Below are 71,783 nucleotides of genomic sequence, written 5' to 3'. Positions count from 1 at the left end.
CAACAGAAAGTTCATCCCTTACATGAAAGTAAGCAGTTAAATCACTGTGTACCTTTTTCTTATCGGGCCAACCTTTGGACACATACTCTGCTACCCTCTGCAACGTCACATCTGCCTTCGTTGCCAGCTGCACGGTTTCTTTATCGACTACTGATGTTACTAGTGACACTATCTCTTCCTCCTTAACAAGTTCTTGACCGGTCTGAATGGGTAATCTCGATAGAGCGTCAGCCACCAGATTTTCTGACCCTTTGCAGTACTCGATGTCAAAATTGTAATACAGCAAATGAGCTGACCAACGTGAAATCCTCAAAGGTATCCGACCTGAGTCTCCTGCGGCTAACAAAGCCACTATAGCCTGATGGTCAGTTCTAAGTGTGAACCGTCTGCCCCAAAGAAACATGTGCCACTTTTCACACGCGAACAAACAAGCCAGCGCTTCGCGCTCTCCCACAGAGTATTTTCTCTCAGTCTCGGACAAAGTTCTAGAAGCAAAGGCTACTGTTTCAAGCCTACAACCATACCGCTGCTGTAGTACCGCGCCAATTCCCACATCAGATGCGTCGGTAGTAACTACTACATGCAAGTCACGATTAAAGACCTTCACGACAGGAGAACAAGTGAGGCACGCTTTCAACTGATCGAAACTGCGCTGAGCAACATCAGACCAACAAAACGTCTGACCCTTCCTGAGCATGAGGCGAAGTGGTTCAACTATGTCTGCATAGTTCTTTATGAACTTAGCATAGTATCCTGCAAGACCTAAAAATGATTGCAGTGACTTTATGTCCGTAGGAGCGGGAGCATGAACTATAGCTTTTACTTTGCTCTCCAAAGGTGAGATGCCCTCAGCCGAAATCTTGTGACCCAAAAAATCAAGTTCTTTGACCGAAAACAGACATTTGTCGTTCAACTTCATGCCACTGTTTGCTATACATGTTAAGACTTCAACCAGGCTCGCGTCATGCTCAGCTTGAGTCTTTCCCCACACAAGAATATCATCAAGATAGCAAACAACATTTTTGCAATTTTTTAAGATCTGAGACATCATTTTTTGAAAAACCGCAGGCGCCGACGCCAGACCAAAACACACCCGCTTAAACCTGAATAAACCTTCATGAGTCACGAAAGTAGTTAAGTCCCTACTGCCCTCTTCCAGCAACAACTGATGATAAGCCGACGCTAAGTCGAGCTTAGAAAAACAAACAGCACCATGAAACATCTGCAACAGCTCTTCAACATGCGGTAAAGGATACCCATCAAAGATAATTGCCTTATTCGGTTCCCGGAGGTCCACACACAGCCGAAGTCCCCGTTCTTTTTCCGGACGACGACGAGTGGCGAAACCCACTCTGAGGCGTCGACACGCTCAATGACATCATTGTCCTCGAGGCGTCGCAGCTCGCTGGACACTGGATCACGGAGAGCAAGAGGCAATCTTCGTAGCTTAGATGCAACTGGAGTCACACCTGGCCGCCGTTGGATCTTATGCGAGACGTCTTTGACAAGACCCAACTCGCCGTTGAAGAGATGTTCGAAACCCGAGGGCACGTTCACGGGACACTGCACTGCACCCACCGATGCTAGTCGATACGTAAGAGACGCACCGTCGATCTGAATGCCCAGTTGCTGGATGGCGTCGAGCCCCAAAAGAGATGTCCCTTTGTCGGTGACGTAGAATGTGATGGAGCAAGACCGTTGCAAGACTTGAACAGGAGCTTGGAATGAGCCGCGGATGCCGATACGTTGTTTGGAAAAATTCCACAAGTTGACGGAAGCCTTGGACAGCGCATGCTGTTTACTGAAGTGACGCTTGAAATTTTCGACAGTCATCAACGACACGGATGCTCCGGCATCGACTAAGAGTTGCATGGTCACTCCGCTGACTTCGGCTTGAACGACTAAGTCCTTTCTTGGAGGATTGTTGACGCTGACTTCCGCTTGGACGACTAAGTCCTTTCTAGAAGAAGTGCTGACTGTTAAGACGGAAGATCTTGCGGGTGCGTTGATCTCCGTGGATGCTGGATGCTCTACAGGTTCCGGTGTCGAAGCGGATCTCGTAGCTTTCTTCGAAGAAACTCGATGCACTGGTGCCGGCTTACGGCACATCGATGCGAAATGTCCCCACTTATTACAAGAGTTGCAGCGCCGATTTCTGGCTGGACAATTTGGAAATGCTGAATTATGCGATTTATTTCCGCATCGCTCGCATAACTGAAGCTTGCCTGCAAACTTCTTTTGCTGAACTGTACCGCGGAACTCTACAGCTGACTGCGGATGGAAACGTCCATCTTGGGGGCCACCATCTTGTCTTCCCGAACCCGGCGGAATGACGTCACGGCCTCCCCGGCTGGCCAGGCCATCTTGAATTCCTGTGCCGCCATCTTGAGCGCGCCGGCCTCCCCGGCGGCCCACGCCATCTTGATCCTCCACGCCGCCATCTTGATCGCGGCGGCTTCCCTGACCGCCATCTTTCGCGACGCCACCTTCTCCTCGTCGGCCTACCGCTTGTACTTGATGATACGAACCGAAGGCTTGGTTCGCCAACGACAACGATTCAAAACTCCGACCAATCTCTTCAGCTTTCTCCAAAGACAACTTTTCGCCATGTGCGAGCAGCTTTTCTCTAACCTGGGGGTTAGACGTTCCATGTATGATTTGATCTCGGACGCGCTCCGCGTACGTCAGCCCGAACTTGCAACGTACGGCTTTCTCCTTTAGAGCGGTCACGTATTCTAAAAAACTTTCCCCCCGAAATTGACGACGGCTTGTGAACTCATGTCGTTCAACAAGCGTATTTGTGGACGCAGCGAATAGCCGGTCCAGCTGCTCCAAAAGTTGGTCGAATTTCGAAATGGCCGGAGCCGAGGATGCGGTCATACTACAGTCGGTCGCGGAGTCGGTCACGATAGCGCTGGTTACATTAGCGTCCGTCACGTTACTGGCGGCGTCCCTCCTTGCTTCGTCCTGCTCCGCCTCAGCAAAATACCTTCGTTGCCCCTCCCTACCCAAAACGCTGACGAGCGCCGACGCTCGTCGTCCGTCACTCCACTCGCTGCCGCCAGCCGCCTCGAGATGGGCCTGAAACAATTTTTTCCAGTTATGCCACGGAATCGGAGGCGGCCCCGGCAATTCGAGGAAAATGGGCAGGTTATCGAAGAGGCCCATGCTGCCAAGCAGGAAGGAGAGAGACGCAGGAGCAGAAGCAGAAGAACGAAGTAGGGCGAGGCCTAAACGACGGTTCGACAAGCGTCAGCACAAAGAACGCTAGGCCTCGCGACGCCAGACGCGCCGGACAGTCACACTCGAGCGAGGTCAAACGCACTCACGTTTTCATTCTGCCGGACCCGTCGACGATGTCGTCGCAGCAGAAGAAAATCATCCCATCCTCGTCGCCAAAAAGATGTTGTGTCGTGGGCTACGGCGAGCGGCCTCGGCAGCGACGGAGCGAGGGACGGCCGCCGGGCCCACCCACAAGCCCAAGAAGAAAGAGTGCGGCCTGCTCGTACCAAGACCAGAACCCAAAGAGAACGTTTATTGTTCAACAAGACAGCACCGAGACGCATACGCACGTGACTCGTCACGTGCGTCCACAGCAACGACATCTAGTTACAATTCATACAACCAAGCGCACACAGTGAGCGGGCGCTCCACTAGAGGGCGCCACTACACCACATGCATGTACTCAACCAGCCACTCGCCACTCTTCTTGCGCACGTCAACGTTGAAGTCGCCAACCAAGACCAGAGACTCGCGGCACGAGGCACACACCAGGTACGGCCTGAACGGCGCCAGACGAGGGTTGTCGTCACAGACCGCGATGATGGCGTCACCGTTCTCATCACCTCCTCTTCCAAACTCGTTCCAAAGAACCCAAAGCGCGTTCAAACGACTAGACTCCTTCTTGATGTTCCCGAGTGCGTAACGCGTTCGGCATTACGCGCTCTTCGCTTCGCAGACTTGTCCTCTTCTTCTTCTCCAACCAATGATGATGACGTAGAAGCAACTGCAGTGACGTCACCGCCAGGGAGAGGCGTAATGCTCACGTTGCATTGTGTGAACCCCCGACTAAGAAATGCATTCGCATTTACGACGACGACGACGACGAAGGCAGAACTACTAGGCGCGCGCTCACGTGTGCTCGCGCTGGAGGAATGCAGGCGCACGCCGGCCAACGGAGCAAGACAACCCCCGACTAACAAATGCATTCGCATTTAAAAGGGGCAGTGTGACACGGCCCTTTTTGTAGCGTAAGCAACGCTGGTTGAGGTTGAGCAGATTCGCGTGGACCCTGAAGGTCCGCGCTGCGCAAGCGTGAGGAGCACTGGATTCGATTGGATCGGATTGGATTAAATTAGATTTTTAAGTGCGAATGCACTTCTTAAGCGAGCCTGAATCATCCGCCGTCGTCCGCATAGCAACAGCTGCGGGTGCGCGCGCTCCTCGTCTTCCCTAGCAACGGGGGGAGATGGGCGCGCGCTACTCTACTCCTCCTCTCTCCGCTCAGTGACTGCGGGTGTTGGGCGCCTCCTCTCCACTTCGGGCGGGAGAGCTCTCGCTCGCGTAGCGGGCGCTCCGCATTCCGACGCGTGAGGGCGCTCGTGTAGCCCTCGCCGTAACGGCGGGCGCTACTCTCCTCCTCCTCTCTCTGCTCAGTGACTGCGAGTGTTGGGCGCCTCCTCTCCACTCCAAGATCACGATATCCACCGTAATCGCGCAATAAACAACCGTGCATTCGCACTTTACTCAATTGGTTTGGAAATTCACTCCAATTTGAGTACCGGTGTGTAGAGAATTAGGTCTGCACAATCACCGGTCTGCGCATCCACAGAAGGGACGTCATAAACAGCGGCAGACACAGTGGCGCCGGCGCGTGCCCAGCTGTGCGCCTTCGTTGCGCAGTAGCCAAGTCTGACGCTGCGCCGGATCCGTGCGATAGCCGCTTCGCGTTGCTCCTGGAAAGCCGTGCTGCGCATGCGTGAGGAGCAGTGAGTGGACTGGACTGGACTGGACCGGACTGGACTGGACTGAACTGGACTGGAAGGACTGGACTGGACTGGACTGGACTGGACTGGACTGGACTGGACTGGACTGGACCGGACCGGACCGGACTGTACTGGACAGCATAGGACTGGACTGAACGGGACTGGATTAGATTGGATTGGATTGCTGAACCTTAGCTCAGGCTACAATAATCTTGGCAAAAATTTTTTAAGCGAAACCTTTCTTAGTGGGGCCGATGGCGTTCTGTCAAAAAGCTAATACATTGCCTCTTAGACCAGTTGCCGACCGAAACGCTCTGATGGGATCTCTGGACACACGGCGCGTGGGTGAAACCGGGGGCCGCAAATAAAGTTTTCATCTATCTATCTCTGTGAAACCGGGCTTCCATTGGGTCAAAACGGCTACTTGGAAATCGGGAAAAAATAACGGTTTTAAATACGATAACACACGCGCAGATTATGAAGACAGAGTGCAGTGGTATATCTTTATCATATAAGCCACGTAACTGTGTACATTTAGACTGTTCGATGATGGGTTTAGTTAGTGCGCGAACAATCGTCGAATCTGTTCGTTCTTCGCTTGCGATTTCGGTGCTTAAGGTTTTGGTGATTGGTTGGACGCACTTTTAGCTTTCGGGCTGCTCTCTACATTCGTTACGAAGGGATGGTTAATGTTCGCATTAGAAGGGTAGTTATTCTGCACGATATATGTAAACAACCTGCTACCTCCCAAATCAGTGACGAGTGACACATTTTGCATACTTTTGCAGTTTTTAGCTCGTATGACATTGTCAGATGTATGTTGCGTTCCCTGACAACTCGATAGAGCACCTGAGGCAGTTTCTGCGTCGAGGAATTAAAGGAATAGAATTAAACTGCCCTTCCATTCCAGGAGTGGAAATGGGCTAAGTTCTATCATTCCGAAAAATTAAATGGAATGGAATCACGACAAGTTTAAATTCCTCGGAATGGAATTGGAATAAAATGGGGAAGCCCATTCGGCACCATTGGTGGACACGTGGGTCAGAAAAAAGCAGAGGTTTGTTTCAATTTAGCGCCCCCTCACAATGTCGTGCTGCTGACTTGTTAAAAACTTAGGCAGATGACCACAGAAGTACTTGCACACAATTCTTTCAATCGCCTTTCAAAACGCACAGAGTAAAAAAATTGGGCAGTAGTTGGATAGGTTGCAAGCATCACCTGTTGTAAAAACGGAGACGGCTATGCATTTTTGGCGGAATGCTTGAAAGATGCTCTTGATGTGCAAAAGAATAAAAACATAGGCGGGGGTAGGAACGATGAATGAGCAACATATCTTTATGATGAACATTGGGATTTCATCAGCGCTTGCAGACCGTTTAGGTCGGAGGTTGTTTGTTGCCCTAGGACGTCAGAGATCGTATTAGTGAAAAGAGAGCGGGTATCAGCACTGGTGTTTTGATCTTCAGCTTCTGCACCCAAATCATGGCATCTTCGTTGAAATATCGACTCCGAAATATCGACTTTGCCTTTTCTTTGCTATGACTGCGCAGAGGTACTCGGGGCCGACGATTAGAACGGCAAATGCCCACACCTGATATGTGCTTACTTGCAGCATTTCTAGTTCGCTTTAAATGTTCTCACGGCGGGAAAACAAAAACGCTTAAAAATTGCGACTCCCAAGAGCTGCTCAGTGTAAGAGCCGGTGGCTGCGACCACTAGGATAGATGTTCAATCCCCGTACCCAGCGACCACCTTTCTGACCCACACGAAAAACGAAAACGCCCATGTGTCCAGATTTCAATGCACGTTGAGATCACCGGGTGTTCTAAATTTGTTTGCTGACCTGAAATATGCTGGCCTGGAATATGCGGTGTTCAAACTGTCCTGGATGCATTATCCGCTTACCTTCCACAAACTGACATGCACCCATCGCCTGAGAAAACCCAGTACATTCTCTTGGGAGGGCCACAGGAAGAAAGAGCTAAAGTGAGACTGAAGCTCGGGGATCAATTAATCCTGTGATCACCTACCCGCCAGGTTCGCATCTTGGGCGTACCGTTTCACGAGAATAGAGGTGCCGACGCATGGCTTAGAGCTCGCGCCTACATGAATGAAGATCCTTCACCTCATTAAGAGAATTTCCCGTCGCAGTGGGGGTTCGGGAATGAAGGTCGCCGGCATGCTGGTAATTGCACTACTAACTTTCTCTGCCTGCTACAGAGTCTCGTGTTTCGATCTCACTCAGGCACAAACCGAACAACTGAAGGTGCTACACAGAGCGTCCATGCGTGTCATTGTGGGACTTCCCTGGCACCCGCGAATAGAAAAGCTCCATCGTTTCTCTCGTCTTCCTGCAATAGCTGGTACAATCGAAGAGCGGAGGCGTAATCACTCAGGGCGCCGCACCTGCACTCTCCCTGGCCAACGTCTATTATTGCTCGACTCCCCCGTGCTCCACACCGACCTGCCAACATTCCTCCAAACATTCCACAATGGGAGGATGAAAATGTCTGCCAACCGGTTCCTACTACCTGAAAGCGTACCCAGGAGTCCCACGCTTTCCAACGATCCGCTCGCGCTACCCGTGCTGATGCCGGTCCTGGGGCAATTTTCACCGACGCCTCCATGGATTGTACTACCCACCGCGCAGGAATTACTTTTACAACCCCCAACGTCACGTGCGCCGTGGCCTGGTGCTCCAGTACGGTGATTAGAAGTGCCCCACATCTTGTGAACTGGAGGTACGCGCTATTCATATGGCCATGGACTCATTATCGTAGCAAGTGCATCAAGACGCCTTTCCCCCTTGGGAGTGCATCACCATTTACACAGATTTCCTCCAGGCCCTCAGAACATTACGGCAGATTTCTCGGCACGGCTGTCAAACTCGTCAAATTAGGAGCAGTTGCCTCGCACTACGGCTACAACAAAATGTAGACGTACACGTGACCTGTGTTCCCGGCCACGCGAGTGGCTTCGGAAGTGAGGCCGGTCATGCTTTGGTGAGCGCGCTTCTAAACTCCCGCTCGCCGCCGCTGGACCACGGCGTCACTACCGTCCTTCCACTCCAGGACCTCGACGACCAGCGTGACTTCCTGAAGCAATAAGAATGGAAAGTGCTTCTGGCATCCGTACCTTATTCGACCCATGTCTATTGCCGAGCGGACTGCGGCACGCTGCCAAGGTTTTCATCCATAGGGCTCGAGCTGGAGTGGAACTAACCGATTTTATTTTTGCTAAATGGCGAGATTACACGCCCCGTCGTGGACGTCAGCATCCTGACGTCACCTGCTGAACCTGTGACAAGGGTGTCCGTCCTTCTTTTAGCACCTAGTGTGGAAGTGGCCCGGTCTTGAGAGTATTAGTGCGCGCCATCGCCGCCGAGTGCCCATGTACGAGTTCTCGATCACGCCCCCACAGCACACGCACGTCGCCCGAGTTCTGCGTACGCTCTCGGATTTCGCACGCGAGGCTGACATTCTGAGACAGAGTTAAATTTACCCACTCCTTTCCCTCCCTGCCATCGTTTCAGGCCTCTGAGCCAGCCCTTTTGCTAGTAAAGTTACATATGTCTATTTATTTATTTATTTATTTATTTATTTATTTATTTATTTATTTGCGTGTGCCTGTGCGTGTGTGTTTCTGTGTATGTGGGTGTGTACGAGCGTGCGTGCGTGTGTTTGTGCGTGTGTGTGTGCGTGCGTGTGTTTGTGTGTGAGTGTGTGTGTGTGTGTGTGTGTGTGGGTGTGGGTTTGTGTTGTGTGCGTGCTTGTGTGTGTGTTTCCGCACGCGTGTGGGTGTGCGTGTGCATGCGGGTGTGTGTGTGTGTGCGTGCGTGTGTTTGTGTGTGAGTGTGTGCGTGTGTGTGTGCGTGCGTGTTTTTGTGTGTGTGTGTGTGTGTGTGCGTGTGTTTGTGTGTGTGTGTGCGCGCGCGCGTGCGCGTGCGTGTGTGTGTGTGAGTGTGTGTGTGTGTGTGTGTGTGTGTGTGTGTGTGTGTGTGTGTGTGTGTGTGTGTGTGCGTGCGTGTGTGTGTGTGTGTGTGTGTGTGTGTGTGCATTTCTCCACGCACGCGCGTACAGTATTTCTGGTTTTGATTTGCAATGAGGGGTTCGTTGAGGAAATACCAGGCCGGCAGTCTACAACGCCAAAGAAGGCGTAGGGGAATCCTCAGGCTTTTTTTACTACGCTTAGTAGACATTTGTAATTTAATAGGAAGAAATTGTAGAAAAACACGTGTCGAGAGTCAGGAAACTCCAAATGTATTTCAAAAACAGCATAGTTTACTAACGTTTCACTGGAGATCCTGTCGTTTCGGTCGGATAACCCCCAAAGATCAAGATTTTGTGTCTATATGTGGAGACCTTCGATATCATCTCCTTGAACAAAAATACTTGCTCCAGAAAAATAACAATTTATACGCCAAGCAGAGAACTCAGCCGTATGCGTAGCAAAAACCTGCTACGGCAGAAATCGGCAACATGCGGCCCGGGATGTTCCCTGCTGTGGAGTATTACGCGGCCCCCCGCAGCACGTCCAACTACCTCTTCCCCTTACCACTTTCTATCCGAAGGCCAGCATGCCAGTTATGACCTCAAATGGAGTTGCACGAGGGTTAGACCTCAAAAGGAGGTATAATACACACCATAATTCTATTCTAGTTTTGTACATTATTTCCAATTCGCCCAATCTTTTCATTTCCCCCCCCCAGTGCTTACCTTTGGCTGCCGCCACGTCCGCATCATAAAGGTTGGCAACCCTTCGGCCACGACATACACCAGATTGCTGGGGCGTTAACGTGCGCTGCCTCCGCCAGCCATGTGCACTTCGCGCCTGCTTTTGCTCCTTCTGCGCCTGCTTGCGTTTCTCTCTCGTAATTTTAGATGCGACTGCATCTCATTCACTCGCCTTGTCCATGCAGCGTCGTCGACGTCGTTGTTGTAGTCCGCCCCTCCCCCATTCTCCTCGCCGCGCAAGCTGCGCTCTCCGCCGCTCACCCCCTCTCCTCTCCGATGCCCCTCCCTCGCGAGGCGCATTGGATTGGATTCGAATGAATTGGCTTGGCTTGGCTTGGCTTGGCTTGGCTTGGCTTGGCTAGGCTTGGCTTGGCTTGAATTGGATGGGATTGGATTTGGATTTGGATTGGATTGGAATAAAGTGCATTGTGTTGGATTGTGTTGCGTCATAACTGCGGCAGACACACTGGCGCCGGTGTATGTGCAGTACTTTCTCTTCCGCGGTCTACTGTCCTCGGGCGCGCTGCGCGTATAACCGGTGTGCCGCTCTCCGGCGGCCTTTCGTTCGACGGTTGCTCTCCGCTTGCGCTTGAACACCCCTCAGTGTCGCATCACACCAGGGTTCCCGCGAGGGGAGGTGGGCGTAATTTTTTCCCTCATGTGACTTTGGTTTGGTTTAGCAACGCGCTGCTCAATATTGACCGATTTCGACCTACGAAGAGCGGCGTAAGCTAGAGGCTATTATAGTTCAAATTCACCCCTGTGTATACAGACGTGTTCAATTATCGGAAATTTCTTCCGCCCCTTCCCTGAAATACCGTGTTTCCCACGACCGCGTGTTAGTTCGAATTAACTGGCTTTTCAGTACGTACCCTTTCACGCTACCATGGAATCTTACCATCTGCCTCGGTCCAACATATCCACGACAGACCCAGCATTAAACAAGAAGCTCAGATGGCTTTAAACAAAATGGCTGAATTTCTGTAATGTGAAAGAAATAATTTCGTCATTACGCAAAAATATGATGTTCGCGTCGGCGTGGCCCCAAGATGGTGAAAGCTATGGCGTATGGCTCTCACAGAATAAAACCATGGGAAGCGTAAGCAGGTTGCTCTGCTATTTAAGCCCGGGTCTAACAGAACGCCAGTGCACCACGCATTTTCTGCAACACCGAGAAGTCTCATTTTTAATGAACAGAAGGTGAGCGTAGTGAATGCCTTGTGGCCCTCGACTTATATGGAGGCCTTGATAGTTACGAAAACTTGTAGCTGAGCGAGTTGGTTCATACTTACAGAAAATAAAAACGTCACTCTGTAGACATGGACGAAAATACAACATTGAACATATACAAGCATCTATAGGCAAAATGCATATAGAGCCTCCACCTGTCGTATCTTGTCTTCTCTGTTCACGTCTTTATGGAGCCACATTGTCTTTTTATTTACCAGGAATAATTTGAGAATATATTGGTACTTCCTAGGTACGAAAGCATGTTTACGTTTGTAGTGAATATATAGGGCTTACACAGGCAAGAAGAAGGAAACAAAACAGGACGAGGCAACAGTTTCTCTAGGAGAGTACCAATTATTGCCCGAAAGGGGAAGAAGAAAGCCAAGAAGATAATGAAAACGACTTGTAGAAAAAACGACCATGGTAGTGGTAATACAGGGACATAATCAAGCTCCTAGTGGCCTACAGATTTATTTGGATTACGCTATGAAAGTAGCAAAGCGCTGATACGATACCAGCGCTAAGGCTAAGGCCTATTGTGGGTTTTCAGTCATAGCAACACAAAGAAGAAAACGAAGCAAATGGAAAGCGTCATAAGCACTATTATGAGAGCACGCCATCGTACCGCCGGAGGCCTACATGATTCTTAAGATCACGCTAAGTACAAAAATAACAAAGTCGGTCTCGCTATGCGATGTTTAGTTTCATGATAGGTACAAGCACGACTCTTCAGGTGTGAAACAGAACCGTAATTAAACGTGCCAGTATTCCACGCTCCACCTCTGAACCTACCTAAAATGTAACCAACCCGTCTTATTCAGAAAAATAATAAGCAGAATTTAGCTAAAAGGACCTTATACGATAAAAAATGTAGGATATTGTGAAAAATTTCTTCGGGGGCGTTCTTTCAAAATCTTTGGTTTTACCCCCAAAATACTGACGCAGAAGAACAATATAGCTCTCTTAGCAGTTTGGTAAAAGAACAGGAGTGTTCCAAGCGAAGACGCAAATTTTTCTGTGTGCGCAAAAAACTTCTTGGCTTGTACGCACAAAGGAATGTAACCTCGCCTACCCTATTACACATATGTATTTCTACGAAGGGCGATTGATCAATTTTCTCGGAAAAAGAGACGTAGCTTATAAAGAAGGACGAACTGAGCGAGTTGGTACTGGTTCATTCTACTGTTTCATTCTGTGTGTGTTTCTGCGCAGTTTTTTTACAGAGACATAGAGAGAAAAACGAGGAAATTTCAAAAGGGCAATTACTAGGGCGACAGAACGCCAGCTGCAGCACTGGAGAGAGTTCTGAGCGTTTATGCTTCCTCTAGTGAGAAGTGAGAACTATTTCACCGCGCGACATTGTCTTTCTGACCCACTACAGGACAATTACTTCGGAAGCGACGAAGAATTTCCATCAAATGTGGCGACAGGCCCTTCTTTGAACCCAAACCAAAATAAAAGGTACAAAACCCCCTTGTTTGCAAACATGAGTACTATAGATCCAAACCACCTTCTTCAAGTAAATAATTTCCGAAATAACAACAATAGCTGGACTTCCTGGGCTGCGAATCCAGAACGTTAGCCTTAAAAGCCGCGTAGCTACCACCTAGGCTACAGAGGCTGTTCTTCTTTATTGATCTAGACCACACAGGCCAAACAGCAATCTCGTTTCAGTAGCCCATAAAGCTTTCAGCAGAGTTAAACGCTAGCCATAGAGCGGCGCTAGATGTAACGAGAAGTGCCCGGCTTGCAGTGACTTAGAAGTGGAGGAGGAGGAGGATGAGGGAGAGCGAAAACGTTTATTTATATTGTTAGACGTTGGCCCGTACTGCACTGTGGGCTCGTGTCACGTGCGACAGTTCCCGGTGGGGTTAGCGGGGGTGGTACCCTTGTAAAAGGGCTCCAACGGGCTCTGCTGCTCAGCGTGCCCGCTCAATCAGACCGATCTGGTCTTCACAGCAGGCGCTGGCCAGCAGTGCATCCCATTGCTCGGCATTAGGGTTTCTGTTTTTGGGGACAGCCGTTTGCTTTGGCATTCCCATGTGGTGTGGTAGAGGGTGGGTTTTTCTTGATTACACAATCAGTATGCGTCTGCATATCGAGTCGGGTAAATTTTACCCAGCACATTTAGGTTTGGGCAAGTGCGCGTCAGCAGCTGTCTCCATTCGGTGGCTTCGGCCCTTTTCAGGGATTCGTGTTGCGGCGAAGGGTACGTTTTCCTAATACCCTTGTAGTATGCCAATGCGGCCGAGTATTCCGACGGGACTGGCGTGGGTTCTTCGAGGTCGAATCATCGGGTGCTCGGTTGGTAGTATAGCCGCGAGCTACCGTGTACGCGTTTGTGCTTCCCTTTATTCGCGAGTGTGCTGGAGCCCACATGATCCTGTCTTGAATCTTAGGTGGATGCTCAGGGTGTTTGGTTCCGCCACCTTGAGCAGTACAGGGAGTGTGCTGTGGCTTATTCGTCCCTTGAAAAAGTGCCAACAGGACTCTTGCGAGTTGGCAATTATTGTAAATGACCGGCCCCTGCGGAAGCCTTTCGCCGCTGCAAGAGCGACAGCGAGCGCCTCGGCGTCTGTCACAGAACAATGACAGAATGGCCAGCTTACCACAGCGACGGCTGTGCGACGCGGTGGTCTGTAGAATTACGCCTCAGAACAAGATGCAGAGGAACACAAGTTCCACCCTGCCAGCAAAGAAGGACACGCTGGCTGCAGCTGAAGCCACCACCACCCGACATGACATAAACCGTAACGGCTGTTGCGAAGGTCCCTCTCGTCACGAAGACGTTGGAGCAACTATAACCATGACATACCTTACGTTAGACATAGAGGATCACACAGCTGGAAATAGAATATGATGCATCCGCAATCCCAAACGTGCACCCTCATAAACATCTTTATGAGTGTTTTCTTCGAGTTGAATTGTATATATCTACGGCCTTAATTAATAATCTTGACACCACCAGCAAACGACAGCGTAATTATTTTCCGAAGACAATCACCCTCCTTTCCGGAAAAGCTACCCCGTTTCTTGGGCAATCCCCCACGCGGGTACGTTCCCATCATGCAGGCGCCACAAAAAACTTCATTTTTCGAGCCGCCAGGCAAAACGCACGTGCACGTGCTAGCAAAATACATGATTGAAGATGAAGAAGAACGAAATGGTGGAACGGAGGCAGCTGCTACGGGGTCCTGCGTCGGTGTTCAGCGCTTCCAGGGGCAGTATGTCTGGTCGCCGCAGCCTCTTCCTCGGGCAATGCGCTGCCCTGTGTGTCCTCGTCCTCGCCCTGCCGTCAAAGGGGTCGTCCCCAGCACCGATGCCTCGCTGCATCTGCTTCATCAAGCTCTCCAGGTACGTGTACCCTGCCATTTACGCAGTGGCTATTATATGGGCAGCCGCTACAAATGCCGCAGCGAATTTGACCAAGCGATTAGGTGAGCACGCTACCAGGAGCATCCTTATAACAGAACCTAGGCTAAAACCCGTCGACCCGGCTGCCTCGAGGCTGTGTGGTATAGTACTTGTTTCGAAAAGGGACGACTACCGTGAGCGTCCATTGGTACGGCTCTGTGCATTTTCAATCGATTTGGACAGTTTTCCTACGTACTGAATTGTACCCACGTTTTCAAAAATGGGTCTTCAAAATTGGGAAAATACACATTTAGTGCTTTTAATAGATCTACTAAACACGAAGCATATCTGAAGTGCCCTTAAAGTAAACTGGTACGCATGTCAGACGTACTGCTTTTTGCTAAGGGTAGACATTTTATTTCGCGGTTGTAAAAGAAAATATTGTTCATCGGCACCTTTTTAACAACACTGCCTGCTTTTTAAAGGGAATGGCCGCTAATACCTTACTGCAAGCGTTAGGCAAATGCCGTGCGTTTGCAGCGCGAGTATAACGCCGTGCGAAGGTCACGACTTGACTTGGGCGCGCGCAGTTGCACAGTGTGACCTGACCATCGTCAATATCCCAAAGTCAAGAAACCTTTGAAATCAATGCTCAAGTGCTCACACAGAGAACAAAGCGTGGGTCTGTCTTGGTTTGTTTGGGCTAATTGCATATTAAGCTGCGTTCATACAAGGTCTATAAAATGCACCTGCATGTGATGTCAGTGACCGTAACCAATCTTCCACCGCATAGGTTGAGATCATATCCAGCCAATGTTCCCACTACTTTCTCCATGGCACTAGGTGATGTCATCGATTGCTTTACGATGGGGGGGTCGGTGCATAGCGGCGGGTGATCTTCCAGGCGCACGGAGATTTTGTGTCAGTGTACGGCATGCGTTCCTGGCGGCCCTTAGTGCATGCTCTTAGTGCATGCGCCAACTCACTCACATGCGCTTAGTGCATGTGAGTGAAGTGAGAAACGAGTTCAAAAAGTTCCGTATACGCCTTGCGCTGACGTCAGCGTGGCTCCCTTATTTGAGAACCCAACTGGAGGCCGAAGGCTGCGCATATATCTGGAGCCCAAGGGCAGCGCTGAGCAAGTTGCATGTGGTCCACTAGAACGGGTTGTGGTGATGTCACCCGCAAGCTTTGTATTGCGAATAATTAAATACATGTAGACGACAGATGTATCCTTTTCCGAACTTAGCTAAATGCGTTCAATAAGGTTTTCCAGTTTTAACAGCAGGGCTGTTCATGCCGAAACAAATCCGACCAGCGGAGACAGAAAACCCCGAGCGCATGTGAGCGCGTCCCTCGCAGCGAGCGCCCGGAGTCTCCAGCGCCAGGCACCGGCCATGACCTTGGCGCAGTTGCATAAGCGAAAAAAGTTTTTAAAAAATGCGCCAGGTATATGCTCACCCTGTCGGAAAACCCCGCGTTTTCCAGCTTTAGGAGAGCGATGGAATACGCCGGACAGAACGGAATACACTGGAAAACGCCGGGCCGGACGACAGTAACGCGGGGACCGCATTTTCCAGCGTTAGGAGAGCGATGGAATACGCCGGAAAAAACGGAAGGCACTGGAAAACGCCGCGCTAGAAGACATCAACGCGGGGAGGTTGCTGGAAAGCATCGAATAACACGGGAACGTTGCCTTTGGAGACTGGGTTTCAGACATGGCGAACGGCTCAGTACGTTCTCACCGCGCCGCTGCTCGGCTGGACACAGCAACGCCTCGCGCCGGTTACGTGGTCGACTGACTGTAATCCAGCGCCGCGATCGACGCAGGTGCTCCGAAACTTGGCGTTCGCGGCCCGTGCGGTGCCACAAAATGCCACTTTTTTAGCCTACGCTTCGCGGAAACAATGCTCCGTACGAGCGACGATAATGTCGTTCAATTGCATTGCAAGCGTCTGTCATAATGAAACTTTGTTGTATTGCTGCCATTAGCATTCCGGTCGTGTTTGAAAAAACCTTCGATACAAATTTGCAATTAACAACGCAACTTATCGCAGATCACGGTAATGTTGGAACATCTAAGCGCAGCCCGCTAACCAAACTAATGGATAAATAAAGCCCTTCACAAATTCCTGGGGTTGTTTGAGTGAATTGCAATTGCATATATTGTACCTTGGACAACCTTTGATGAAAGAATCAGGCAATGAAAGTAGCCCGTTGGCAAAAAGGATGCATAAAGGGCAAGCAAGACTTGCTTTTTGAGGACGTGGTGTAATTATTGCAGTTCACATTCTGACATGTATTTTTGGGTCTTTTAGAGCCCCATTGCCTCAATCTGCGTGCTATTGTATTATTTTTTTTAGCAAGCAAACTGTTTATTTTCACGCGAGCCGTGTGTCCAATCAAGCTTAAATAGAGAAATAAGATTTTAAAACCAGCTAACCAGTTGCCGCTACGGTGTTAAAAGAAAAAGAATTGGCGCCAGTGAACGCATTACAATATCAAGATGTGTTAACAAGAATAAATGTAGAAAGAAAGAGAACGCCCGCCTTGGCCCCAGCAGGGCCGCTCGGAAGAAAGTCCGGGGATGCACCGTCACTGATGAAAACCTGTCGCGCGATAGCACTCGCGGGGCGCGGGAGCCCACAATACGGAGAATCGAGAGGGGTGCGGAGGGGTCGCGGCGCGGAACCAGCTCTCGTGATCGGCCGGGGAGCACTTCGTTCCTCCCTGCTTGTCGTCTTTCGGTCAAAATTCGTATGTGGCTGCGTGGCTGAGTGGCCCGTCCACATTTCACACCGGTGCAGTGCCTAGTTGAAGTTACGCGTAACGTTTTTGTAAAAACGTGCATCTTATGTCTCCGGGAAGTGCCAGCAGCAACATGTGAAGCTACGAAAGCTGTGGTAGATGAAAGAACAATGGTCCGAATTCCAAGCACCTCGAAGTGACGACTCCTCTAGCGACGACACACTGTGGTGCTTGGGATTATTGGCACTTTGATGATTGTGGATACGACGACTCTCGGAGGCAGCGTGATTTGGAATACGTGCGATGTGCTTCGACAATCGACTGAAATTGCAAAGACCCCTGCATGACTTTGGCAGGTATCGTGCGCGCGTACTCTTCGTGATAGTGCTGCACCACGGAGACGTGCGCTTTTCGTCACAGGATACCCCTCCAAGCATTGCTGTACGAATGCATTGTCAACGAATCAAGGTTCACCAAGGCAAGGAATCCAGCTAAGGATTGACTTTATATTTTAATTCTCACATTTTGCTGTTAAAATAAAAGAGGTTCAAGAAAGATGTGTTTACTTGTGTTTTAATGGCCCTAAACTTATAAGGAACGAATTTTGGAATGGTTACTGTCGATGCTCGTTTAATATTTTTTTTATCCGGGATAATAAATTTGCTTTTATGAACAGATTGAGCGCTACTGACGGAACGCGTTGATGAAACAATGCATTCAGCAGGGCGAAATCAACTGAAAAGTGCCGAAATGAGTCTAGCTAAATTTTGTAGCGCTACTTACGTTTACCCGAAGGAAGGAATTCTGTATGTCTCGTTAACAGCCATGCGGGTTTTAAAATTACACGGCTATTAAAGAAAAAAGGCCTAGCGCGAGCACCCGCCACGCTATACGCTGGAGACGGCGTGGTCTCCGGCGTGTTCCTGCGTCACGTGCCAGTGCGCGCCGGATCTACGCGTTTCCGCGTCCGGCGTGTTCCAGCGCCCAGGGTCCGGCGCGCTCCAGCGTTTCCGCGTCCGCGTATTTCAGCGTTAGGTATCAGGCATTCGCGGAAGCGGAGCTCCAGCGCCGCTGGATTTTCCGATAGGGGATCCTTTCGTTGCAGATGTCGACGAAAGACAATACTCTTTAGTCGACAATGGCACATAAATGCCTCCCTTCGCTTTCCCGCTCACCTGTCATGCTGTTCTTCTCCCGTCGCGTTCCTCCCAAGGTAAACACGCTAGAGGTTAGCTCAAGTACATTTAAATTTACCGCATTTCACTTCACCAGGCCGGGTGCCTCCAGGCCAGCGTTTCTGTACGGTGGGGACACACGTGAATCGAGGCGCCCTACTTCTACGTTTATATAACCACCTTGCCCTTCTCCACGTGCGTTCCAAGCGGAATATGAAACCTATCCGGGACCTTTTATAAGTGTTGTCGTATGATTTTTTAAAATGCCACCAGAACCTACCTTCCTGCGGGCGAAAGCAGGCGACAGAGTTAACTCCTTTTTCTTCAGTGGATGTAACATTTTCTATCGCAAAAATTAAGCATACATATCTTTTTTATAAAGGAACACTGCAAATATCACCTATGTATTGATGTTTTGCGTCATATTTGCGTAATGTATTTGTCTTTTGCAACACTGTTGACAAGTATGTACATTGGCGTCCGACTTCGGCATGTATATTTGGCTGAGGGGTTTAATGAACCTATTCTGCAGCTTCTGTTTCACTTTGGCCGGCTGGCTGAATCGAATCAGACAGACAGACTGACAGACAGACAGACAGACAGACAGACAGACAGACAGACAGACAGACAGACAGACAGACAGACAGACAGACAGACAGACAGACAGACAGATGGACAGACAGACAGACAGACAGACAGACAGACAGACAGACAGACAGACAGACAGACAGACAGACAAACAGACAGACAGACCTAAATGCCTGCGCCTAAGTAGCCCAAGAAAGACTATCGTCTTTAAAAATACGGAGTGCGCCGGAGCGTGTCTCTCGCGGCTACCGCCTCCGCTATTCAGGCTTGTGCGTGGGCTTACGCCGCATGAGGAGCTCCCGGTCGTCGTCCGTGTAGCGGCGGGCGTGCCACGTTCCGCCGTGCCCAAGAGGACAACAAATTCGCCAAGCCATCCAAGCACTATTCACTCGAAGAGACGGCCACAGGACCTGCCGACGAAGTGTAGGTGGTGTACCGAGGCGAGGCCACGCTAGAAGAAGATTTGCCCTAAGCGGCTGTCCTTTCGGAAGACGTATTCAAAAGGGATGCGATTTCTACTAAAAAGCCGTGTAAACATTTTAATGGTCTCTGCTTTACAGTGCCGTCCAAAACGGCTTTGCACTCCTGAGGTCCTACTGCTCCCTCTCTCATGGGATCCGCTTTCGGCGTGGGGAAAAGCTTGCCCGATCCCCAACACTCCTGTTTTTTCACCATTGCTCCACTAGTGTAATTTGCGCCATTTTTTATACTTAACAAAAACAAAAAAGATACAAAGATACCGCGATACATTTGCCGCAGCATACAAGAAAGCACCATGCGATCCTACTGCCGCATTCAGAAATGCGCTAGAAATCGTTTTAATTTTCTTTAATATAGTGCTGTCGGAGTAAACCGTGAAGGGTCGTTGAAATATTTCGAAACCCAAGTACGGAACTCAGAGTGTCACCAGCAGCGTTGGCTTTAAGCACATACAGTAGTCCATCGGACCCGCAAAGTGTGTCTACTTGTCGTCAAACACATTGATGTGGACGTTTGAAGTTGTCTTTGCAACTTGGAAATTAGCAAGGTCACGGCAATGCTGACTCAGACTCTCACGGTAATTGCCATATATTGCTTCCCCGGGGATGAACCTACGTAATGCCGACCCTCTACGTTTATGCGTGCCCCGGAAAGGAGGGCTGTATTTTAGAGAATGACGTGCGACCGGTTTCAAGTACACATTTTCTCCAGACGAGTGATGCTACTCCTAAGCACTAAAATTTGCGTCATCCGACCCCTTCTTATATGCGTGATCAACGAGCGCCAATCTTCCCCAGCAGCTCAACAGGCTATGCCCCATCGCGGACGCAGAACTAACGTATCGTCAGAACCAACCACCTGCAGTGCACAGGCGATGATACTTGTCCCAGCCCTTCGGTAACGATGAAAATAGCTGATTGTGAGAATGCATCGTGGACAGCATCAATCAAATACCAGTTTTCTTTTCTATTTTGTTTTGTTTTCGTCAGTGGCCCGGAATGTCTGTTGATGGTGCGGCAGCTGAAATGTAGTTTTCGCTCTGTTTGACTGGGTAATTAACTAGACGTTTACGCCATGATACACCCAAATTACCTCTTTTTAATGTAACTTGCGACTTCGTAATCTAATGAAAACAAAACCTAAGCCCCGTAGGAGAAGGAGCGGCTAAGAAATATCTTTTGCATCAAATGAGTAAAAGTGGAAATAAAACTTTCCCGGCACGACTGAACGTATCTTCGCTTACCGATAAGTCCATGTTAAGACCAGCATTCAACTGTCCGTCAGAGAAACGAATTGTTTTTATCAGTGTCCTTAACATTACGTAGATATGTGAGGTTCTTGTAGACCTGTTCGTATTCGGTTTTGCGCACACGACTCTGCGTTTGGTGTAGCATTTCTTAAGAAATATTCAACCTAATATTTGTCAAAGGAGTGGCATAAAGGAATCTAACGAGCCAGCCACGTTATAAGTTTTGCATTAAGTAACGCACTCAGCGAGTAGCACGGTTAAACGTAGCCATAGTATGCGAGCAATCACTCACCGTTTGAGCTATGGGGAGGGTGCTACGTCATAACCTTTTGTTTTCTAAGATATAGGTTACAGGATATAGGTTATTAGATTATACCTAAAATACACACGAAATGAAGACTGGTAGTAGGTTCTTGGATGATACTGCTAAATTAACAAAAAACACAATAATTCTAACGCTCTGTCGCATAATACATTAGCTTACCCCCCCCCCCCCCTCCAGGACAAATTACGGAAAGCAACGAGTGAAATATCTGCTACCTTACAATTTCAACCAAATATACCCATGTTAAAAACAGTCAGTAAACCTAACGCTTAAATCAGGGAAGCAATACAATTTTGATTTGGGGCTATTCTGCTAAATGTGCATACCTGTTATCTGTACTTGCATTCAGGCTTGTTTTTACATTGTACCATGGTGCAAGTTGTGGAATTGTTTAGGAAGAAAATAAGGTGCATAATTGTCTCGTATGAACTATGTATACTGTACAATTTAGAAATTGTTCTGTTCATTTTTTTTTTTGCTTTCTTTTTATTTTTTCGTGTTTTTTTTTTCTTTCGCACTTGGTTGGTCGACGGAAATTTGACTTCTTTCTGTTCATTTTTTAGCATATGACACTTGCTTTGTAATTAGAGGGACGGCAGTGGTGCGCTGCCGTCGACGTGTGTATAGTACACGGGGTAAGGTCCTTGTCAAGCCAGCGTTTGTGCTGGCTTTTTGACCACACTCCTTGCAACGTGACAGGTAAATACATAAATTAATAAATTTGAATTTAAATTTATGGTCAGATACAAGCAACCATATCGACATGGAAAAGGCCCCACCATTACCCTCAAGATATCTTGCTAGCCATTCGACCCTTATTTAATAAAGGGAACAGCTTAAGTACCCCATCGTGGGAAAAAGTGCTGTCGCTGTTTCATGAAGAAAATGGCCAGCGCTCTAAATAGTAAGCAAAACGCACACTTGAGTCCCTATGAAAATTAAACCCCTGTCTTTGGCTGAGAAGCCGTCTTCGGTTGCCAGTTACCCCGGCGAAACCATAACGCTTTTCGGCATCGTAACAATAGGTAGCATCATTCGTCCTTGGTCACATTCCAACGAAATGGCATGTGAGTAGTAGAGGTCAGAGATAACAACGAACAATTCTGATTCCGGTGACGCTTTGGTGCGAAACGCCAGCGGTCCGCCGGTCGATGTAATTCACCTCCAATAGAGAAGAAACAAAAGCGATGGGATACGTAAGTCGGATGATGCAGTAATAAAGTCTTAGATAAGTATCGAGTGGGATTTAATAATGGTTCCGCCTTCAAACAACTTTAACAGTCAAGTCTTCTGGGAATTTTTTTAAGTTTTAGGCATGGATAGAATTTGTTAAACAAAAGTGAAGGGGGCCTTCTTGTGGTATCCTTACTTGGAGTACTCGATTTATTCTAGAGTTTAACGCGCCTGCGCATCGCAGGGGGCGAGGCGCGCTGTAGTGGGGTACTCCGGATTAATTTTGACCTCCTTGGGATTTTTAACGTGCGCCGGAATCTCGTACACACGGCCGTTTTTTGCTTTTCGACTCCATCAGAAAAGCAGCCGCCGTGACCAGGAATCTAACCCGTGAACACGTGCTCAGCAGCAGCAACAAGGTGCCAACCCACCGACAACCTTCTGGTCCTCTCGTGAAAAGAACTAATTTATTTATTTTGGACGTTTTGCCTTTTCTGAGGTACCCTACGAACCCACTTATTTTCAGAACCTGTGATCAGGCGAATATCCAAATTAAAATAACATCTTACCGCTGGAATTTAAAACAGTTATCACCATTTCATTGTACTATATATGTCAATGCTTATTAAGAAACTACGAACTGAGAATTTGCACGTACCTGCGAGTATGGTAATGCCACAGAAAACCAAAACTCACACAATAATGATCGCTTCTTTTCCCCGCTGCAGCAACCAGCAAAGCAATCCGAGAGGCCAGCTTGGTATGCGATGCGCAGCGGTGGAACCGGGCTTGCTGCGCTGCCATTCACGCGGAAATCCTTGCCGGCGGGGACACCAGCATCCCAGGATGCACTGCTTCGGAGACGGTACGCAATGCAATTTGAAGTGAACACCGCCATTCGGTAGAATAAATCGACAGGAATTGTGTTGCGAGAGGGATAAATAACATTCCATACGTGTTGAGCACCTTTTGACACCTACTGGGTGTATGTTTTTTTTTTACCCATTGGCATAGCTAATTGCCATCTATGCCGTAAGGTCACCCACATGAATTGCTGCAGCCTCTTCGCATGTATGAAAAGCTCGCAGCTGGTACAATCAAAAATTGACATAGCACACATTTTTCTAGCACAACTGCCAGAATCATTGTGGCCAATCGTAAAACTGATGGTAAGTAAATGTCGGTAGAAGTTCCTCAAAGTTCTCAATATCGGCACGGACGTGCTTCTGCAAGTAACGCAGATCGCCCAACTCACCTGCTTGCCTTCGGTTACGGTAATGTTCGAGCCAAGGACGGTGAACTGGACGGAACGTGTTGCGTCTGCGTCGATGTGAAGATTGCGGTCGGTGTTCGTTGTCGGTGCACAGTCAATGGCCACGCGTGGTGTCGGTAAAGTCTGCCGGTGGGGAGGGTGGGTGTCTCTTTGGGGTCTGATTTACACCGTTGGGTCATGGTCAGCCATGGAGCCAGAGGGCTCAGGGTGAGTTGGCGGCGAACGACTCTGCACGTTCGCAGCCACTGGCATTTCTGCTGCTCTCTCGTCGGTACCCGGTCTCTTTCCCGGTCCGGCACAAAATATTTCTGTAAGAGACCCACATCAAGGTTCGGGGTCATGACGCACCGGTTCGGGGTTAGTTGTTTTATTGACAACGCTATTTTTACGATGAACGATGATGATTGTCATGGTACATTCCCCAGCGGAGTACTCAACTCAAAGCGGAAAGCTGATGTTACGCCCCGAATGCAGAAATATTCATTTTTTAGTTCTGAGTTATAATAGTGGGAATGAAGTCCTGTCTATTCAGGTGAGGCTATAAACGCGGTGCAGGAAAGCGAAATTTACACAATTGGTTTCTCAAAAGGGTGGTGATAAAGCGAAATCATATCATGCTCATCCACAAAAAATCAACTACCCGTTCGGTCGAAACGACAACGATGCGAGAAGGCAAAGCTTTCGGAAATCGAGTCTAAAACCAGAAATTCAACCCAGAAGCGAAGGGATCTACATCACACAACTATACCCTCCACATAAGGTATTTCATATCGGAACGGTTTACGGCATTCGGTTGTGCTCTCTGCTCCTTCTAATTATCATCGTCTAGACGATTCAGCTATCATAATCTAGACGAAGGGGTGCGTGTTCTGCCTAATATTACACGCACATGCACCGCTTTCCAAATCCAAAATGCTTCGAGCGTGCCCGAATGGCGAGTTCTGGTAGACGTCGGTCTTATAACTCGAGTACCATGTTTGATTCCGATGTCGGGTAGCGTTTTAATTTTGGCTGTGACTAGCCTTCCGTCCAAGAACGATATACAAGCACTAAAGTTCCGTCCAGACGGAACGGAGATCTGCGGGTTATCCTTCCGTCCAGACGGAATACAACTGAGAGCTTAGCGTTCTGTCCAGACGGAGCCGGCGTGAAATTTGTACAGTTCCGTCCAGACAAAAGCAAAACCGGCTGATTAGACGTCATGCTAACTCTTCAGATTTGGTGTAGAGGTTGTGCCTCGGATAATGGCGCTATTGTACAAAGTTCGATTCCCACCGGTTGTGCTTTTTTTTTGCGTGGTTGTGCCAGCGTTTAGTAACAGCTAACTTTGCGCCCACTTTACAATTGACGCGGTGAGAGCAGTCAGTCTTGATTTTGCACTCAACCGGCCGCTCCGCTACCGCTCACTAGAGCCAAGGCCGACGTATCCATCGCCAGAGTTCCGATCATCTGTAGTTCGTAATGGTGATCACTAATTAACAGTTATTCTGGCCAGTCAATGAGCGGAAGCGGTTCGTTCGGCTGGGTAAATATCAAGAAAGACTGCTCTCGCTGCTTGTTGTGAAGCGGGCGTGGTCGAGGTGGCGGCTTGGAGTTCTGTTTGACGGAGTTAGAGTTAGACTCTGCAGAAGTAATCGCAGTTTAGTCTAACCGTGGTTACTAAACTCTAACCGCGGTTATGGCAAACGGCGGTTTTGGCTGTTACATGCTAAATTCAAAGTGTGGTGACCGCGGTCACTTGGTTGTGAGGGTAACAAAAATAAATTAACACACTTTTAACTTGACAATAAAAAACAAAATGGAAGCAGTATAGACAAAACGAAATATCGTTAAAACAGTCACTTCAGACCCAAACGCAGCGCACTCGCGCGCGGCGAGAGGGGCTTCCACAACAGCTCGTAACCGCCTTGGTTTTCTCGCGTTTGCTCGGCGTTGGGAACTTTAGGCTTAGCATCGCGGTGGGTATTTGACCGCCACTATCTCTACAGCTGCGAATTACAATCCATAGCACAATTTTTCACCACATTAACATCCAATTTCTCGCATGTGGAAGTTCTTTTCCGCGATCAGATTGATTTCGAAGAGCGGCGACAAGCTGTTGCTGCCGTGGTCTGTGCCAGTTCGAGCCGGTTTCAGTGCCGTGCGGGCAGGCGCGCCGGCATTGTTTGCAGGCACGGCCGACGTGCGCGCCGATCGTTTGCTTGTGCTGAAAACGCACCATGATTTCCTGCTTTGGCGGACGACGTGCAGAATTGACAAATATAGCACGGCTTTTGTCTTAGTTGATCGGGTGGATCGGGAAACGAGCCGCTGCTGACTGGCAGTCGCGCTGACAGCGCGAGCGACGCAAAGAACGCATGCGCTTCTTGGGGGCAGCTTTGGGGCGCCCGCTATTTGAGAACCTTCATCTCCTCCGAACGCCAGGTGATTTTTTTTATCATCTCCGCTGATGCGCCGTAACTTGCGTCCCAACTGACTTGCACGATTTTGAGCACCGCGGCTGAGGGAACTGCTGTTAGCGTGACCGTACTGAGGTGTCCAAGCTCAGTGTGCATTAACCATGGTTAGCGGTGTAACCGCAGTTTCGTCTGTCGTGTAACGCAGCAAACTGCAGTTTTGGTTAACCGCGGTTCGCTTAACCGTGGTTAGCTGTGCCCGTGTAACTAGGCTATTAGTCCGATCGCCTTTGTTAATTTTTACCCAACCGGTCAAACCGCTTCCGCTCATTGACTAGCCAGAATAACCATTAATTAGTAATCACCATTACGAACGACAGATGATCGGAAGCCTGGCGATGGATACGTCGGCCTTGGCTCTAGTGAGATGTAGCGGAGCGGCCGGTTGAGTGCATAATCAAGACCGACTGCTCTCACCGCGTCAATTGTAAAGTGGGCGCGAAGTTAGCTGTTACTAAACTCTGGCACAACCCCGCAAAAAAAAAGCATGACCGGTGGGACTCGAACTTTGTACAATAGCGCCATTATCCGAAGCGAAACCTCTACACCAAATCTGAAGAGTTAGCACGACGTCTAATCACCCGGTTTTGCTTTCGTCTGGACGGAACAGTACAAATTTCATGCTGGCTCCGTCTGGACGGAACGCTAAGCTCTCAGTTGTATTCCGTCTGGACGGAAGGATAACCCGCAGATCTCCGTTCCGTCTGGAGTGAACTTTAGCACTTGGACGGAACGCTAGACACAGCCTTTACTTTTAGGTGCGGAGTATCTTAGGACCGCACAATGGCCGTCCGCATCCGTGCACATAGCATTTACAGGATTCGAGCCTGTGTCTGGTAGACGAGACAGAGTTAGTGTCGGTCGCCTTACCCTTTGGGCTACGATTGTGAGTTTGTGTCCGAGAGTCAAACGGCTTACTCCCTCCCCTGTAAAGGTGCGTAGTACGTTAAGACCCCCCAATGTCCGTCCGTGTCCATTCTCCGCACACGACTACGAAGCGAAAATCAAGCGACTATCTACTTGAGCCGTGCGTTGCAGTTTTATTTAGAGAATAATCAAGTTGTAACTCACTGCTGAAATCGAATGACGGTCGGGGCGCAAATCAAATGTCACTCGGGGCGCAACTTGGATGTGGTTTCGAGTCCCCGTACTCCGCACTCTCGCCATCATCCACGGAGTGGAGATGCTGCCATTTTTTTACTTCACTCACGACCATGACCATCGTCACAGAAAGTTGGCTTTCCTGCATTCCGGTTTGGCTGGACTACAGTCGACATCAGTCAGAGGCTTAATGTCTCTATAACAACGCTTCTCGTGGTAGGCATCACGCCTGGGTTCCACGCGTTTTAAAGCCAACGTCTGTCTTACCGCGCCTTCGAGACGCGGTCTAAGCTTTTTAGATTTCAGACTTGGCCACACGTTCCATGAATGAAAGCTTTCCGTTTTATTCTCTTCAGTAAGGGGCTTTGGTTTTTTAGTTTGGTTTTACTTTGCATAGAGGGTAATTTTAGGTTTATCAGTGGCACACTACAAGAGAATGAATTAAACATTACTAAAATGGGTTATCAATCTATTGCCGAACTAATTGGAAATTCCTACAGGGAAGAAAACACGCTCCAGCAATATTACGCGCGGCAATGGTATTTGAGTTCGCGCGCCATTCACCAGATCAGATGCAGAACTTCTCGCAATCTACGTTGACAAAGTATCATATGTACAAACAATAAACTGTTGGTTGACGGGACTTCAGTGTTACGCTCCTGCTTTTGGCTACGATAATCATATCAGGAAAGCCTATGGTCTAAGCGTAATCAGGAAGCCTGGCTTCACGGTAAACATACATTGCCCAACCGGCTGGCCTCCCGGTGTAGTTCAGCAAACCACGTGGAGCGGCTTCTTTGGACCCGGATCATTTCTTTAAGGGAGGCAAGGTCTAGAAAATTTGTCGCTTTAGAGACAGAGTTATGGCCACAAATTCTGCACTACGTAACGAGCTTTCCCAATTCACGACAAGAAGCCTATTTTTATAGCCAGGGTCGTTTCGAACTGTAAAAGTGTCTCCTTAATTTCTGGGTTAAACACCGAGCTGCTACTTCGTAATTTTCATGGCACGCAAAGCTGATGACCTGCTTTAGTTGTCCACCGCACTGTGCCGCATTGGTGCTGCGAGAATCAGCAGTGGCACCACCTGTTCACTTTGCCTGAGCCCTGCACTGAATAAAAGCATCATAATAGAGTCTTCCCAGAAAACACTGGGACTACCAGGCACAGCAATACGCCAGGATTTAGTTGATTACATCCAGGCAGTATAGCTCTAAGCGAGGCATAAACGAATTTTTATGCGGCATAAAAAACATGGCTTAGCACTACTCCGTATTTATGCCTGGGACATCGTGGATTCACGAACACTTTCAATGAAAATCAATTTTCCCAACAACACAACGTGCAGTCTAAGCCACAAGAAGCCGCTAGAAATTTGGGCATTACGCTGCTTATCAGCCCTCCCTCGAGGCGAACGAGAATTCTTCTCATGACGTGAGGCAAGTGGTATTTTGCAGATCGTCCAGTCAGCAGAGCCGATTGCTCTCTTCAACTACACCAACTGCGTCCTAATTGTTTTCTATCGCCGTCCCCTGAATCATTTTTCGATTTCTTTTTCTGCGCTCAATGGTATCAACGAATTTTTTTTAAGCAGAGCGTAAACTGGCCTTCTTGCTATTCACATATTGTTACACTAATAAAATCATTGTAGTGTTTGTTAAGCTTTCCGTAGCTTTTCAATGCCACTGGAGGAAGTTTTAATTAGTAAAGGTAATCCGCGGTCAGTTAGCTTTCTAGATACGGCGGGAAAAAACAACCTATAACCCTCCATTTCCTATTTTTGATCAAAGTTTTCCCTAATTTATACTCGCGACGTGAACCGGGCCGGCTCGAACATACTATCATGCGCTACCTTTCTTCATCAATCTTCTAGTTTTGTGCCTACCTTCATTTTGTATTTGTTGGTGCTCAAGTTGTAGTTCAGTTAAAACCTGGCCATCTCAAACCGCAGTAAGAACACCAAAGAAATGTAACGCGAACGCGACGGACCAAACAACCAACAGCGTTCCAGTGGTGTATTCAATATCGAAAAAGACTGCAGGGTGAGCCGAATGTAGGACTAAGGCGTGTATAGACTCCGGTCTTCGCTCCGACTCCAGAAGAACATCAGTTCCCATTCACCCTGGGAAGTGGTATAACAAGCGAAGCTGGGCGCACTCCAAGGAGTACCCAAAACAAGTCAAGTTCATTTGTAATTAATGATTAAGCATTCTTCCTAGTCATTTCGATGAATGAAAGTTGGATGTAGAAGAGTTTTATTATACTTGACAAACATGAGGCTGGAAGTTCCCCCACGCGTTTTGGGCAACTTACTGCCTGTGTAACACACCAACCTGAACCGCTAGAACACGGTGGACAGCAGAGGTGTCGCATCGGGTCGTCAGGCAACCACATGCAAATCCCCCAACAGCACAACAGGCATGTCATCGGCGAGCGCATGAAGCCCGGCTGTAAGTTAAACCCATCCCCCCCCACGCCCTACCACGCCGGAGCGGGCAATGAATGATGTACCGTGATTATGCGTCAGACAACGACCAAACAGTCGCTCCGGAAGCCCTTTAAGAAGGACGGCAAAAACACCGGCTAAAACGACACACCAGGAGCCTTTCAAGGAAGAAACACAACACACGAGCTTTCGGGACCGAAATATTTTTATACGACCATTTATCAACGCATGACGTATGTGGAAGCCAAGGCATGGGAACAGCGAAGCCATTCCCAAATTTCTTCACAAATTTACATATTTCAGAATGTCCTTCAGCCGCACATTCATCGGAAACAAAAGGAACGGAAGTGCTGTAGGTTTGTGCGCAGGCGGCATAATTTCGTTCCTTGCTTAGTGCGATTCTTGCGAGTATGCTGCGCGGTTTTACGAGGCTGTGAATGCACTGTTGCAGCTTTCGGCAGCGCAGTTGAAGAGGATCCCTGGCGGGTGTTGGACCACTCTCGACGATACCTGGCTTGTTGGTTTGGCGCCTGCGGGCCAGCGTGCGCCTTTTGCGCGCGAGTTCGACCGGGCTCCAGAGTGGGTGAGATATAGCACGTCTTCAGCCTCAAACTGCAATGCGCAGTCACGAACGAAGGAACGCGAACACCAGTGATTTCACTGCTACAAGCCAAATTACACCTCTAGAGCGCTCCGGAAATATTGCGCAAATGCTATTAGCGCAATGCCTCTCGCTGATATAGCCTGGTGTGCTAGTTTCATTTACTAAAAAAATCACGCCATTTCTCTCTTCTGTTTCGTAGTACAATGTCCGTGTTGTTAAAGATCCCCGGGTGGTGAAAATTAATCCGGAGCCCTCCACTATGGCGGCGCGCGTCATCGCCTGTGTAACGTCGGCGCGTTAAACTTACAATCAATATCGATAAATTCACACCATTGCACAGCCAAAAACATTCCCCCAGTCACCCCGGCTGTCAAAACCCGGGTTTAAAACATAAGGCCAAATTATTTTGGTTTCTTGGACCACGCTCACCTGACGGGCAGCAAACTATCTTGCTACGTTTGAAGCAAAACGAAGCGCGCAACGCTTCCGAGGACACTTCTGATTCTTAAGCATTGCATATAGCAGGCTGGCAGCATGAAAGGGAACGACACATGTTACACGTCAGAGTCATTCTGTTTTGGTTTGGTTGGGCACTGAAGCAGCTGGGCGAGACTGCTACATTCTCTGTCACAATACAATGCCTAACGACTTGCTTTGGCCGGAGGCGTCTGAGCGCATAAGCACCACCTATAGCACAAGTCGCGCCTTACTGCTTATTGACTGCCTGGTTTCTCCGCAAGTATTGTGCGAACGCCTCTGCTTCCTTTAATACTGCCATCATTGTCGCCACCTACCACAAACCCATCACGGTGTGCAGGCGTGTCCCTTCGCCCCGTCGAGTACTCGCCCTTTCTGGTGGGGGTGGAGTGGCAACGCCTGCTCCCGGGAGCACCTCGCTCCTTCGCGACAGCGCTGAGAAAGCACGGACCCATGTCACGGTATCGGCTCGGAGTCACAACCTGCTGGTCTGCGGTGAGTCCAGAAAGAAGCTCGTTTGTGAAGCCGGCCACCCATTGCACCAGGCATCCACGTGCGGTACTAACAACTCGAAAAGATTGTATAGCGTTTTGGATAATAAGGCCTTAGTTTCCAAATACCCCTGACTACCGCTGCCAGGCAGAATGCAAGGTACAAGCATTCGCTGTTCCGGATAGGATTCGTATTACCTTGTGGGCCCGCTACTAGTAAAGGAGCTTACGCCACCGCGCGGAATTCCAGCCTGGTTGCGCCCCAGCGATGCGAGCGCGCTACTGCGGACCCAGTTTCTTCAGTTGAGACATGGGCAAAGAAGCCGCGATGCACTTCCGAATAAGCGAAGATGTCACACACCCCACAGAGGCTCAAAACGGAAGAGAAACAAACGATACTCCCTAAGGCGATATTTGGGCGCCGCAGCACTGTGCTGAGGTAGCACTCACACGTGAATTCTCTCGACGGCACCGATGATGAACCTCTGCGTCGGCAGCGCGAAGTGCGTTTTAGGAAGAGTCCGCAACTGTCTTAAGCGAACGCTCATCATAGACAGCGCACGCCCCCCTCATGTTTTCGCCAAGCGTTGCGCCGTCGAGCGCCCCGTCCGGGCACAGAATACTGCCCCCGCTCCTCCCCCTACGCACACTTTCGGAGAGCGCTGGCTCGCGCCACCACGGCGAAGCGCCCGCCCCTCCCAGTTTCGCGACTCTCCTCCTTAGCTTTCTTTGTCTCGTTGGTCTTTCCATGGTTCGCTCGATCACAATGACGGTGACGCGACTCAGCCCATAGATGGGGAACAAAGGGCTGCGCCCTAAACGCTTACCTCTGTGCAACTCCCTAAACGACAGCCTTGTCATGGCTTTTGGAAGTTGAACGGCTTGCTTTAAACTATTTATCAGCATTACGCCGTGTCAGCTTGTTCATCATATATAAGGATGGTGACATAAGGCAGAAAACGCGGTATTTTGGGTTACTTGAGCGACAAAAATGTAAATTCTTATAATTACTTTTGGATGAAGTTTTGGTTTTGAGTAGTGACAGGTATAATTCCTGTGGAGGGAGATTGGGTTATCGATTAGATAAAAGCCTTTCTGCTGCTGACTCTCCGGTTGGGCTGAGCGCAACATCGAAAGCGGGGCCGACCGTCAAAAACGGTTAGATAAACATCTCTGTAATCAGGTGTAGCTTATCGCTGTCTTTACCCCATAATACAAATTATCCCGACTGTCTCTTTCACTGGTCACTGCAAAAGTTGAACATAGCAGAGGATAGCGTCGCGGCAGCGACGGCTTATTTATTTGTTTATTTATTTTTTTCATTTGTTTGTTTGTTTATTTATTTATTTATTTATTTATTTATTTATTTATTTATTAAAAACAGTAATCTTTCTTCGTGTACTCAAAAACAGAAATTTTGGTCAGTCTGTATGTCTCTCTGTCTATCTGTCTGTCTGTGTGTGACTCCGTTCAGCTACCCGGCCACAGTGAAGCAGAAGCTGTGAAATAGTTTTATTTACCGACAGCCAAATATGAATGTTTAAGTCAGGTGGCAATGCTCATACACGTCGACATACTTGATCAGGAACAAAATGTTACGCAAATATGAGGCAGAAAATCAATAAATAATTGATATTTTCTGTGTTCGTATGTAAAAAATTTATGGATGCTTGAATTTTTGGATTCACTCTGAAATACCACATCCACTGCATTCACTCTGTCGCCTGCTGTCACCCGCGCCATTACAGCTTCTGGCGGAATTTTAAGAACTCAAACGGCAACAGTTACGAAAGGTTCCACTAGATAGGTTCCACTTTCTGCTAGCAACGCACGAGGAGTAGGGCAACGTGGTTCTATAAACGTCGAAATAGGGTGCCTCGATTGACGCGCGTCTCCACCGTAGGGCCACGATAGCATCTAAGCCCCCGGCCTGGAGCAGGGGAGCGCGGTAAATTTAAATTGACTTTAGCGAACCTTTTGAGTGTCCACCTTGGGAGGAGCGCGACCCACGAGGAACAGCATAAGAGATGAGCGGAAAAGCGAAGGGAAGTATTTACTTGGGAAATGTCTATGAAAGACGATCTATGAAAGTCGACATTTGCAATAAAAGTACCAGATACACGGCCCATTTTATGAATTTCTTTATTATTTAATACGCACTTCGTCAGGGGTATTGCCCTGGAGGGAATCACACAATAAAATAAGACAGGGCGGCAATAAGCGGCACATGGGCCTTAGAGCACATCAAATATTCAAAACATTTGTACAATCGATATGTACACCCAAACAGGCACCCATAAAATCGCTCAGTTCATAGAACGAAGAGAAAAAGAGTATCGAAACAAATTCTTCCAGTCGCGAATGGTCTGAGGGGAAAAGGACGAACGAAACAATTCAGTTTTGCAAACGTGTTCCCTAACCTTAAGTGCCGGATCAGTTCGCTTTCTTGTATAATGAGAAGGAAACACCCACTTTTCCCGTACTATGCCTGTTTCGCAATATTAAATTGCCGGAAAAAGATTCAATCGTAAATTTTTCCGGCGGGTTTCCAAAAAGTAATATTTCAATTGTTTTTTTACTCCACTCACGTTAAATCGAACACTTACACGGTGATAACAGCTTAGGTTGTGATAACGCAACCAACAGTTTTCAAATTAACCTTGAAGCAGAGAGTTAAAACGGGTTACCGAAAGCCATTGAAAGGACTGAAGTGATACGGAAAAAGATTGTGTGATGTTATTTAGTTTTCCGCACGCCTTTCGATTGCTTTTAGAGTGACGCTGCCTGATCGTATTATTCTATTTACCCCAATTTTAACCTAGAGAAATTTGCGTAAATCCTGCCCGTCCTAACTGTTTCCTCAAGTTTTACAATTCGTAATGTGTTCCGTATATTGTATCTTCAATATCTGATAGCTTGGTCGCGGTCTTTGTCAGCTGAGTGCCAAATTACATTGCGTGTGCTCAGAGCTACGTATGCACACGTGACTGATTCTTTACGTTTCACCCACGCGCAAAACTTGGCGAATTCACGGACAATTTATGGAGTCGAGAATTGGGTCCCCTATGCCGCACGTTGAGGTACGCTGCTGGAGAGGGCAGCAATAACAACTTAGTAGGCGATGCCGCGCGCGCGAGACGAAGTAAGCAGCGTCTTCTATGCCTTGACGCAGCTCGCCAGTGTTGAAGTGGTGGCGAAAATAGTCACACGCGTGTGAAATTATACCACCGCATAAGTAATGTTACCGAAGTGAAGCTTTAAATAAGATACCCGCGGATGAAGGCACCGTTCACATGCCATTCCGAAATTCTCGACCTAGAAGTACTGATGATGACGATGGTTTGATTTTATTGGCGCATGGCTAACTGGGGCAAAGAGGGCCCAAAGGAATGGTTATCTAGCCAAGTTGAAAATATAAATACTGAAATTCGTGCGCAAGAACAAAGGTAAAACGAAAGACAAGGAGGACGGCTGGTGTAGGTGGCCAGGTTGTGATTAAGCGTGGTATAAAATGGAGATTACAAATTTCACTTGTAATAAATACTGAAAAACTCGTTTGACAGGTCACATGGGATTGTCTATAAAGACCTAGTAGTACTGGCCGTAGAAACGATACACCTTGCAGATGGCATTTTGGCAGTGGCTACCCGTCAAAATTGTAAAGTGAGAGATGGGCTGGCAATGTCTGCTGCACACCATACACTGTCTTGCGTTCAAGTTGTGTGGGAATAGAGGTCAGTCTTCCGGTTTCGCAGGCCGTTCTGGAAGTGCATTTGATGCTCAAATACGCGGATGCCTTATTGGTTCAGAGCTCGCTCAGTGTAATATATTCGTCGGTAAAGTCGACACAGCTTTAGAAAAGAAATTATTGGCAGCTTGGGAAAGAGATTTTTATCCGTGTGGACAATTTTCAAAAATATTCTAGGGAGTGCAGGATCTGATATTTTAAACGCCCTATAGTATGTTCAATGAGTCTGGCTTTTATTTGCACTCCTCGTTTGAACCTCCAAAAACGAACCAACTGCACTTTGTTATTTTACTTAGAAATCACTTGCAATGGGGCGCGTATGCCGGTTTTACAGTCCTAGATTCCAAAAACCCGTTATACACATCCCCCAGCATATTTACTCCGTATCGACGTGACACTTTAGATCCGTAATTTGTAGTAAACGTATGTAAAGAATTTTCATTAAAGCACACCATCCTGCATTCGAGAGTTTAAAAAACTTGCGAAATATCCGACTATGGCTGTATGCTTTGCACGGGTTCGTATCTTATCCTAAACTGGTCTCCAGCGCGCACTTTTCTTCGCATATATGCGCAGAAAGACGTCCACTGCACGTTCCGATGCGGCCCCGAGGAGACCGTGATGCTGGCTGGTTCAGCGGGATCATTCAGTGTGCCGGCCGACCTGTACAGCCGCACCGTTCTCATTCAAGTGCGAAGCTTGGGAAGCAAGTCTTCCGCCTTCAAGGCAGCCTTCCACAGGAGGCGAGCTGGTGAGCGCGTATTCAAAGCGACAAGTGTTCCGCTGTGTATGAGCAGTCTTACATTTTAACTGCGCCTTGCACGTCTCAGAAGTTACACAGAAAATGTATCAATGCGTATCTGTACGGTTGCTTTATCTCTATCCACACATATTGGTTTCGAGTAACGCGCGAATGAAGAGCGAAATTAGAGTATGAGGAACATTATAATTACAGTATAGGAACATTCTGGCTATAAAATAACCCCTCGGTTCCCGAACATTTATCATTTACTGGTCCAACTGCACCATGTTTCAAGTTTTATGGAATTAACTGTTTCCTTAAACTGCCCTTTCTTTCAGCTTTTCATTTGTCAATTGCTGTGCATTTCGTGATATATATCTTTGTTGCAGAACGTTATACATATATAAATATTACGCTCACAATTTATTGGTATTTTTTGCAGGGGTAAACAGTCGAACTAATTTATTTTCATTTGTTTTGCATCATACTCGTGAACGAGCAGAACACAAATTTATTTTTAATGCGAAAGCATTGATTGTTTAACTGAAGCTGAAAGCCAGCGCCCAGCGTCTGAAACTTGATCCCGCTTCGTAAACGGCCGACCGGGCAAAAAAACATAAAAATCTTTAAATCATTTGCAAGAAATTAGCAAACTTGTCCCTCCTCCGCTCTTCTCGTAAATTTGACCCAATAACTGTAGCTTAAGAAATGTACGGTAAATGGATGGCTTTAGGGTTGTTACTTGAAAAGGTCTACAACCGGCACATGCAGCCTAATGTATATGCACTTATATTTCCTAGGCATGTCGGTAGGCGAACCCTTAGCGCAACCACACATAAAAGTTGCATGTAGGCGTAACAACATACCTACCAAGCTCGATTGGTCCATGACAATGACTGCTGGAAACGTTCGTTTAAAAATTCCCCTTCCATTGGGACGTCAACACAACCAGACACGATTCTCACGTACTCCCGCAAGAAAATTTGCTATTGGCGATTACAACTGCCGTTAGAAGCTCGCAACTCATTCATCAATTCTAATCTAGCATATAAGTTAACATTTTCGTCAAAAATTCTCACACACCAAAGCTACCCATTAGCTAGCTGGTAGCCCGTAAATCAAGGGCTACATTCGCCAACACTCAATTGTAACATTTAACAAATAGGGCCACGCACACCTGGGAAACACCTGGCGGTGCGCTTTGGCAGTGAGATGTTCCATATCGCGTGATTCGTTATTCTGAATGGGGAGAATTCCCGAGGGAAAGTACGACCCAGACGCACCGTTCTCGTGAAGCAATAGGCCGCAAACTGCTAGGAAGGCAGTGGTCGCAGCTTCGGTTTCCTCTTCACGGCCCGCTATATCCCCGTGCTTGGACCCATCTTATTCTTGATTCACAAAACACCCACCCCCCTCCCGGACAGGAAAACAAACTACGGGCTTTAACGTTCCGCCTTTGTATTTGGCGCCTTAATTATTCCCCAGTGATAAAACAGAGATCAATTCTGCCGGAGTGTTTGCATCGCTGGGGCTGGAGCGTAAAGCAGATGTAAGGCAACATCATGTAGGGCACCCGCTTATCGCTGCTGTAACGCCACCCTGCACGTGCGTCGTGACCCGGACGACACGACTAGCGGTATCTTTTTGCTATGAGTCGGAAAAACGTGACGAGTACCGATAATACAACCGGTGTCGCCTTCAGTTAAATCATCAATGCGACCATTGCTTTATGTAACCATCATCATCTAGTGCACTTCGTCTTGACGATGGTTCGTGAAGACTCCGCGGTGCCTCAATGATGACAGGCGTCTTCTGCCCCTCCACGAGACACGTAATGCGACAGCCACAGATGGTACACTGGGACCAAGTTTGGTGCACAAGCACCATTCCGCATTCTCAAGGCCTGTTTTTGGGAGACCTACCCGCGGCCTCCAAGCGGTCGCGCAAAGGTAGCGGAAGAAGAACCTGCGCGTGCATCCAGTGTGGATCACATCCTGAGCATGAGATCGTGTAGGGGTTGACGGAGTGTGGGCACTTCGTAGATTTTCCGTGAACCACTGTCGATCCAGCAGTCCAGCAAACTCTCGTTATTGCCATGAACTACGTTGGCGACACTGCCATATTTTAGATGCGACTGCATCTCATTCACTCGCCTTGTCCCTCTATACGGCGTTGTTCTCCGTCCACACTCCTCCCCCTACACTATAAAAAAAATAATAGTTAGCGGCGCCAGGTTTCGATCCCACGACATTGTGGGCGGAACGCGAGGTACATGGTGCTCGTCCCACTGCGCCACAAAACCGAGACAGAATCAGATGCTACGAACGCGCCTGATATCCTTGACTCATTCAAACTACGTCAAGAAGCTACTGATACAACGCATGATGGGGCAATGATTAACACTTGCATTAAAAGAAAAGAAGCTCCCACTTACAGCAACAATGATGGAGTAAAGGTCGTCGCGACAGCGAAGCCCCAGGCATACCACTTAGAGATAGTGACCATTGGCCAATAAAACATAATATAAATCATAAAACATAACAATCATACGCGTTCCCGACACGTTTCACGTGATTTCAGAATCAATCTGACGGAAACACCAAGTGAACCCCACGATGCGTCGCATCTACACAGGGTTCCCCTCGCGGGGAGGTGGGCGCAATGTTTTTGTATGCTCGCGCTGCTACTGCACGAACCTGTTGCATGACGACGGCGCCTCCATCGACGCCACTCCCGGCTGTACGGAAGAAAGCTGGCTTTATGCTCGATGCAGCTTTGCATAGTCATCAGAAAATCGTCTGTCAGAGTAAAATTTCTGCTCCCTGAAGAAGCCAGGCTAGCCTTCATTTCGGGTAGGAGCGTCTTCGATTTTACTAGATTACTTTCCCGACTATGAAATTTTCTTTTTATGTGAATGCTTTTCCTTGCTTTGTCTTTTCTTAATCTTCGAGTTATCTTCCAACTCTTCTTCTATCTTCCGTTCAAAGGAATTCAGTTTTTTCGGAGAGGGAAAGGTGGTTGAGCATGGGGGATGGATGAGGGCTGTTCGAACATGTGAGTTTAATTTCCGCCATGTGATATGAGCTGGCGCCGTAATGTGGCCTGTGATATAAGCGATAGTGTTTTCACTGCGTTATGATAACCGCTGCAAATATCATGTATTTATTGGTGTTTTTCTGTTTACGTTGCATAAACTCAGTTGAAGTTCTAGCGCTGTGGTTCGTCTTTTCTTTAGCTTTCTCCCTGTCTTAATGTTCGCTAGTACGATGACTTCCTCGGGGGGATGGGGGGGGAGGGTGCTAGTCACTTTTCACCGAGCTTTCTTTCATCAGAGTTTGGAGCAAGGGGGCTGTTTTAAGGACGGTCGTAGGCATACGCCGAAAGCGGGAGGCAGACCCAGAAACTGAGCGTCAGCACCAGTTTATTCCAAGATCCGTTCTAGAAAACTCCTCGCGCTTCTCTTTTACGCGCCTTGTCCGCGACTTCGCTGCGAATGCCACGCGACCTTGGAGGCTGGCGGTAAAAATTCTCCCTCCGAAATAAACGAGTGAGGGTACAACATCTCCCTCCGAAATAAACGAGTAAGGGAGGTTCAAGCCGTATACTTCTCCGGTCGAGGGATGTTCAGGCCGTGTACTTCTTCGGTTCAATTACACAGCGTCCACAGCGGCTATGTGCTTCCTGGGTTGACCCATTGCCCGCCACCTTGTTGTTACGATTGTTAAACCTCAGGTTGAGCAAACTGTTATCCTTCACGTCGTTACGGTCACAGGCGGCGCCAGCTTGCTGAGGGTCAGAGGTCGCCAGAGAAGCAGTGGGTGGAGGCGGCGGAGAGGGCCTTGTCGGGCTTCTGAAGCCGAATATAAGCGGCGCAGATGGCACTGGAGTGCTCGAGCCCACGTTGCCTGACCTTGGGAAGGTTTTGGGCTTCGATCTGCTCGCAGATCCACGTCCACTCCTAGCGCTGGGGGAGCGTCTCCCACTTGAAACGTTAAACTGCGTTCACCTCGCGCGACACCTCGACTCTTTCTGACGCTTCTTGAGTGTCCCGGACTGCAGTTGAGGTTGGTGGTGACCTTTCTGGTCGAGGAACTTGTACCCGGGCCGTCCCGTGTCAGGTCAACAACCGATGGCTCACTTTTCCTTTAAGGAATAAAACCTTGGGAGACGACGTGGGAATATGAACGGCCGAATAGAGTTCAGTGCGATGCTGGTTTCCCTCTTTGGCAGGGATGGAGGTGGTGGGGCGCTCTTTGCACTTCCGAACACCGGAGAACCGGCGTGATTCCTGCCTTGCTTCTTGCACCGCTTGCGCATGAGCGCTCCCTGCAGGTGGGCGTTCTCGTCAGCGTACGTGTGGATCTCGTTCTTGATGTTCAATCGCTTCACGCTGGGTGAATCAGCGACGGACTCCATCTGCAAAATCATCTTGCTCACCTGAAGCTGTGCCTTATTAAGCTGGGGATACTCCTGAGGCATGATGGTGTCCAGGGAGCTCCGATGGCTATGATGTGCTGCTTCAGAACACAGACGTGCCTCCTGGACAGCCGCCGGGAGTCTGCTCTTAGCCAAAGTCCCCGCTTGCGACTCCTGGGCAGGTACCTTCTGTGGCTTCGGAACCAAGGATGCTCTGGTATGGAGCGCAGTGCTCTCTGTGGCATTTTGAAGACGCACCGGCCACTCCAGAAGCGGTGACTGCCGTTGTGGCGTCTCGAAGGGCTGCAGGGGCTGAAAAAGACAGGACGCTTGGGGCGGCTCTGGGGCTTCTGATATCTGAGAGAAGGACGGCCATGACTGTAGCGGTGTGCCTTTCTGTGCAGCCAGTTCCGCCTTTGCGTCTGTGGCGGGAGCAGGTCTCGGTTCCATCCGTTTCAGTTACTTTTTGGTCTTCTCGTAAACCGGAATCGGAATGCGTAGGGGTGAGCACAGTGCAAACGGCGTCGCTCCATCTTGAAGGCGAAGGACGTACTCTCCTGGCAGAGTGCCTAGGCCAGTAAAAAGTGACGGGAACTCCCTTTTAGGGTTGACCGTGTGGCTGATAGAGTTGAGGTAAACGATCAGCCAGAGCTTTTCAATTGCTGGCTTCCCGAGGAGAGGGTAGCACTCTTCGTTGAGAACGTGGACATCTTCGGTGGTCTGTTGATCTCAGAACATTAGCTGCAGTCGTGCTACTCCCCGTACAGACAACGACTGCCCATCTGGCCCGTGGAGCATGCGTGGAGATTTGACCAAAATGGGACGATGTTGAAGTCGTTCGAAGGCTTCTGGTGAGAGTACAGTTTCATCTGCGGCCGTGTCTATTTTAAACCTCAAAGATTGTCCTTACAGTAGCTTCCCTGTTTTGGATGCCAGGTGAACTCACGGTGCCAAGAAACTCACACTCGGCTTTCTGATCGGTGCTTTGAACAATGTCCACCGGTTTGGAGAGGCATACGGACGAAAAGTGTCCCTTTTTGTGACAGGAGTTGCATTTTGCGCCCTTTGCTGGGCAGGTAGATCGTGAGTGCCAATTTCTACCACACCAACGGCAAGTCCTAGAGCCCTGAGACGGGTTTGTCGCGGGTCTTCTTTGACTCGAGTTAGAAGGTGGTTTGCGTGTGTCTTGCCACTGCGCACGGCGTGTAAAGCCCAACTTGTTGACGGCTGCCATGTCGGAGTAAGGCTCTTCTTGCTGTTGCCTGGCTGTCTCGAGCTGGCGTACCCATTCTAGGGCTTTGTGAAGCGATAGGTCAGAGTCAAGCTGTAGTCTGGCAGACAACTTCTTGTCGCGAATAGCCACGACTAATCGGTCACGAACCGGCTGCTCCTGAAGGCTGCCGAACTCTTAATGCTGGGACAGTGCGTGAAGTGCCTTCGCGAAGTCTTCGGAAGACTCCCCTTCTCCTTGCACCCACGTGATGAAGCGTGCTCGATTGCAGATCCCATTGCGGCGAGGAATGAAATATTTATCGAAGTAGTCCATCGCGATGCTGAATTTCTTTGCTTCGGCAGGGGCGAGCTCAAATGTGCTGAAGATGTGCTTAGCCTTGTCCCCCATGATGTAGAGCAATGCTTCTACTTAGTGTTTTTCCGGCTTCGCGCTCAGGCCTGACCTCCTGTAGAAGCGTTCAAACTTCCTCTGCTATTTGGGCCACTCGTGGGGTGAAGAAAAGCAAAAGGGATCGGAGGGCTTAATAATGAACGTCGACATACTTGGAAAAGCAAGTGAAGGCGTTTCGGTTCGTCGGTGTGGCCTCTGTTTTCCGTGGCTCTGCAGCCACAGCCGCTCCCCAGGATGGAGGCGAAGGCCGGCAAGGCCATTTTTTAAGGATGGTCGTAGGTGTACGGCGCAAGCAGGAGGCAGACCCAGAAACTCCGCGTCAGCACCAGTTTATTCCGAGATCAGTTCTACAAAAATTCTTCACGCGCCTTGCCCGCGATGTCGCCGTGGAGGCCACGTGACCTTGGAGGTTGACCGTACAACAGGGGCCAACTTGACTGGATCGTAGTCCGTCTTCATTTTTGTGTCGTGTTGCACAGGGCGAGTGAGCTCACTGTTTCTTTGTTTTTCTTTGAAATTTACGAAGCTTTTTGAGATATATTATAGGTCTGCATATAACCTGCTAAAATTTCTCTTCACATTTTATCTAGGTGCGGCGGATGAGTCGTTTCTCCATCTATCAAGTGAAGTTTTATTTCCAGCAACATTTGTTTGGGGTGTCACAGGTGAAAACGGCTATAGATCTCTTGAACGTTCTTGGGGTCCCATACAGGCAGTGAAGCATACGAATGACATCAAACTACGTGAAATTTTAAAGAAACAGCGCGCAGGTCACGTTAATACTTCATAAACTTCGAGAGAACACCACCAAGCTTATGTAGGTTGATTGATTGTAGGGTTTAACGCGCCGACGCAACGCAGGCGATGAGGCGCGCCGTAGTGGAGGGCTCCGGATTAATTTTGACCACCTGGGAATCTTTAACGTGCGCCGAAATCTCGTACACACGGGCGTTTTTGCTTTTCCCCTCCATCAGAAAAGCGGCCACCGCGGACCAAGCTTATGTACAAAGCACGTAACATTACTTTATATCATACTTTACTGTACTTTTTCTTTACCTTGCATCACGAAATGTTGAATTTGGATTGTCAGACGACGTCATAACCGTGAGGACCTAAAGGTGGAGCAGTGACAAAATCACCTACAATTGTTGGACTAATATGTAATTAGGTAGAATGTGATCATGTGTGTTTTCCCATTCTCTGTTGTTTTCTCACGTAGAGCCCGACCCGCCATGTGATGCCACGGTGCGAACCTTATCGTGGTCGGCTGTGCGAATTCGGTGGACAGCATCGGCACATCGGGTGGACGGCTTTCATGTACGAAGACATTTGGTTCTCTTCGCAGTTTGCTTCAAAAAGCACGATCCAATTTTTCTCTGCGAAGCGTTACGGGAAGAACATCACGGGGCTTTCCTGGGCCGTGCAGCCCTAAAACAACCAATACTTATGTGAAATATAACACACAACAATTGTAGGCCGAAAATCTAAAGCGACGAATCGTAAATAAAATACTTATTTAGAAATTCTGGATATCTTCATAGTAATTACCCGTTCTTTTCTGGTGAAAATACTTGAGAGGGTAACCATTCTTACAGGTTCCTCACACATCATCAAATGCACCCACTGCCTCTCGAAATGGGCAGCCTTACGTGTTCGCCAATCACCCAGAGATGCAGTTTTAAGACTATGCAGTCGTCCCTCACCCATCCCCCTTCCCCTTAAAAAACACAGATCGCTTCACAACAGCTGTTTCTATATAAAATGACTAAAACAAACGCCACTTAGGGCTGTTTCTACGTAATGCCAAAAGTGTGCCCACAGGCCTTTTCATTTGGGCACTGTGTCACTCCATGTGCACGTATCTCTCCTTGTCCTGCTTTATTTACGAATATGCATTGATTTTCAGGTGAAATGGTGCCGCGCAGGCAGCCTCTCTCCCCGTGCCTGTTCCGGGGCTGACCTTCCGCGCAACGCTTCTTCTGTGGTGCTCAAGGGACTAGCGCCGTTCATCCGGTAAGACAGCTACTGGCGGATCAATGCATCGTACATCCTAATGTCTGCATGTTATTGCTGCATTAGGTAATTAATACAAATATATTTTTTGGCCACACAACAAAAAAGACGTTTGGTACTCAAGGTTACACAGTAGCCCCCAAATACCAGACTACCACGCACATTTTTCTTGAAGTTTAGAAAAATACGAAAAACTTCTCGCCCAACCAGAAACCTTCTGAAACGCTAATGCCCACATCTATCAGTACGGCACACCATACATCTGTTTTGCAAATGCAGGAAATAGAATCGTTCCTAAAGCAAAGAACAAAGAACACTTTAGTGACACTACAGGTGGCACATTTAGCAGGTACGTTGGAAGCTGCGCGAGAAATTAGTGCGTGCAGCAACATGCTTCAAAACAAGAGGAAGTATTGTGAGTTCTAGGCTTTAGAAACGTTTTCTTTACATTAGTCGTAGCGTGACTTATCTCTATCTTTAGTGGCTTATCACGTGACTTTAGTGACACTACAGATGGCAATTTCAGCATGTGCTTTGAAAGCTGCGCGAGAAAGCAGTGCGTGTAGCAAGATGCATTAAAACCAGAGGTGATATTGAGAGTTCTAGGCGTTAACAAGGTTTTTTTTTATTTCTCAGCGAGTGACTAATCTTTCGTTTTTTTTATTTTGCGGCGAGGACGTTAGAAATTTATTTATTTATTTATTTATTCAAAAATACCCATAAAGGCCCTCACTAGGAGGGTATTACATAAGGGGCAGGATACATTGAGAACTAAAAAAAGAGTACTAGCAGCACGTTAATAGGCAAACAAATAAATACAAGTGGGTGTGAGGCAAAAAAAAAAGAAAAAAAGAAAGAAAGAAAGAAAGAAAACAAACAAAAAATCTTGAAAGAACTCTAGAACCTATCAAAACACTTTTTAGTAAAGTTAACATACGAAGTAAGTGTGTAAAAGTTCTTGGAATTCGGTCGGATCTGTAAAATTTACAATGTGAGATGGTAGGGCATTCCAATGCACAATTGTGCGAGGTATGAAGGATTGTGAATATTTGGAAGTGTGGCATTTCACACGTGTCACTTTTAAGGCATGGTCCCGTAGGGGAAAGATGGTCGGTGTCGATGAAAAGAAATCAGGATGAAGAGAAGAGCGATGGTACAGTTAATGAAACAATGATAAACGTGACAGTTTCCGCCGATCTGATAGCATAGGTAAAGATGCGCGAAGTTTTAGAGCCGTGACGCTGGTATGACGTGAATAATCTGAAAAGATGAAACGAACGGCACGATTTTGAAGGGATTCAATTTTGTCAACTAAGTATGCTTTGTCAGGGTCCCAAATGCCAGATGCGTACTCAATTTTAGGTCTGATGACAGTTGTGTATGCAAGTTTGCGGAGGTTAGATGGAGCATGTTTTAGTCTCTGCTTTAAAAAACCCAATGAGCGGTTGACGGATGCAAAAATGATGTCGATATGATGATTCCATGTCAGGTCACAGTGCAGGTTGCGTCCCAGGTACTTGTAAGTGTCTGCTAGCTCAACAGTTGTGTTATTTAAGGAATAGGAAGTTTGAATGCACGATGCGCGGTTTGTAAAGGACATAAGTTTAGTTTTAGAATTATTAAACGACATTAACCAAGTGGAACACCAAGTAGATATAGAGTCAAGGGCAGTTTTGAGGGCCAGTTGGTCAGTAGAGCAGGTTATTGTATGGTAAATAACACAGTCATCAGCAAACATCCTGATCCTTGAAGAAACGCAATTAGGTAAGTCATTAATAAAAATTAGAAAAATTAAAGAGCCCAGGACACTGCCTTGTAGAACACCAGATAGTACTTGACCGAAAGAATAATTAACGTTATTAGCAGATGTGAATTCAACCCTTGAGGACAGAAAATCTTTATCCCATGCAATTACAAGAGGGTGGATATTAAGTTGTGTAAGTTTGATTAGCAATCTGTGGTGAGGTACCCGATCGTAAGCTTTGGAAAAATCTAGAAACATCGAGTCGATTTGAAGCCCAACGTCAACGGATGAGTGAATATCGTTAATAAAAACAGCGAGCTGAGTGTCACACGAATACCCTTTCGTAAACCCGTGTTGGTATATAAAGATGATATTATGTTCTTCCAAGTAGCTAATCACCTATGAGTGGATGATGTGTTCGAGAAGTTTACAAATAGTGCTTGTTATTGATATCGGTCTGTAGTTGAGTGGTGATAAGGAATTGCCGGATTTAAAGTTGGGTGTTACTTTTGCTATTCTCCAATCTTCAGGAATTACACCAGATGAAATGGACTGTGAAAAAAGACCGGACAAGATGCGATAGATACCATCAGAAGTATTCATTAGTATTTTATTATTGACACCAAGCTGGTCCGGAGCAAAACAGTTTTTTAGTTTGTTTAGTAAACATTGAATACCGACTTCGCTTATCGTAATACCTGGCATGTTAGTGTCAGCAACGTGGCTTACGTTAGGACAACTGATAATGTTTTCACGGGTAAATACGGAACAAAAGCTATCGTTAAACACGATATGGTCAGGAAACGGTAAGCTGTACGTGACGGCACAAGAACAAAAACAAAAAAACAGAAAAACAGCCCAATCCTATGCTTGCAAGTGTGAAAACTGCACAAAATTACCTTGGCGACTGATCGTTGCCACATGTCTAGAGCACATAGTACGTTGTGAAGCAAGGTGAATGCGGCGTTGACTGCACATATTGTGCAGTTATTCTGCCTATCAACGCAGCAACAGCTGTATAACAACTACCTTCCTTCATTAAATCAAGCATTCATCGTTTTATAATGCCTTATGAAGATTTGCTGTAGAACACCCCAGTATCAAGTCTAGTATCGGCAGGTAATACAAAACCAGTTGATGCATGTGGCAACGCGTTCTTCGTTATGGCACACATCATCAAAACCCTTGAAAAAAAGATTAGGGTAATTCGAGATCAGCCTCATTTATCAGTTAGGTAATGCTAACTCAGCGGTGGTAAAACGTTGGTAGGATTTATCGATACAAGTCAGGGGGGTTGCTCGCTTTGCGTGGAAAGAAACAGCATGTGAATATTTAAATCATTAGCGGGCATTCACAAGATTTGCTTTTGGCGCCTGCGGTGCTATGTTGTCAATGGCCGGTCAGTGAGCATGTGCGGCATATAAAGGAATTAATCCAGTTGAACTGGCTTCTCTTCCTTTAGGTTAAGCCTGCAAATATGCAATGTCCATTAGAAGCCGTACTGTGCTAGTAACAATGATTCGGGAAAGAGACACTGCTAGCTCAAGAACAGCACGCATAGAGTAGCATGAAAACCCGTCCTATGAACATTAGGTGGAAGATAGAAACAGAAGTCAAGTCACTGACGAAGTCAAAAAGTGTTAAAAGACGCTTCCGAAGCCACGCGGGTTTGGAAACATCTTTCAACATTTATTTTTAAATTGATCAGTCACCGCATTACTGTTCCTTCATGTACTGGCTGACCAGACGAATCTTCGTGAAAGACTAAGTAGATGATACTGGGAAAGGAGAGCAAATGCGCTCGGTCCGTGCCATTCGTCGGCTCGCTAAAACTCTCACTGCGCTTTCGCATCGCACGCTTGAACGCGCAGGTGGTTGTCCGTGTGTGGTGCCCGTATTTTACAAGATACTGAATTTTATATTTTGTCATCACCACCTCGGTGCATTTTTTATGCATCATGCGCTGGCTGGGCGTTTGGCTTGAGCTTTCGCTACAGGCATCGATTTATAACGGTAATCCTGCTTGCACTAAAGTTATTCCAGGTTTAAATCCCCAAGATAACTGTCCCAATTCAATATATGTACAAGTTCGAATTTGGGGTCTGCGAATTCAATAAGTTTGTTTATAATTTGCGATGTTGCTGTCTGGAGGACGGTGCGCTGTCATTCGCTAAGATGCGGTATTATGGCTCGCAGTCGGGAGAATATTTCGCAGATGAGTAGGCGGAAGCAGCTAAGGGTACGTAGTCCTGATTGTATTTTGCATGTACATACCTACTTGCTTGGTGAGGCCCACGACGTGCACTCACCATGTAATAATACGTGCGGGTCTCTCAGACGACAACCTAGATGTACAAATTGTGTTCTGATAGAACATATTCGGTGTTGGTACTCACCCTACATCGGACTGCATTGTGTCGCCGAAGAGGCTATTCTTGCTTCCTGAGAAGTTCAATAACTCAATATAGGCAGCCCTGCTCTTGAAATAGTCTGGTAAGTGTGGGCTGCTACCCCGCGTACCATAGCGGAATTGTACTCGTGAGAATTAGTCATGAAAACCAAAACCCAGTAAGCATTGTAACGCATCGGAATGTGTCCCATTCAAACGCATTCATGTAGCCGCAGTTTGTTTCAAATATAAACTCTGTCTAATTCCAGATACAAATACACAGTTCGCTCCTTCCGTAAAGCCTCCAATGGCTCGGGCGTTCTCTACAGCAGCCCATCTGTGGCATCTCGAAGAAGTCGACTCAGCTTCGGTGAGCCTCGTTTAGGACGGTTCGGTGCCCTCATCTGCCGTGAAAGTAGTAGGCTGCCTTAGCTTAGCGTGTTACTCTTTTTCCGTACCCGTTCCGTTCTACCGGGGCCCGACTGCGCATGCGCGCACAGGCACGAGAAGGCGAGTCAACCGTCACCGGAACAAATGCGCAGGCACGGCGAGGCGGGCTGCCCGTCGCCAGAATTAAGCCACCCTAACAGAACAAATGCACACATGCCCAATCGGGTCCCAGCACAACGGAAACGGTACGGTTGCAGGGTAACTCGCTGGAACTCTTCAATATAGAATTTTGGCATAGCGGGTGTTGTGAACAGCAAGAAAACAATGCGTCCCGGTAGAACAGAACTGGAAACGCGCTTCTTTCTTCATTATTTCTTAATGATGACAGTATGCACGCCCCGCTTCTACCTCCTCTACTTCTACAAAAACGGGTAGTGTCCACTAACGCTACGGCGGCGGGTACCAGAACTGGATTGGGCACTTACGGATTCATTCTGGTAGTGTCGAGTTCCGCGGGCGGGCCCTCGCCATGCCCACCAATAACTTCCGTTGAGAAGCGACCTCCGCGCCCGCCACGCGTGTGCATGCACAGTCGGATTCGGGTAACCCACCGCCTTAGCGTGAGCCTTCGCCAGCCGCTATACTGACACTCTGTAATCTACATACAACCGGAGACGCTATAGATACTTCCACCCTTGCTGACACTCACTGATGGAAATAATATTGCGGTACAAAAGGGAGGGTCTACCGCTTGCTGTGGTTCGCCAACTATGAAAATTTTTTTGCGTACATTGCCATGTAACGAACATTATCTGAATTAACTGCACAACGCGTGTTGAATTGCAATATTACGTGAGTGAGAGAGAGAGAATAAACTTTATTGGGGCATCGGTAGGATTAACGACGAGTGGTGACCAGCGCTTGGAGGTTGTCTGTGACCTGCGCTGCTCTTTCAATAAGTCCATGGACTTCCGAGTCCGAGATGCGTAAGGCCGTCTCCTAGTGCCGTTCAGTAGAGGTGGGAGGGAACGACTTATGGGGGCATTGCCAAACTATATGTTTGGCTGTTCAGGAGGCTTTGCAGAGGTGGCGTTGCTTGCAGGCAGGTCAATGGTAGCGAAGAAATATTGAGGGACATATCGCTTGTAGTCGGGCGTGACAAGAGAGGGGGTTGGTTTGGAGAAGGTGCCGATATCATTCCTCTCGGATAGACAGCGACCAGTGGTTGCCGCCTGCCGCGGCGGTAGCGCCCGAACGGTAGGCAACAGTGACAAGTCATTTCTTGAAAAGTCAAGAGGCTGTCGCGGGTTGGCTGGGCTCCGTAAGAAGGGGTGCGACTTGACCAACCTCGGAAGGTTAGCTCTCGACCTGCAAGGTTAGCCGCTTCGTTTCCTTCCAACCCCTCAAAGGCACAAGTCCAAATCAGCCCCGCGTGGGAGATGGGAGGGTTTTCAAGACGAATTTTGAGAGTCTGCGGGTAAATGTTACCCAGGGCTGAATTTTAAATGGCTGTTTTCGAATCAGAGGTAACACTTGTGATTGACTGGGGTAAGGAGGCCCTTTAGGATCGAAGATAGCAGTGACTGCATAAGCGTCGTGGTGACAATAACTGGCTACCTGCAGATATGAGTGCTCTGCTTTATGGGCCATTTAAGTGCTAAGACGCGTACTGATGTTCACAGCGTTTGACATTCTGCTCCAGGCGCATATTACGGGGATTTGGCCTATCGGGTTAGAGGTTGTGAAAGTCGGCATGAATACGCACTCTCTGATTAGTAAAGGCCGGAGCATGAAGCCCGGGTGGATTTAAGGTGAATCTGCCTGCCGGGGTGGTAGAAAAAAAAACGACTCAAGCTGAAACGTACCATGCCGTAATATCGGTAAACAGACTTCGCCGATGACTTCGGCTGTCCTATATCTAGGATTTTTACAAAGTTGACATCCTTGCATGGCGTAGCTTTGCACTGATAAATATTTCGAGCCCATCTGTTTTTACATACCTGTGACACCCCTCAGAAATGCCCGGATAAAACGCGTGCGTCTTATTTGTGACGGCGAAAGAAACAAAGTTCGAGCAACGAAGGGGAGCAGTTATCCCTCATGGCCGTGCCAAGTTAATGAAAACAGTGCTCCAAAATAATAAAAAAGCGTAGACTAGAATACCGTACCACGTGAAATATTTTTCAAGTGTAGGTCAGTGCATTGTGTTGTTATTATTACGCAAACTGCGCTGCAAATAAAAGTAACTAACTAGAATACAACCATGAGCTAAGAATTTGGAAGTAGGTGAACAAAATATGTTGTAATTATAACACGAAAGACTTCCCTTCTTAGTAAGATTTAGGAAGCATAATAATTGGAGGCCGCGACGCGCGGCAAAATGCCTATTCTTTTATCTTTATTCCGCATAAAGCCTATTTAACCTATAAGCGTGAACTAAGGGAAAGGGAGCATTTACAAAAAAACGTTTATTGGGCCTACAAATGCCTATTTTCACTATATGGGCTTTTTTGGGCGTATTTCGACTATATGGGCCTATTCAGTCTTTATAGTGCCCAAAAAAGCCTTTTTGGTGTTCTATATGCATTTAGTTGGTTTTTTGAGTATATGATCTGCAAGGACTGTTCTCCCTTCAGAAGCCCGAAACTGGGCGTTTGTCGCACGCCGCGTACCAGAAAAATCCGCGCTCCTTGCCAAACACGGCGAGAAGCGCTAACCGTGCTCAAGCCATCGACACCTTTGGAGGCCTCACCATCTCTTCCGCATCCCCATCGGCCAGTGATAAGCGACACCGCAGCCAAGCTCACCTACTTCCCCCTGTCCGCACGGGATCTTTTGACCTATGTCGTTCATAACTCTGTCTCCACGTATCAACGTCGAAAACTTTTACCGACTTGCCCTATCCATTCCTAAAGCAATAAAAAAAATTGGCCGCGTATCTGCTCCTTTCGTTGCAAATGACTTCAAAAGACGATAGTCTTTATCGGCATTTCCGAAGTAAATGCCTCCCTTCGCTTTACCGCTCACCTCTCATGTTGTTCCTCTTGCGTCACGCTCCTCTCAAGGTAAAGACGCCAAATGTTTGCTTAAATCATTTTAAATTTCCCGCGTTCCCCTGGTCCAAACCGGGTGTCTCGATGCGAACGTTGCCGTACGGCGAAGACGCGCGTTAATCGAGGCGCCTTACTTCAACGTTTATAGAACCGCGTTTCCCTACTCCACGTGCGTTGCAAGCAGAACGTGGAAACTACCTAGTGGAACCTTGCGTAACTGTTGCCGGTTGATTTCTTAAAATGGCGCCAGAAGCTATAGTTGCGCGGGCGACAGCAGGCGACGGCGGAGTGAATTCTTTTTCTGCAGTTGATCAAGTATTTAATTTCGCAAAAGTCAAGCATGTTTGAATTTTTATAAAGGAACACTGCGAATATCACTTCTGTATTGATTCGTTGTCTCATATTTGCGTAATGTCATGTTCTTCAACTGTGTTGACAAGTATGAACATTACACTGGACCAAGACGGGTAGATTTAGTGTGACTATATAAGACTATTGCGCAGGCATTGTTTTGCTTTGGCCGGGTCAAACGATCCTGTGAGGCGAATGGGAGTGCCGTAAACTGGAAAAAATGCCTGGGCTTTTGGCATGGAAATTGGCCATCAACCCCAAGCATCTTCGCTAACATGAATTGGGTCAGCACACCGGCAAAGTACTTAGGTGTGCCTTTGGAGTTTTATAAAGACAGCGATCCGTATTGGAGGATGGAAGCCGAAGTAATGAAAGAAAGGGCAGAAAACTGGAAAGGGTGGAGCTTATCAATATTTTCAAGAACGACTGTGTGCAACTTATTTTTTGTAAGCAGACTGTGGTATGTCCTTCAGGTTCTTCACTGTTCCCGAGCTAATGTTCAAAGGCTGCATCGTGTATTCGCTGTGTTTATATGGGGGTCAAACTGGGAACGGACAAGCCGGACAAACCTGTATCGTAGGGTCAGGGACGGAGGTTTGGGACTAGCACACTTGTTTATACGTCAAATTGTAAACCGTTTCTTGTTTCTCCGCGATGTTAAGGACCCAACGTTAAGAACTATCTGTCAATTGCGCAGTCACGTCCAATGTTATACCTGGCGGCCAGCATGGTTTTATGAGAGAAGTTGTACTGTCATGCCGTTTCTTGGCTGTTCGATTTTCTTGGGATTACTTGTGTCAAGTAAATAGGAAAAAGTTGTATAAAGACGTGTGTGATGTAGTCCTCCCTGAACCAATGTACCGGTTGATTTATAGAGTAGGTAGGGGTAAAGATGTGCTTAAAAGAGTTAAGCGTATGCAGGTACCCCCTAGCGTAAAGACTTTTTTCTTCAAACTGCATACTGGAACCCTCTCTGTTAAGACGTGGATGGCAGAAAAAGACTTGTTCGTTCCATGGGGAATTGACTGTATCATATGCAAAAAAGCTGAAACGATTGAGCATGTATTCATCGATTGTTGGGATGCTGTGTTCCTGTGGGATGTGCTCCAACGAACTCTGAAAAAGGATCTGCCTGTGGATGCCCAAGGTATACGGTACTTGCCTGTTGAAAACGAGGATGGTATGCCTTACGACCTGATCATGCTTGTTGGATTGAGCTCTATTTGGAAAGCAAGAATGGCCGCAAGGTACTCTGACATCGATGCGCGAAGCGCGAGACAGTATTTTAGAGAGGCAATGAGTGAATACGTGGAAAATCAAAAATATGTGTCGAATCCGTCCGAATGTCTTGCAGACATGAAATCGTTGGTACACCTAAGGGACTTTTAAACACATGACGTCAACCAAAGTCAGGTTGACGGCTGTTTGTGAATGAATGTCTGTGTTCTGTATGTGCCAAAGCAGGCAATAAAGAAAAAAAAGGGGTGGCTGAATCGAGTCACAGACAGACAGACGGACAGACAGACATATAGACAAACAGACAGACCAAAATTTCTGAGTTTAAGTAGACCAAGAAAGACTATCGTCTTTAAAAACAAGCAAAGAAGCAAATGAAGGCAACATAGCCGCGTAACATGCCGCTCATTGTCAAAGACGGCTCCTGAGGGAAAACCGCATTCAAGTCTGACACTCCAAAGTTTTAAGGGGTCGCAGCGAACGCGTGCACGGTCAGCCGCGGATCACGGGTACGCCACTGGCCCGCAAGCTGCAGCACTTGTAGCACAAAGACGTAACGAGAAAAGGAGCGCATAGGAATGAGCATATCGGTACTTTCTAAGTAGTCTTGTCGTGAAAGCCATCATTCGTCATGCCGGATAACTTTTAAGAGCATTTGGAAACCAAGAATAAAGGGAGTTAGTTCCAAAGAAATTCGCGTGCTGTTTAATGTTCATAATCGGTATGCATAGCTACCGATCGGAGTTGTTCTCCCAGCTTCGCTAGTCATCCGCTTCTGCAGGGTAGAACGGCTCAGTAATTCGTAACCAAATTATTACACTTTATTGTAATATCCACGGGATTCATCGGTGTTGTGAAGAGCTGAAAAGGTCGTCTGCTCTGTCAACGAATGATTGTTGCAGTTAAGATCTTCATTCGAAGCTCAGTTGTGTCTTCAAGCAGCCGTTACCGATTTTGCCCACTTCACCAGAGCCCGTTATTATCCTTTAAGCAACTCGGCTAGGGCTGAAAATTACAACAAAAACACTCGCAGGTGGTATTTAAAGTCGGCGAAAGGGTCACCGCCCACCATATCTACGGCACAGTGCACTTCAACGTAATACGACAGATTCGTATGATCATTTAACACCCTTTGAAGGAAGCATTTGAAAACCTGAGAGCTAGGGCGGCACTCTAAGAATGCTGAGCTCATTTGGGAGGTATAGGACAGATCCGCCACCATTCCTGAAGAACCGGCGGCTTAACTATGTCTGATATAAAATTCCCGGATTCCCTGTGCTAACAGAACACCCGAAGGTTCTCAGCAGCAAACATTCTGATATTCCAGGTGAAATTAACTCATAGAGAGTCCCGAAGTACAAGAACGACCCCCACTTCAGGGAGCGTTAAGCATTGTTTTTCCGCACACAATTTTCGAGTGAAACGAGGTACACCTTCAAGCAGCAAATTAATGAGATGGGTTAGGTTGTTCATGGTTTTCAGTCCTTTGTTTTAGTGTCGAGGCACCATACATTTCACCTAAATATTAAGATAGGAACTTTTGTGTCGCTTATTTTCACGAATAATAATAAATTACGCTCCCACAGCACACGACCTTTCCGAGGTGTCACCGCGAGTCAGAACTTTGTCCTAAAATATGCGGCTGAAATAAATACGAATTCAGCCAATATATGCCCACCCGAATGCATTTGGCGCTTATATGGCTAAATATCCCTTTTCAATGCCTATCATAGGCTCCTAACACATTGATTTGTGTGCCTAAAATTAAGGTTACTAGTTATATAGTTTGGAAGTCATCTGAACTGCGTGAAGCGGGAATACTTGGTACATTTAGGCGTGGTTATACTCCTTACCCACCCGAGAAAACTTGTCGTTTGTCGCTGTCCTCGTGATCATTTACAACAATCACTAATAAACAACACAAATCAATATTAGGTTCAACGGCTGCAATGAGTGTCACGCGCTGAAACAGGACTTTCGCTTCAAATTAAACGTGATCTTACACTTTGTCGCATGGAAAAAAGCATCATGAAGATGGTATAAGCTTTGCCGTTAAATGCTCACTATCGGCAACTGCTCCCGCATGCGCAGCTAATTACCGCATACGCCGTAAAGGGAAGCGTAAAAAAGTCATATAAAGATGTCCTATATCTTTTTGCTACTATGAAACGGTAATGAGTATGTCACAACATTCCTCAAAAAGTAGCGCTTTACCAGTAACAATATTACTTGTAATCCGCGACGGCCGACAGTCGTTCCATGCTACTTCGGTTACCAAAATACAATGCATATAGTCAGTGCTTACTGAACCACCGCCCGAAACTTCCGTCAAACCCGAAAACCTATATAATGAGAAAGTAATTCTTTCCTATAGAAAATAAGCGCCTGGGATAAGGAAGGAAACGAGAGAGAGAGAGAGAGAGAGAACATGTATTGTCCATTGTCCTTGGTCCACGTCAGCTAAAACATGGAGGCTTATGCCTCGCTTTCTTCATAGGGGCCATAATGACCTTGGAAAGTATCATGAAGGCAGAAAGCCTCCTGGGCAGTAGTAAGGTATGTTGGGGGCGGGGGAGCTAGCCAAGTCTCCTCTCAGGTGACGGAGCGGAGGGAGGGGAAAAGGTTTGGAGAGGGGCAGTCCCAGTAGGAGTGAGGAGTAGATGGGTATGCGCCAGAAGATGGGCAGGTTGGGGGACCGCAGCACTTACGTATGCAATGTAAAATTTGGTGAGATGGGAGGGAGTGTGTATGGATTGGGCGGAGAGTAACGGTTTGAGCGCGAGTGAGACGTTGGTGTGGAGAAGGGTAAGATTGGCGGGCGAGGCCAGAGGAGAGTAGAGTGAACGTAGGTCATAAATCAAACAAAAAGAAAATATTCTAATTGGGCCGGGCATGTACTGTTGGCAGGTGGAAAGTGATGTATTATCTAAGCAAGCGAAAGGCAAGCGATATACGGCAAGGGAGGGCAGACGACTCGGTAAGCGGTATCACGAATTTGGAAGGGAAGGCAGACCACTCGATGAGCAGTATCACAAATTTGGGAGATTTGGAAGCAGCTACTTTATTCGAGCAGCGACAGAAAAGAGCAATTTGAACTTCATCAGAGTACCCTTTCTACTGCAGCGCGCATAAGTAGGCTGAAAGGAGATATGGTATATGTTCCTGCCAATTATCGTCAACGTTACTGAGAAGCTGGTAGGCGTTTCTTTGGTGGGGCATTTTTGCAGCTTCCTATGCGATAATAAAATGTCAATAACAATACGTTCATTATCTACCCCCGCATTTCCCACTATTCGCTCTAGATATTTCAATTATCATTTCTTCGGCCCAACATGTCGCCACTAACTTAACAGACATGTGAGCTTCACACTTATACACAAACAGGTAAACACAATCAGAGAATATGCTTTTACAGATTGACTGGTTTAATCATTCCTGTTCCCCGTCCACTCAGGAAATGAAATCGATTAGAGGATTGAAGTACTAACTGACAACCATCGGCAGAGTTCGCCGAGAAAACTCAGTGTTTAGCAAACAATCGTGGTTTTTGTGTTTTTGTTTACCATCAGCCTGAATTATGTTTTCCAGGTATATTTCTTGGGATAGACGAACGTACACGCCGACCTTTTGCATGCAACTGTATTCTTTTTTTTTATGTAGGAGTAACTTAGTTTGGCACTTCCAAAGTGGGCGTATTTTCGATTTCATAAAGGCCGCGGATGTCCTGTTCGTATGTATGTAGTAGTTTTTTTTATTTGTTACAGGAGTTAATCTTATACGTTACCTCCAAAAATGCAGTTAATAATCAGTGTCTCCTAGAATTGGTCTACTGGACGTATTGCAAATAAATTATTAATATTATCAAAATAATAATTAAAAACGCGCTGCAACACCACCTTCCATTTAATACATTTTATTGCGAAGAGTTTTGACAGAGGTTGGAGGATCCAGCACAACCATTTCTTTTGGGCTCACCCCCCAAAAATGTATAAATGTCTTAGTCCTTAAGAATCGCAAAGGGGAACAAAAAAATGCCAGAGCATCTCAGCAAGAATTCATATGCTTAAATGCGGTTTGAGGATAGCGTTCCGTACATATATTTGGCTCTCAATGAAGTGGCTGTAACGGGGACACTGAGATTTATGATGTTTGCTTGCAGAGCTGTTCCTGTACGCGGAGATGCTGATGATATTCGCGCTTGGGGCGGCTCTAACACTAATGGCGATGCTCACCGTTGGATACGTAGTGGTACGTCACATACCCGATCTCTTTTGCATCTACAATCCTACAAAGCATGTCTTTTTAAAACACGGACTTCGGTCACTCACAAATAACCTTGTTTCGGAATTTCTTGAAAGTTTTCTTGTGCTGCTTCAAACGTGTTCTATACCTGGTGATGCGCGTCAGGCTGAAGTCTACGCAAAACACAGTAGTACTAACAATTACTGCTGTTAGCCCTACTTCGACAAATTCTTGAATCTTGTGCTTGTGTTTAGAGATACGTGGGGTCCGGCATGCACGGGAAGAGAACGCCCACCTGTATCACTTCCGAATACGAAGTGAAGCAGCCATAAAAAACAACGTTTAACAGGCAATACAATGAAATAAGTAAACAGAACTATCCCATAAATTAACTACAGAACAGTATACTTAATTAGGCCTAAAAATACACTAGCAGAAAGCAATACGGCAACCCTGTCTTATATCAAAGTGAATTAGACGAACGTGCGTTGTAACATGTAATCACTGGAGAAACCGTACTTGCTTAGCGTGCACGAAATCCCATTTTACGTTATGGAAGGCTTTATCTTAACTGCTTATCGAATGAATACATCGCTGTCGGCTGGGAGCGCGTTTTGTAAGATCGTCCTCACACTCTCTCCTTTCCTTTCAGTTTCTTTCAATCGCATGTCTTTACTAATAAACTTAAGTAGCTGTTGATATTAGGGTCATTATTCCTTTCGTAAGCATATTAAACACTAGATTTTTAAAATTACAACGCGAATGTGCCGGCGTATCTGGTGCCGGCGCATCTAGAGTATAGCTCAAGGCAGGAATTTTTAACGTAACACAACCAAAACGGATTTTTTTTTCAACTTCGCAGATTCGTGCCCTCGGTCTCAGACGATTTTTCGTCATGGAGGACGCAGAGCTGGTGGCCCCTCCAGGAGGTGCTCGTGAAAACAGAGGAGAGGGAGACCACCGGCGCCACATCGTGGGCACTGCTAGAAGGCGCCGGGGGGCAGCCCTGCGCAGGATCAACTCTCACGGCGACAGCTGACCCTGCTGAGCTGGATTGCCTTTTTAACATCCAGCGAGATAAAGCACGGAAAGCAGGGGACTTTTCTTGGCCGCCTGAAATGAAACGGCCTCAGTTCTTGAGTTACAGATGCTTATAATAATCTTTAAACTATCCCGTATTTAAGAGCACCAAACAAGTGAGATAGTCTCGTTTGTTTGATAAAATGCGCTGATCAAAATTGCAGAGCTCATATTCTAAATATTTCAAAGCTATTACTTAGCCCAATCTGAGATTTTTTACTGTGAATGTGCTGATTTCGCGTGGTTATGAATTGCTCAATATGTGTGAGCATGTTGTAACAAGGGTATTTCGCCCTTGCACAGGAACAACGTGAACTGAATTTTGCATCCATATATACCAGTGGGCCGTCATACCCACCATAATGGACAACTAAAAAATATTTTATTCTGCATTTGCGTAGCCCAGATTACAATGTCTTAGAGAAGGAAATTACCTCGGCAAAAAAGGGGTTATGTTTTGCAGTTGGGAATTTCTGTACTTACGCACCTGAATGCACCTAACCAAGGGAAATTGCCCTTGGTAAGGTGCATTTTGTTGTCAGGATTGTCAAAGCTAATAAATGAAGTTGACTGGAAATATGACCGTGATTTTATTGGTGTGAAATCAACTTTCACAATAAGGAACCATCTTTTTGTAAGTACACACAAAACACAAGTTAGGCTGAATGGGAGTTTTTTTGCTGGCATACGTCGTTTAAACTCTTCACGGCAGGAGGCCTGCTCCCACGAGTGGTAGTATGATGGTGGAAAAACTGCCAGTTTACACCGGGGGCCACAAGCCGTCGTAAAAAGGCGCATTTACCACGATTGTACCACTTCACAAAACGCAGTATCTAGCTGTGAATACTGCGTTTGTCTTAATGTGCGTATTAAAAACTCCCACGCCTCCTCTATCTCCTTCTCTTCCTCCATCGCCCCTTCCTCTTCTACGCCTCCTTACAAAATGGCTGCCAGTTGGTTTCGTGTGTCGTGTGAGCTCCAGCGTCCCCGAAAATTTATTGTCGATGTGAACTTGCGGCCGCACGAATGGGTGTGAAGTGCTTCCCGACAATCGAAGCTCGATGCGAACAATCTGGAACCAGCCTGCACTGACGTGCGAAGCACTGCAACGTCGCCTCCGTTTCACCGACCTTCGAGCCGACGGAATACGCCAGCGAGCCGACGCGAGGCCTAAATGCAGTGATCCCTGAGAGTGGCTCGTTACAAACAACGCGGTTGTGCCTCTGCGAGGTTGTTGAAGGTAAGATTTTCACGTTTTTTATTGTACCCAACATTTTGGGAGACTTGTGCCCCTTCTAGTGTGAAATAAACTCAGCGTATTTCCCGCGTGACTGCACGGGCGATTCTCCGCCACTGGAGGTGAATGTTGTGCGTGACAGAGGGCGCCATGCCCGGAACGTCATTGGGGAGACCGAACGGTGTGAAAGCAATGCGTATATGCGCGGGTGTCAAGCAGAACACTCACTCATTCACACTCGTGAACAGTATGAAAACTGTCCGAACTGTGAACGGCTGTTAGGTGTTTTTGTTAGGCTGTGTCTATATATGCCTTATTGGCAGGCAAAGGTGAAGTTGGCCAGTCAAACGTCGCCGGGCGGCCGCTTGTCTTGAGAACTACGTGTGGTCCCAGCCGCGCCTGCAACGAGGAGGGTGACTCCCGCGTGCCGCCGGAGATTAATGCTTTCACTGGAAAGGGAGAAGGTCGAGGCCCCATGGGAGCTCTTCGTACGATAGGCGCTTGTAACGACGACTGCTTTTAAATGCGAATGCATTTCTTAGTCGAGCCATGTCAGGTGCCGTGCGGCGTCCACGCGCCCGCAGGTGCAATCTCTCCGCTCTCACCCCCTCTCCCATAGCAACAGCTGCGAGCGCGCGCGCTCCTCCTCTCACCTAGCAACCGCAGCAGGTGGTGCGGGCGGATCAGCGGCGAGTGGAGTGGAGAGGAGGAGCGCGCTCGGTCGTGTGAGGGCGCTCGCATCGCGGGAGCTCGCCGGAGCTCCCACTTGTGTGGGAGAGTGTAGGCGAGGGTAGGCGCGGTGCTTCGGTGCTTCTCCTCTCGACGCTCGCCCCACTCTCCCGTTCGCTCGGTCGCAAGTATATATAAATGAAATGTCTGCCGGCATCGGTACCTCGAGCAAGAAGTGCAATACAATCCAGTTCGAGCATTACACAATTCCGCGCACTCTCGCGCAAAAGAAATGCTTTCGCATTTCCTTCCGATTCCCTTCGGGGAGGTTGGGTGAAATTGTTTTTTCAAGGGGGGGAGGGCAGGCGTCACACCGACCGAAATTTTTCCTTAACTTTGGGTGAGGGGAGAGAGGGCTGTGCGGCTGGTAAAACCTGGAGCTCGCTCACAGAACACTACAAGCAAGGAAAAGAGGGAAAGAAAACATTTTGAGAAGTTGGTCGCCACAACGGTCGCGCTCCCTTTTGAAGAGCAGAGCACTTCGTTTTGACGAATTAGTGAGCGCAGGTGTATCGGACGGAAGTTCAATTTTGCGTATACTCGGTTACAACTCAAGAACGGCACCACCTCATGTAGTGCATCACTCCGCCAAAGCGCCGGACCCATGACGTCAGTGCGCGCGCGTTTTGAAAGGAGTTTGCTATGAATGCGTGATATCGTCTGCCTTACCTCACGCAGTTTGTTTGTCGTCACTGGAGTCGTTTATAAGCATATTAATTCCAAAAAATCACGGGAACGGCTCGCACATTGTTCAAAATATTCCCAGTAACGCCCTATTTGCGTCGCGCGGAGAAACATCCGGCTACGGTGATAAGGCACAGCGGCAACTTCCGGTGCCGTTCTTAAGTTGTCACCGAGTATAGCTTTAAATAAACATTCACACATTACGGAAAGCTGGACACAAGAGTGACAAGTTCAGCGTCATTACAATGCCGTTGCTTTATTTTTTTTTCCAGGTCAGATGCCCATAGTGCTTCTGTATTTGTTTCCCTAGATTTAAAGCGTTTTGCTATCCCTCTAATGCATGTGCTGCTGTGGCTTCCTGGGGAACGTGCCAAGAGGGGCGGCAACGTCAGCTTTCGGGAGGCAGGTGCAAGAAAACAGCGCACCAACGACATGCTGACCTCATTGTTTGCAAATGGCTTACATTTTTTTTTTGTTCAGGAGTGTTGTAGTAGATAAAGTTCTTACCAAGATACCTTGTGTTCCCGATGGAGGTGTTTTGTTGATACAGTGTTTTTATTGCGTATAAACGTGTTCGCACGTATATCGTATTTATCTCATTTTTGTGCAAGAAATTGACTGTGCAGAAAACAAACTTTTCACGTTTCACCATTCAACGTTTGAAGCGGAAACCGACTAGAAATTAGGTAATTCTAAACAAAAAATGAAAATGCGGCCTGTGCGCCCATTAAAGAATTCCAAAATACAGTAATAAATTTTTCTGTAGCAGTTATATCAAGCGCTAAAAAACAAAACAAAGAATACCTCGAATGCAGGTCAACAATGCTCCCAACGCGACCACTGAAAACTCCCATTGTAGTGGCAGTAAAATGAAACTCCCATATGCTACTGAAAAAGCTGCGGAAATAATGGGAGCAAGGCAAAACTCCCATTGGAAGGAGTTTTGAAAACTCCGAATTGGTACTGAGTTATTGAATAAGCCATTTACTCCCATTCCGGCTTATTTGTGTTCTCTGTGTATCGCGTTAACAAGTGCCACTGAGATTCTCGCCTTAGTAATAGCCAATGCGTCGCTGGATGCCTACGTGAAGATGACAAGCACTCCAAGAGCACTTCCGGTTTTTAAACACCGAATTTTTGCTTTCTGTGTCGTGTTGAATTGTCTTCGGAGAGAACGGCTGCTTCGTTGTACTAGTGCATCAAGTAAAGCGTGAATATTATGTAATGCGTATAAATCAGGGGAATAAACAAAGCTATCATAAATGTGCTGAAACATTTTACGCGCACACAAGTACTGTTGTTCATACTATAAACCACTATACCAATAAAACATAAAGACCGTTTTTCTTGGGCAACTTAAACGGGCTTATCGCTCAAGTTAGTTGGCTCGCCAAAAGTTAAGCGAATTCTTGAGCGAGACGTCCATATATGCAAACATTTCCAAGCTACAGAAGGTGCCAGCAAATACGTAACTTTTTCTCCTTATGCTGTTATAATTACCAGCTGTTATTATAATTAAAGTCGTGGGCGTGCACTTAGGCATAGAAAACAGAGAAACCGAGAAAAAAATAATGAATTAACCACGAACCACAAAAAGCGCTCGCGGTCAAGCATAGGGCCCACGGGTCCCTAGCCAAGCTAAACAGTACCAAAAGATCCGTACAGATTAGAATTCAGCAAACCTCTATTGGGTTGATAAGAGGACCGAAATAGGAGAGGAACAGCTTGAGATTTGAGCGGCGGGGGAAAAGGGGATAGGCAGGTAACTGGAAAAGGCTGCCGTATATTTTTCTTTGAATGAAATTCGCAGCAACGCAAGCAGATGCTTGGCTAATCTTTGTTTAACACCAGAGATGGTTGAGCCAGCGTTATACGTCCGTCGCACCAAGAAACCTCCCCGAGCGACTACATCACTGCGCGTTGCCTAGCAATCCTTGGCATAGCTTCGCATAGCTTCGCACTCCTTCGCTAGCCTTGGCATGGATCCGCTAAGCCTCACCAGCGACCTTCCAGCCGTGACGTCGTTGCGCAACGCATGGTATAGAGGCTTTTGTACAGCGTCGTTGCCTAGGCTTGCACGTGGGCTTCCGCCATGTGAGGTACAATAGCCGGGTCTACGACGAAGAAAGAGGCGTCGCAAGCACCGCTGTTTCTTCAGCCTTGCACCACTAGTGCAATCTGCGGCCAAATTTTTATTTTTGCCATTATGCCCCTATCTATCTATCTATCTGTATATATATATATATATATATATATATATATATATATATATATATATATATATATATATATATATAACGTATATTTATCCATATATTTACAAAGCTCGGTCCAAGTTTGAAAATTGTAAGTCCAATATACTCGCTCTATGGTTACGTTTCCAGGTTGAAAAGGTCAAATTTTTTCGGACTCATGTTTATAGTCTTTCGAACGCGGGCTGATATTTCAAAACAGTCCGACGGGCTTAGGTTTATTTTATTAAATTTTGCCTGGTACGGGCGGGGCACGGGCTTATATTTAAAACTTTGTCGGGTTCGGGCCGGGCCTAGGAATTGTGGCTTGCGCAGTGCTCTAGCGTGATCAAATTTAAAAAAAAAACGTAAATGTGCGTAAGTCGGCCTGCCTAACGCACCATGCTGTTTCCGGGGCTGACAAAATGCGACAGAAACATTAGCAAACAATGAAGAAACAGTACCCACACGCTAGCCTCAATCACTAAAGCATGACGCACGCGGTCTGCTTGGTTGGCCAAAGGGGTTGAAAAAACGAACAAATAGTACATGCGCACGGCATAGCTGTACTTTTCCCATAGGAACCTTGCTACTTTACCAATAGCATTCGTAAAGCTATTGCAACGCGCATTCGCCGCACCAGGGATGAATTTACACTGCAATAGAACTGATGCCCCTCAATACAGTCGAAAATGAACGCTGCGGGTTGCGTTATTTATTTGGTTCCGTTCTCCGTTGTTTTGTGTGTTTTCTCAAATGCGCTGCGTTTATGCGCATTACCGGGACTCGTTTGACGTTGCTCGCGCGCTCCGGGGAGTTGACGCTTTCGTGTGGTACTGATTCGCACCTGTTCTTGCTTCAAGCGCACCGAGCTTCTATTTCGCACTTGCATTTCGACTTACACGTGGTTTCGGTTTTGCTTTTCCCTTCGTGTTCCTATAGTCTGCTATAGTTAAGCGCTTCACACGTTCGTTGGACATGCGGGGGTGAGCGCACACATGTGATAATTATTTACAGTATGGAAAGCGAACAATAAACAGATGACACAATGACATATCCCCACTGTTGAATCGGTGCACATGATCCTTATAGGAAAACAACACCAGTTAGCCGCTGCACATGATCTTGGTTTGGGAAATTGTCAAAGGAGCCTAACAGGAACCACACTTGTTTAAATGTTCTTGGTTCTTTGTTTTAATTGTTTATAAGGTGGATGTAGATAATTAAATGTAAATAAGGTGTAATTATTTTATGTTTATCGGTGTACAATGTTCCAAACAGTATGCAGTTTTTAAATGATCGCGCAGTAAAATGATGCTGTGTGGCGTGGTGCTTTTCTGAGAATTGAGGTCGCGAATACTGTATTTACAAGCTTTCCGTTGATTTGACTGAAGTTTTAAGACATCTATCATTTGTGCTTCGTCGGTACAATTTAAAAAAAACGTACATGTTTGCGCACGCACGACGCTGTTTGCTCGGTATGCAGAACTTGATAGAAAAATCAGCAAAAAAATGAAGAAAGAAAAGCAGAAACATTGACCCTAAGCAGAAAGCCTTAAGCAACCCGTTTATTCCTCAGTTGACACAACACGATATAAATATCATCAAACAAAGAAGAAAAAAGTATCCTCAGGCTAGCCTAGATTGAGCACGGCGTGCGTGGTCTGCTGGGTTGGCCAAATGTGATAAAAAAAGAGCAAACACTAAACACACCACGTAGGTACCTTTCCCATAAAAAACCTTGGTACATGAAAAGCATTCTCTACTATTTTAACACGAAAAAAGAACTGTAGCCCCTCGGAGACTGCCCGACGCACGCCTGCCCGACACTTTCCGAGTCGAAAAAGCGCTCGGGCGGGGCACGCGAGCGCCGCCTCGTGGGGTTGACACTAAGTGCCTCACTCGGAGCACGGCCGGACTGGAGGAGCGGCGAGTGCAAAGTGCGCGCCCGCCGCTCCTCCAGCCCGGCCGTGCTCGGAGCGTGGCCTCCGCGATCGGCTACCGGCGGCGCGCCGTTGCTATGGCCGTTCCAATCGCCCGGAGAGACCGTAATTCCGAAGAGGCTGTTTCGCCGTTTTCCGCCGCACCGCGGCGCGCGTAGCCTAAGGTCGCTTTCCCTGGCGCGGGCGGGTGCAGAGGACGAAAATTCGGCCTTCGCAGCCTGTGTGCGACATTTAATAAAAACGTTACCGCACACCAATGCAGGTTAAAGGTAGAAGTAGTTACTGGTGCCATTAGGGTAATTACTGGTGCTTTGAATTTTTGACGTAGACTATGCCCGGGGTGATGCATAAGTGAATTCATTGCGCAGCAGTATTCTTTTTTGTAGTCACGCATGGTTCCAAAACACAACACGTTTTACGGTTTTGTTTTTAAAAATCTCGTACATGTTGTTTGGAACATTCGGTACGTTCCAAGCAAGAACCAAATTATGGGAATTCAACCGACCGAAATCCAACCATTAGTAAACACGAAAATACCCCCTATGTCGTTTCTTTTTTTTCCCTTTAAACGTGCGGTCTTTGACAGATAAAGTAGATGACATGGCAACACTACTTGAAACGTTTGGCGTAACTTTTATCGCGATACTATTGACAGAGACGTCGTATACTTCAGCATCTAAAGTGTATACTGTCAAAATGGCTATCGGTATTTCTTCCGCAATAGGCAGGGTAAACGTGATGGTGCCGTTTATTGGCATGAATGCTTGCATATACAAACGTACAGAGAGACTTCCAGTCTACCATAAATGGACGTTGTCTAAGTAATGTAATAAAAATCTTTACCCGAGTTACGATTGTTATAGTTCTCCACTTGATGTGTTTATTCACTAGCATCCCGAACAACTTACTTACAGCCAATGTTGTGCATACAGATATTAGTGATCAGCTTAACTGCTCACCGAAAAAAATATGTCATGACAACAAATTAGCAAATCTAGAAATTCAGAAACAGTCTTTCGAAAAAATACGTATGTCGAGTCGATAGCGACATGAAAGGCATCGCGGAATATCATGACTTTTTCACTCACGGCAAATAATTTGGTAGCGTGATTGCAGTAGGTACTTGAAACCCCTAAGCATAATAAATAAAACGCAAAAATATGATTGAGTCGTACCCGTGGAAGCCTAACAGATTATTTGACTATCGTATTCGCCTGCCTATAAACAATACGCGAGAGCTTATCGGTATTACGCTGTGTTCGCGCGCGCACGCACGCACGCACGCACACACACGCGCGCACACACACACACACACAAGCACACACACACACACACAAACAAACACACACACCCACACACAACGGATACCGAGAGCGTTCGAAACAACTTAAAAGGCAAAAAAAGCATATTTTCGGGCAGCGATAGCGCGTGAAAATGATGTAACAGCGAAAAAAGAATTCAGCACGCTGGCATTCACTCTGCCCGAGATGACAGATGGCAGAGGACGAAGCCGCAGCTGTAGGCGGCCAAGCTCCGCCCACCCCGATCGAGAGACATCGAGGAGGCGGGAAAGCAGGAGCAGAAGCAAACAGCGCGCCAGCGCATACGGTCGCAAAGAATCCCGCTCCCGCGAAAGAGTCCCGTGGACCGACGTCGTCATGGACTCCAAGCAACGCCGGAATAACTCGTCACAGCCGAAAGACGCGATGCAATCCTTACGAGAAGAAAACGCCAGCCTCAAGGCAGAAATCAGGCGCCTGGACCAGCGCCTTGAAGAGGCGCTGAGACACCTGAGTAACCGGCAACAGCAACGCGAACGTCCGACGCCGCCAGCATCAACCCAGCTTACGTGGGAACAGGGCCGAGTTCCCCGCCCCCAGTCAGTCGCTGACACCACGGCATCAGCAACAACCACAACAGGCAGCGACGCAACCGGTAAGCCAACCGTCGAATTCAAAAGCTCTACAACCCAGCATGAAAGCACCGAAACCCGAGGCGAAGACTCCACGATCACCCTCCCCCGAAATCGACATGGAGGAGCAGGAAGACGAACCCCCACAATCGCCCAACGAAGAGCAGGAACCACGAGCAAAGAACGGAATCAGCTTCGCTGTGCGTCTCCGCCGCTGTACTGAACGAATCGACAGACTCGAAAAACGGATGGACGCCTTCGAGCACCGTGTAAACGCCCGCTTTACCGCCGTCGAGCGCCGTCTCGACGCACTCCAAGAATTTCTCTACCGCAAGCTTGGCCGCGACGATGACGTGGCAAACACCTGCAACCCCACCGCCCAACCGCGTCCACCAACATGGCCAGCACACCAACAACAAGCCCAGGCCTGAAGATCTGGCACTGGAACGCCAACGGGTTCCGGTGCCGGAAGGCGGTCCTGCAACAACACCTGCTAAGTATCGAACAACCACCGGACATCATCATGATTCAAGAAACCCACACAGAAAATGCACCGTCCTTGCCCGGCTACCGTGCATACGCCAGCCGCCCAAGCGTTCGTGATTGCGGTAAGGGAGCGGCGCAGGGCGTGTGCACTTTCGTGAGAAAGGGACTCACCTTCATCAAACACGAGAACTTCCTCGGCCGTAGCACCATCGAACACTGCGCGACCGAGGTGGTAATCGGCAAGAAGCGGCAGGAATCCTTCCTGCTCGTGAACGTCTACAGCAACCCCACGCACAGACAACAGAAGTTCAAGGCTCTCCTGCACAAAGCGACACGGACGGCTCCGCGCGAAACAATTGCTATCGGCGGAGACTTCAACGCCCCCCACAAAGAGCTGGGATACAGTTGCACAACAGTCAAAGGGCGGGACCTGCTCGACGAAGCCACGAACGCCGGCTTCATCCTCTACACGAACCCGGCAACCCCTACCCGAATCGGCACATCCACCACGAGGGATACCAACCCGGACCTTTCCTTCGTCCGAGTGTCAGACAGGACCAAGGGTGATGTCAGGTGGAGCAATACAGGACATAACCTGGGCAGCGACCACTATATTCTCGAGTTGGTGCTACCGACCGCCAGGCCCCACACAGCAGAACAAAGGCGCAAGCACAGGCTCACGGACTGGGCCCGTTTCCGCTCGGTCATGGAAGGCACGCAACAGGACATCGCAGACATCGACGAATGGACCTCAGCCATCAAACAGGCGGCGTCCCAAGCGACCACAGAGCTGGACACTGATGATGACATACAGCAAGTGGACAGCAAGCTGGCCCACATGATAGAAGCGCGACAGTCGATGCAGCGTCGGTGGAAGCGCCAACGGCACAACCGCAGGCTCCGAAAACGGGTGGCGGAGCTTGGACGAGCCATCGAGAAGTACAGTCAAGATCTGTGTACCCAGAGGTGGTACGCGGCATGCAGTGCTGCAGACGGCCAACTCCACAAGGGTCAAACCTGGAAACTCCTTCGACATCTCCTGGACGACACGTCGACCCGGGGATACCAACAGCACAGACTGTCCCAGACCATGCTCACTGCAATCAGAGAGCTGGGAGAGGAAGAAACGGGCAAGCGGATAAACGCTAAGTACCTGCCCAGCACAGCAGCCGAACAACACGAAGAATACCAAGGCGCGGCCAACCCGACCCTCGATCAAGACATCGAAGAATGGGAGGTACGCGCAGTGCTGCAGGAACTCAACTGCAGATCTGCTGCCGGCCCGGACCAGGTCCCCAACAAGGCCCTGCGAAACCTCAACGACGGGGCGGTCACCGCCCTCACAAAGTACTTCAACCGATGCTGACAAGCGGGAAAACTACCCCCACAATGGAAGACGGCCCGGACGGTCTTAATACCCAAGCCCGGCAAACCACCCAGCATTGAGAACCTGCGCCCGATCTCTCTTACATCGTGCGTGGGAAAGGTCCTTGAGCACGTTCTCAGGAACAGATGGCAACGCTACCTAGAAACCGAAGGCCTCTACCCCGACACCATGCTAGGGTTCAGGGAGAAGCTCAGCACCCAAGATGCAATGCTGTTGCTGCAACACGAGATCCTCGACTCGTCCGTCCCCACCCGCGACAACAGGGCGGTGCTGGGCCTCGACCTCCAGAGTGCCTTCGACAAGGTGCGCCACTCGGCCATCTTGGCGCAGGTCTTCAGGCTGGGCATGGGACGACGTTCGTACAACTACATCCGGGACTTCCTGTCTGATCGAACCGTGAAGATCCAAGCGGGAAATTTACAACTGTCAGAAAGGGCACTGGGGAGCGTCGGTACTCCCCAGGGCTCCGTCATATCACCACTCCTTTTCAACCTCGTCATGATCGGCGTGGCCAACCGACTGCTCTCGGAGGTCCCACAAGTCCGCTATACCATCTACGCGGACGACATCACGCTGTGGGTCCCCGGGGGCAGTGACGGCCACATCGAGGAGACGCTGCAGTCAGCAGTCAACGCCATCGAAGACCACCTGGATGGTACGGGCCTCAAGTGTTCGCCGCAAAAATCCGAACTGCTGATCATCCCTCCATCGGGAAGGTACCGCAAACAGACGGAAGACTGCGAAGATCACTCTTCACACGAAAGACGGCACCGTCATCCCCAAAGTCAAGACGCTCCAGGTCCTCGGCATGTTCCTGGAGGCCAACAGAAGCAACGGCACCACAGTAGACCGACTCATCACCAAACTCGGGACGGCCACCCGTCTCATAAAGAGGGTAGCCACGAGACACCACGGAATGAAGGAAGCAAGCCTCCTCCGACTGGTCCAGTGCTTCGCCACCAGTCACGTGGCGTACATCGGTGCGTTCCACTACTGGAAAGTGCAAGAACGAGACAAAATCAACGCAGCAATTTTCAAAACCCACAAGGCTGCACTGGGGCTTCTGAACTGCACCAGCACGGCCAGGCTTTTCGAGCTGGGGGTCAACAACACCCTCGAAGAGATTGCAGAAGCTCAACGAACCGCGCAACTAGAACGCCTCTCGACGACCAGAACGGGCAGGAGCATCCTCACCCGGCTGGGCTTCGCAGGGGCAACAACAACACCTCAGCAGCAAGAAGCCAGAGTCTTACTGGCGGAAACCCTAGAAAGGCTCAAGATAACACCGCTCCCACGGAATGTCAATCCCGACAACAACCCGGGGAGACGTGCCGCAAGAGCCAAGGCCCTTACAGACACGTACGCGAACGACACCGGCGCCCTCTTCGTGGACGCGGCCAAGTACGCAGACAGAAAAGACACTTACGTGGCAGTGGTGGTCAAAGCCACGACCGGTGAAGTGTACAGTGCCTGCAGCATCCGGACATCGTCGGCATGCCAAGCAGAGGAAGTGGCCATTGCGCTTGCCCTCACGGACCGTCGGTGCTCGACGATACTGAGCGACTCCCGCTCGGCAATCAAGAACTACGCCCGCAACTCAGTATGTGCCAGTGCAGTGCGCGTGGTACATTGCAGTGCAGTGAACGACTCGGTGCCGGCCACCCAACTGAGGTGGTTCCCGGCGCATACAATAACTACAGGCAGCGGCAGCAGCAGCCATCCCAACCGCAACGAGACGGCGGACGCCGCCGCGCGAGTACTTACCAACCGCGCGGCCGCCCCCACCGCCCTCGCCTCGGCGGAAGGAGCGGACTGTGAAGACTGTGATATGTGCAGTGATGACGACGACAAAATGAACCCACTACTCGGGTATGCGGAGGTGCTGGGCTGGTACCGGTATGGTCGCCGAACCATGCCCCCGCCCCACCCGGGACTGGCACGCGAACAGGCGGTGTTATACAGACAACTTCAAACTAGATCCGTGCTCACGCCGGCGCTTGCGCGTTACGTGTGCCCGGAGGTGTTCGAAAGTAAAGTGTGCAGTGTGTGCAAAAGGGCTAAAGCAACTTTGACCCACATCCTCTGGGACTGTGACCTACATCCGGAAGAAGTGGTCGCCTCTCCCGGGCGACTGCCGGAAGACATAGCTCGTGCATTGTTACCGCAGGACTTGACAGAACAATTGCAGGCCGTCCAGCGGCTCGATGTAGCTCTTGCCCGACAAACGCGTGGGGCTGAGCCGGCTGGAGACCGGGAGTCGGGGAGGCAACACCCCGAAGACGCCTTAACTACGTCGGGTGGCGGGTGACCCTGCGTGGTCCTCCCCGCTACCTCCGCCGGACATTCTAAATAAAGTTTACTTCTCTCTCTCTCTCTCTCTCGGCATTCGCCTTTCAAGCTAACGACCACTAAAGCTGCGTGCAAAGGCAATCGTGGGTGTTAAACAACGTACGTTAAACAACTTTGTACTTGTAGGATCGAGTAAAAATACATAGACCATATATTCAAGTTTTCTTTCCCGAAGACGCGACAACGAAGGCTGATTTACAACTCAAAGCGCAGGCAGCGTCGGCCAGACGAGCCTCGCTTCAACCTTAGGCTAACGGCGCCGCCTCGCGGTGTCTGTCTGAGTTAGCAAAATTACACCGCTCCCCTTGCTTCGGCGCCGAATGGAACGGCCGGAGCAACGGCGCGCCGCGGGTAGCCGATCGCGAGCCGCCGGTAGCCGATCGCGGAGGCCACGCTCGGAGGTGGCCGCTTTTTCTACTACCAAAGTATTCTAGTTCACTATACTTCGGACGGCGGCCTATGCGTGGTGGGGGCGCTTCGGTCGGCGGCGCCTTACGGCAGCTACGAAGCGACTAAAACCTGACTGGAACACGGACGTTGTTGCCAGCATACTGTACAAACGCGTGCTGGCAACACTGCTTTATCCTAACCGCAACCGACGCTGAACGCTGCCCCTCACGGCTACGCTGGCAACACGTGCAACGCGCACTCAGCATCGTCGGTGTTGCGGTCAGGTTTTAGTCGCTTCGCTCAGCTGTGCTGCCCATCACCAACAGGACGCGTCTAACGAGCTACAGTGAATCAGTAGCCCAGCTTTATTTGGAAGCTCCTGCAATGTGCCCTACTTGGTGGTTGCTTTCTTCAAACTGCTACTGAGTGTTCTCCGTGCGATCCTTGTGTGAAGTGTTGCAACGCGCACTGAACGACGACCGTGTTGCGGTCAGGTTTTAGTCGCTTCGCGCAGCTATG

At 48.2% G+C, this 71,783-nt stretch overlaps 3 protein-coding genes across 3 annotated transcripts; all 3 read left to right on the top strand.

Annotated features, from left to right (window-relative positions):
* Window positions 1–29,262: 29,262 nt before the first annotated feature.
* On the top strand, window positions 29,263–39,068 carry LOC144180251 (uncharacterized). Its single transcript, XM_077708630.1, has 5 exons — window positions 29,263–29,320; window positions 29,711–29,899; window positions 30,738–30,892; window positions 35,213–35,387; window positions 39,037–39,068. The coding sequence occupies exons 1-5, from the start codon at window positions 29,263–29,265 to the stop codon at window positions 39,066–39,068; spliced, it is 609 nt and encodes a 202-aa protein (XP_077564756.1).
* Window positions 39,069–39,878: 810 nt separating this feature from the next.
* LOC144180250 (uncharacterized) lies at window positions 39,879–58,397 on the top strand. Its single transcript, XM_077708629.1, has 4 exons — window positions 39,879–39,976; window positions 47,834–47,934; window positions 56,754–56,842; window positions 57,699–58,397. Exons 1-4 carry the CDS (start codon window positions 39,879–39,881, stop codon window positions 57,873–57,875), a joined length of 465 nt encoding a protein of 154 aa, XP_077564755.1. The 3' UTR covers window positions 57,876–58,397.
* Window positions 58,398–67,049: 8,652 nt separating this feature from the next.
* On the top strand, window positions 67,050–68,504 carry LOC144180249 (uncharacterized). Its single transcript, XM_077708628.1, has one exon. It carries the CDS (start codon window positions 67,050–67,052, stop codon window positions 68,502–68,504), a length of 1,455 nt encoding a protein of 484 aa, XP_077564754.1.
* Window positions 68,505–71,783: the final 3,279 nt, after the last annotated feature.

This window comes from Haemaphysalis longicornis, unplaced genomic scaffold, assembly GCF_048455015.1.
Source record: "Haemaphysalis longicornis isolate Haplotype H1 unplaced genomic scaffold, Haemaphysalis longicornis Haplotype H1 scaffold_4, whole genome shotgun sequence".
Classification (NCBI taxonomy): Eukaryota; Metazoa; Arthropoda; class Arachnida; order Ixodida; family Ixodidae; genus Haemaphysalis; species Haemaphysalis longicornis.
The sequence above is the reverse complement of the archived record's forward strand: the minus strand, read 5'-3'. Positions and strand labels throughout refer to the sequence as shown.

Coding starts and splice junctions, on each gene's coding strand:
- LOC144180251 (XM_077708630.1), top strand. CDS start 29,263: ATGCAAATCCCCCAACAGCACAACAGGCATGTCATCGGCGAGCGCATG. Junction 29,321..29,710: donor CGAGCGCATGAAGCCCGGCT/GTAAGTTAAACC, acceptor TTCCTTGCTTAG/TGCGATTCTTGCGAGTATGC. Junction 30,893..35,212: donor TCACAACCTGCTGGTCTGCG/GTGAGTCCAGAA, acceptor ATATATGCGCAG/AAAGACGTCCACTGCACGTT.
- LOC144180250 (XM_077708629.1), top strand. CDS start 39,879: ATGGCTATGATGTGCTGCTTCAGAACACAGACGTGCCTCCTGGACAGC. Junction 39,977..47,833: donor CGCTTGCGACTCCTGGGCAG/GTACCTTCTGTG, acceptor GTCTAATTCCAG/ATACAAATACACAGTTCGCT. Junction 56,843..57,698: donor TCACCGTTGGATACGTAGTG/GTACGTCACATA, acceptor TCAACTTCGCAG/ATTCGTGCCCTCGGTCTCAG.
- LOC144180249 (XM_077708628.1), top strand. CDS start 67,050: ATGGCCAGCACACCAACAACAAGCCCAGGCCTGAAGATCTGGCACTGG.